Raw genomic sequence first — 72,089 nt, 5'->3', positions numbered from 1 at the left:
GCCGCACCATTGAATGGACTAGTATAGGAAAATGCACTACTGCGACTACCCACCCGATCGAAGGAGACATCGTTATTCGTTAATCTTTGTTAAGCGTAGATGGCGTAGTCCTCATCAAAGCGAAGTGCGTTTGACAGGTCAAGGAGGTTTCCGCTAACAACGAGAAATTAGAGGTATACGCAGCACATTTTTGTACGTTCATAATTACATTTTCGATTTGCTTAATTTGCTGAGCAAACTTCTTACTGTTGATGTCTGTGACTTCATGAAGTACTCGAATCGTTGAGGTTTTATTGTGCAATCTTTGAGGGCAAGATAATCATTGATGAGAAATGTTAACTTGGTCTCAATCAAAAGTGCACGTGCGACCGGACTATACTCACATAGCTTGGTCGCTGCGCACATATGCGCTAAAACACTTTAGGACGCGCAAAAATCGTGGTATATGTTCTCGTTTTTTTTTCGTAGCTCTTCTTCACTCGGCTCTCTGAAACGATAGCGTTGTGGCAAGGTGTTTTTGGTTGTTTGCAAGTTTGCAGCCGACTTTTTCCTTTACCTGAACATATGCAGAACTGTACAGAATATTTCACCACGCAGCATGCGTGCATTCATGTTCCCAGCTAACTCATGTTGCATGCACTGGCAGTTCTTGTCGGAGTTCACGCGTTCTGAGAAACGGATTATGGTGCACTATGCTCTGAGCAACTCCAGACTTCATTGCTTCATCACTTGTGAATCGATCACTGAAGATTTGGTGTGGTTCAGGATGCTCATAGTAACGCTGGTGGAAGTACATACTTACGCTCTACTGTGCACCGTCCATGTTTGTTGGTTGTCTGTTTCGGGCATTCCGATGCGAGGCACTGGAATTTCACTATTGCCATCACCTCCTTCGCGTTCATTCACGTTTCTGGTATTTCATCACAACGCGACTGAAACTACCAGCAGTCTAGTGGCTAAAGTACTCGGCTGCTGACCCGCAAGTCGCGGGATCGAATCCCGGCTCCGGCGGCTGCATTTCCGATGGAGGCGCGGATGTTGTAGGCCCGTGCGCTCAGATTTGGGTGCCCGTTTAAGAACCCCAGGTGGTCGAAATTTCCGAAGCCCTCCACTACGACGTCGGTCATAATCATATATGGTGGTTTTGAGACGTTAAACCCCAAATATCAGAAACTATCAGCCTTCCGTAAGGGTGCAATCACAAACGTTAGGCATCTCGCGCGCAGAGTAAGATACTGGGCGAGCGCGACCTTACCAGCACCTGAAGGCAAACGGAGGAAATGTATACTTTCTACCAGGCTAGAAACGAGTGCTAGTGTTTAAGGTGGAACTTCACCAGCCTACATATATCGTCGCTAAAGTTTTCGTTTCTTGGATTCAGGGTCACTGCACGAACATTGCTGAGCTCGTTGGTTTCTAGCAATGCGAAGTCACCCCCTTGAAACACGCTGCCTACACGTGTTGCTTGGTAGTTCCGGTCGTGGGTCAATCAGCGCCCTTTTATGAGACTCTATGGTCGTGCCGAAGCACTGTACGGTATAACGCTTGACGATTATTTCCCGAAAAGCGACGTGCTGCCAGTGCACAGTTCACAACTGGTGAAAATGAGAATGCCGCTTGTTACAGGCAGGCAGCTTCATCGAAGTAACGTGACAGTGGCTTGCGTGGAAGAGCACACTAAGCTTTCAGTATTTCTGGCCTTTTCCAGACTATTTATTAGACCACTTCAATGAGTTCTTTAAAAGGCATTGGCACACCTTGATGGTGCTGCCTTCACTTCTGCCACAGAACATTGCTTAATATGTCAATTTTCCCACTGCCTAGAAGTTTACTGATGCGTATACTCGAATATTATCTCAAATTCAGCATTGCAAGGGGAGTTAGCAGTATAGGCTGCAAAATGGAAACGAGATAAGCGAAAAACGCTGAGCATGTCTGTGATGCAAGTGGTTGCCAATTGCCCAGAGATATTCTTCGCCAACGTGCATCATCTTGTCAAGATTCCGGCAACTCTGCCGGTGAGCACAGCTAAAGCAGAATGCTTTTTTTTATCGCTGAGACGCGTAAAGTTGTACCTGAGAGCTCCAAAAACACATGAAAAATTGTTTGGATCGCTCTCTGAACATCCACCATGAAAGACAAGTCCGTCCGCAAGACAATCTCCCTGTTATTTAACGGGAACGTAGTCGGCTTCAGCTGAATATGTGTGTATAATCAACCATAGGTGCCAGCTCAATCAAAAATGAAAGTTAACTGAAGGGCACTATTCTTGGAATAAGATGTTCGGAACAATAGTAAAGACAGTTGGTTAAACCTAGTTAAACCCCATCAATTGATGGGGTTTAACATCTGATGGGCGACTTCAATGCTAAGGTAGGGAAGAAGCAGGCTGAAGACCAGGCAGTAGGAGATTATGGTATCAGTACTAGAAATGCCAGAAGGAAGTTGTTAGTGGAATTCACAGAACGTTATACTTTACGGATCATGAATACATCTTGCCGAAAACGAGGGAACTGTAAGTTGATATGAAAGAGCCCTAATGGCGAACGTAAGAACGAAATAGACTTTATACTGAGTTCACACCCAGGCATCGTGCAGGATGTGGAAGTGCTTGGCAATGTGCGATGCAGTGATACTAGAATGGTACGGTCTCGAATTCGGCTAGACTTGAAGAAGGAACGACAGAAAGTGATACGCAAAAAGCAAATAAATAAGCTAGCACTGAGAGGGAAAGTACATGAATTCCGTCTCGCTTCAGAACAGGTACTCGGCTCTTATCGAGGAAACCAGCCTTAGCGTTGACGCATTGAATGATAATCTGACGAGTGTTATTACAGAATGTGCAGTGAAAGTTGGAGGTACGGTACTTAGACAAGACACTGACAAGCTGTTCCAGTAGACAAAGAAACTCAATAGAAAACGTCAAAGCTTGAAAGTCTCAAATACAACAGACAAAATAGAATGGGCAGAACTTTCGAAGTTTATCAATAAGCGTAAGGTATCCGATGTAAGAAGGTATAACACGGAGAAAATTGAACACGCTCTGAAGAACGGATGAAGCATTAAAGCAGTGAAGAGAAAACTTGGGATAGGCAAAAACTAGATGTATGCATGAAGGGACAAGGAAGGTAATGTAACTACCAATATGGATAGGATAGTTAAAATGGCGGACGAGTTTTAGAGGTCTGTACAGTAGTTGGAACAACCATGACCTCAATATATGAACTAGCAGCAACCCAGATGGTATCCCAACAGTAACGATAGAAGTCAGAAAAGCCTTGGGGGGGAATGCAACGAGGCAAAGCTGCTGGTGAGGATCAGATAGCATCATATCTGCTAAAAGAAGGAGGGCAGATTGTGTTAGAAAAACTAGCCACCCTGTTTACAAAGCGTCTCCTTACGGGAAGAGTACCAGATTCTTGGAAGAACGCTATCATCTTCAGTCTGGCGAGATTTGTTTCAGTGGATACAAGTATATGACCAGCGCTTGAGCATTAATCCCGTCGCCGAGCCAACTTGAAACACTCGCGGCCGAGATTCCTGCCCGAAATCTTGCAGAATGCTAAGCCTTGAAAAACACCGCGACACGTTTTTCCGTATGCCGACATTATTCTCTCTAAAAGCGCCCAGCAATGCTATGGGGATAGTAGAAGTGCTTAGTTTCTAAATCATGTCAGCGCGATGCGACGAAAACAAAGATAAGTTGAGTAAGTGGCAGGGGGGGGGGGGGGTTGAAAAAAAAATTTATGGGGGAGGTGATACCCCCCCTCCCCGATCCCTCCCTTGGCTACGGCACTGATCTCGTTACAGCTTTTGCTGTAAAAGTGGACGAAAAGGCAACTTACACCAGCAGGGACAGAATCTACCACCTTCGAATAACGCGTTCGATGCTGTACAGAGTGAGCGGCAATATATGTGGAATCCCCGATGACATCTGTTTCCTTTTTAAACTCTCTCTGTACTAGGGCTGCCCTCTTTCGGGCCCTTACGTCTTGTATGCACACTCTCACTTCTATTTTCTAGCCCTTGCTGCACTGTACTTTATAATGGAGTCACCATTGCCTGTCACTCTCTGGCAACATTGTGCGTTCACCGCAGACGCATTAATGGAAACTTTCTTTTTAGCTTGTTTTTTTTGTGGTTTAGGCCTTAAATGCTGCCCCGCCACGGTGGTACAGTGGCTAAGGTACTCGGCTGCTGACCGAGTACCTTAGCCATTGACCGAGTACCGGTCGCGCGATCGAATACCAACTGCAGCGGCTGCATTTTCCATGGAGGTTAAAATGATGTTGGCCCATCTGCAGGGTAAATAATCCCAGGTGGTCGAAATTTCCGAGCCCTTCACTACGGTGTTTCTCATATTCATATGATGGTTTTTGGGACGTTAAACCACACATGTCAATCAACCAATCATCAGCCTTACTTGGTGAATGTGGATGTTTGTGTTTCAACGCTTTATGATGATAAAATTATTTCTATGAAGCGTTAGCAACTTGGGCACAGCTGTGTTGTGGCAGGATGAAGTCTTCAAGCCTGAAATAATTTTATGTCTCAGTCAAAACGTTCTATTTTCCGACCGACGAAGATAGAAAAAGCGTATGCATTAAAGCAATCATGCGAGAAAACGGGATTCCCACAAAGAACACGTAGGTTGGTTAAAATCACTTCAATAAAGGCTCAGAGTTGACTAATGGCACATAGGCGATGCTTACACGTTACATTAGTCGAAGGCCCCCTACTACAGGCAATACATCAGGCCCCGTCGTCTTCCACTCATGACAGATAAGCGCGCGGGCGCCTGAAGTGGGTAGCAAAACGTGAAAGCTTACTCACTGAAAATGTATCGCAAAGGTGTATTTTGTATAGCTTGATCCATATCAATGATGTGTACTGTTCGAAACAACATGTGACAGAAAGTCGCACCGCACTCGCCATGAATCGCCGAACAATGTACATTGCAGTATCCACGTTTTACGGCCGTTTTTTTTAAGCGACGACTGCGAGTGGGTTCGCATCCGTGCGAGCAAATGACTCATCGTCTGCCTCACTGCCACCTTTGAATATCACTTCATTCTAGCTAATTTATTTTTCGATGTGAGCACAGACAGTTGTTTTAAAGGTACTTAATATCAAAGTTTGATTCATGAACAGTTTACTCGTCAGTAAACCATAATAGTTCACTTGCATTACTCATTTGCATTAGCTAACATTGTATGAATGGGAGCGGGAGAACTTGTATCTCTAGAAAATATTTCTGCGTTATAATTTGCTTTTATTTGGGGGGTGTATTTTTTATTCACTCCCCTTTGTAAGGAAATCAGCCCTTAGGCTACCAACAAATGGAATGAAGTAAAATGAGTGCGTGGCGATACATTACCCTAATTTTCTCGAACACATGGCACACTTTCACCACACCTCCTTTGCGGTAGTACCGCAACTTTCCTAGCTGGGCAAGTTCACTCATGATAGCGTAAAACTGTTAACCTGTCTGTATTTGTCTTCACTTTAGATTTCTGTCTGGTTTCTTCAGTTAATATAACAAACCTTAAGAACGGCATAAAAAAAACTGGAGTGAGAATACTTTGAACATTTAAAATTCTGTTTTTTCTCGCGCTGTTTCTGAAAGGTACACTAAAGACAACCACAGATTTCGTATAGATTCCTGAACGAAACTTTGAGAATTCTAACGTCATGTTTCACTATCGTAAGTTTATAGTTAACAGAGAAAGTCAAGGTTGATATTTTAGTTTCAAATTTCTCGCTGAAATCTCCGCGCGTGACGTCGAAAATTTCAAAAGGTATGTTTCCTATTTGTGCCACACTGACTCGATAAAAATTTGAGAAACATCGCATGCTAGCTTCATGGCACCCACTGATGACGTTGTATTTCATTTTTACCGGTTAGAAGCTAAGTAAGATCCCGTAGATGCCTTCAAATTCTACAACGTCGCATTGTATGGTGTGGCAATCTCAACGCGGCAACACCACCCGCAATTTATTTTCGCGCATTTTTTCGGTAACAAAGCGTGGAATCGCGATAAGAGTGCTGTTTTGAGAGCTGTGTATTTTACTTTACTAATACACGAAAATTCACTTTGATCTTTAGTGTCTCACAGTGCAACCGTAGCAACCAGCAGAGTTTTCAACCCTGCGTGGAGTAAAACACTCACTTCACTTTCTGGGTTACCATCCCACGCTAAGAGAGCAAAAGTGCAAGTTAGCTGACATTTGGTTGAACCCCTTTCCCCCCCCTCGAGTAACTTCCTCACGGTCTAGGCTCTATCCGAGATGAAATTTCGTGACTGTGTCCTGGTACCTGGCGCGAGATTGGCTCCCCTGGTCTATATCCGCCTAGCCTTTGGAAATTTCGTTATTTCTAGATAAGGGGGCAAGTCAAGCTGTGAAATGCACCAATTTAGGGGCGACGCTTTTTAAAGTCGAGCAATGTCCCCTGTCCGTCGGCCTGACACGCTTGGCACATACCCGCTGCGAGATGGCGGTACTTGGAGGGTTCACTAGATGGACGCACAGACGGATGCACGGATTGACGCCCAGACTAGGAGACGGATGGACGGGTGAATGAACGCACAAACGGACGGACAGATGGACGGATGTACGCACGAACGGATGGATGGGCAGACGCACGCACAGACGGACGGACGCACGGAAGCCAGAACGAACGGTCGGAGAGGCTGAAGGCTGCTTCGACCCACTCATCAACATTCACTCCATGGATATGCTGTTATTTTTTCAAATTCAAACTAAATAAGTATATAGTGTGCACTTATGCGCATGTCACGATGTTCAATAAACTAAAAAAAAACAGGAATAAGAATCACATGGGACATTTTGTCTAGCCATACTTTCACGCCTAAACCTTCAGGTGTAAGATCAGGAACTTAAAATAGTATTTTTTTCGTATTTTCGAAACGTTCGCTCGATGAAGATTTCTGAAACTTCTTATGCTGGCTCTATGGCACCCACAGATGACAATGCAATTCATTTTTATCAGTTAGAAAAAGTGTAGGAGCTAGCAGCATCCTTCAAAATCTATGACGAGATTGTTTAGTAATATTGAAAAAAATATTTTACCCTATAGAGTCCCTTAGAGATTGAAACCGCACCAACCAGCCGAGTTTCAAGCCTACCGAGAGTAAAGCAGTGGCTTCAGTTACTGCTTTACCATCGCCCGCTAACAGTGAGTATGCAAGTGACCCAACATATTTCAACTCTAGAAAGCTTTATTTCAATCACACAAACTTTATATTGACACAAATCATTTGAATTAATCCATTAAAGAACAAAAAAACGTCGCTGTAGCTCACTACGTGTGAAGCTTTCGTTAGAGGTCATGATCGTACTGTGGATTGTGTCATGGATTCGAGCTCGCAGTGCCCTCCAAGTACGTCTTAAACAGATCTAGGTCTTGATGAGGCTCCCTTTGACAAAGGAAAGCTTAAAACCCTCTTGCCCACAGTTGGCGAAGTGACCGCGCAGCTGATAGCGTTGAAGCGCATGTCGCCCGCCACGACAATGGACGTGAGCGCAGCATTCATATATCGCCACTCAGAGATACTTGCCCTAGCTACTGTCAGTAAAACGTTTGGCTCTGGTGAGCCGCAGTACCACCGGTGGTTCAGAGGTCAGCCTCAGAGCGGGGCTGCATGACATACCGTCCTCATGCGGTCGTGGCTGTGCGGGGTTGTGCACATGCGCTGTCATCGTGCATGCCGAATTTTGCCTCGGCTTCCTGGAAGAATAAGAGGTGAGGTATTTCGTTTAGAACTGAGAGAGGAGTGCAACCAAAAGCGTCAGCTATATGTGTTAGTAAATGAAAAATATTTCTTAGTGAGCGAAAAGCGATTCGGCTGTCTCCAAATTCCTTTCTGTCTACGTCTTGGCGCCCTCATGATCGTGCTGTTAACTTGATATAGACCATAGGTGGCCCAGAGGTACGCGAGCGTACCCCGTTTCATGAAGTATATACACTTATTGATACCCTTTCCCCGCTCACATTGGCCCGTACCCACGTACCATGGCTTGTGTTATACGTATGTGACACAGGTTATGTACAGTCCACATCAGGGACTTCAAACACGAGGACATGCAGCCCACAGATCCTTCTGTGCCATAGCTCACATATTAAAGTCTTTGTACTTTACCCCTTTTTTATGACTGCGGCTATTTGAGAGATTTGTAAACGTTGCTCGCAATATTTTCTTGTCTATTGTGATTATAGCTTTGTTCGGGTAAGCTACACAGATTTTGCTGGACATAAGAACATTTTTTTTTCGTGACGTACCCCACGAAAAAATTAACCTTGTATTGAAACCTAACCGTGGAGCAGAAACCTGGTACTCCAGAATTGGCATCCAGATTAAGCCTATTGTGGAGATCGGCATGGGTATATATGTTTCTCGAATCGTGATAATCATTCTTCAGCAATTGCCCGTATATAATATATGCCATAAACCTTGTCATGTGGGGATTTTAGCTGACATTTGGTTGAACCTCTTTCCTCCCCCTCGAGCAACTTCCTCATGGTCTAGGCCCTATCCGGGACAAACATTTGTGACTGTGTCCTGGTCGCTGGTGCGAGATTGGCTCGTGTGGTCTATATCCGCCCAGCCTTTGGAAATGTGAACGCACCAGCGTCAATGATTTCGGGTCGCAGAAAATGTGTCGGTGGTGTTATCGGTCGGCCACGTAATCAGATGCATGTAAAGAATAAAAATGACTGTGCGTACAAAAGGTGAACCTATTAAATCTGAATAGAAGTCATGTATTGCACTTCGAGCCATGCAAGTGCTTCAAAAAGCCTAGGGAAAATACCCCATACAAACTTCATTTAAGGACGTCAACAGAGGGTACAGTGTTAACCATCTACTCCGTAAGCTGTTGTGCAGAACCCTCTTACATACAGTGTTTGAGTTCGCAGCGCATTAAAGTGCCTTCCGTAACATTGTTTACCATGACGATAGTTATAGCGTGAGAACAGAACGACCACGCAGAGACAAGAAAGAGATGTACACGAAGGACACAGACTTGTTTTTGCGTTGTCGTCTGTTCTCGCGCTATAACGATCGTCATATTATACCAACTAGCCCAAGCTGCCACACTTCCATTGTTTACTACCGAAGTTTTTTTTTTCGAATGTGCATCATGAGTGCGCTTCTTGTAAGGAGGAACATCTTCTTGTAAGGAGGAACATTGGGTTTGTATCCATGAATATACTTTGTGCAGTGTGAAAGGACGAAGGGCAAAGAAGACAGCGTAGCAAATAATTGAAGTGGGGAACAGTGTTAACTAGGTGGACCCACACGTTAGCTCTCCTTCAATTGAGCTGCTCAAAAAAAGAGATCGATCGTTTGAATATGCAAGTAAGGGTAGCTTGACACAGATAGTATTTTATTATGCCTTGTAATCGTAAAAAAATATTTTGGCTATACTTACCTCATCATATTTTATATTATCTTCATGTTCTTAGCTCCGCTTTAACATGTACCACTTACACGTAAAATTGTTCTTTTCTCATACATATGCACATGCGCTGCTGTTGGCCGGTTCGTTTATTCACGTCAACAACTCTGTAGAGTAAATTTTGTGGCAATGTGATGCTGGTGGCTACGGGCAGTCAAGAACAAATATTTCGTTGTGTAGCGAAGGCGAAATGCCAGAGGACCATATACTGCGTGATGTCACTGCATGTTAATGAACAACAGATGGTCGATATTTCCACCACCCTTAAGGCGTTCCCAATACTATTATAGCGGTTTCGGGACGCAAAATATTATATAATAATAAAAGAGATAATTCATTGGAAGTTCACATTGTGTCGACATCGTTCCACCATTTATCATTGCTTCTGCGCGCGTTGGTGTTTAATGCGGCACAGCAGCGGACACTTCTTGGCGCTAAAAATGACGTCTCGTCTCTAACGCGAATGCCTCACAGTACACTAGGCCACAAGCTTGTGGTGACGCCACAGTCGCATATACGTCGATAGTGAATTTTGACTTTCGATGAGGTATCAAAGGCTTAAGTTCCACCTAGAAATGGTTCCTAGTGGAAACAAAGGGACATTCTTGGCAGCATGGAAGTCTACGCAAACATTGGGTTGATCTTTATTGAAGTAGTAGCATCCAATAATCTGCTATATGAAGGTACCTGGTAAACAACCGATAGTTTATGCAATGAATGAGCTATCACACAATTGCAAAAAAAAAGTTTGCGTATGTTTGTGGACAGTATCGCAAAAACACGCATACTTGAAAAGGTGGCAGTGTTCTCTTTGCTATAATGACATAGCAACAAACGGCACAGTGATAGCGCCCACGTAATTCTCAATATCCGTGAAATCAAAGGCCCGAATGCCTCGGAATAATGTTAATGAGCACCAAGAGCGTTTTGTAAGTAAATCATTGCACGGTTAAGAATACTTGTACGAATCTACGGGTGCACCTCTCTTGAGGCTTTGTGTTTACTTATCTCTATGATCATACAAGTTTGAAACAGCCCAACTGTTTTCACGGCACTTTTTTTTAATGAGCACCACATGAAAAAAAACATTGCACTACAGATGATAGGCCAGAAGTGGCAATCATTCCCGATCACTATACGGTATCAAACAAAAAAAATCAAGAAGGTATATAGCAGCACGTGCTAGCGTAAGATTGGTGTTTTCGGCGCCGGTCAAAATGCGGATCACTGTGCAATAAAAGGAACGCCCCTGCTTGCATTTGCAAGAAGCAACACGCTACGAAGTTTGTTCCATGCAAGACTGTGGCCATTCATGAGATAATGAAGTTTTGTTGTGGCCTTTACATCGGTAAAACGGGTCGCTGCGTGAATGACCGGCTCCAAGAGCACAAGAACACTCGCAAAGACCAAAGTGGATGCAATCTACTGTGACAAGCGCAAATCACTCCGAGTATCAGAGTGCATGTTACGTAGTATTCTGATTTCCGCACCCGGAAGATATACGAAGCATTCGAAATTCATTCTGTTTAGCCACCACGTGTAAGCGCACCATCCATCGTACTATTCTACAAAACGATTTCCCCATTAAAGAACTTTGCATCTACTGGTTGATTGACTGACTGATATGTGAGGTTTAGCTTCCCAAAACCACTATACGATTATGAGAGACGCCGTAGTGGAGGGCTCCGGAAATTTCGACCACCTGGGGTTCTTTAACGTGCACCCAAATCTGAGTACACGGGCCTACAACATTTCCGCCTCCATTGGAAATGCAGCCGCCGCAGCCGGGATTCGATCCCACGACCTGTGGGTCAGCAGCCGAGTACCTTAACCACTATAGACCACCGCGGCGGACTATCTACTGGTTTAGACGCCAGCGAAGTGCCTCCACTTCTTTCAGCTGCTTTATTTTTGACCCTTTCCCAGGCGTATATATTTCTTCACACAAAATCAACGCTCGTGTTGTTAGCCAGTGCTCTGTCCTGTTGGCCTATATACTTCTTTCGTTTTCCCACACTTTTTTACGATAACTAGTTAACCTTCTTGTCCGCGATTACAACTGTACCTGCTGAATCAAGTGCATTCACAAAAGTGCATCATTTCCCGCTGCGGTGATCTATTGGTTATGTTGCTCGACCACTGGCCTCATTGTGGTGGAAGGAAGTCTCAGCCGCTGTGGCCACATTTCGATAAAAGCGAAACGCTAGCAGCCCGTGTACTTGAATTTTGCTGCAGGATAAAAACAACGAATGGTCGAAAATGCTGGAGCCCACCACGAGGGTATCTTCCATATACATATCGTGACTTCAGGGCGTAAAGCCTACCAAATACTTACACTACCACCACATGTTGCACCCTGAGCACATTATCGGTTCCCCAGAAGCACCAGACACTAATATAGCGGCAATATTACACTTGTCATTTCTCGTTCGAAATTCGTTCATTTTAAAACTTCGACTTACACTGCTCAAAATGTACCAGCTACTCCTTCTAAGCCAGACAATATTTCTTCTTCAGAGGGTCTTACTGCGAAATTAAAACACACCAGGTGTGTGTGGTATTATATAGGCAGCCTAAAAGGCTCAACAAAGCTCAAGATTTGCTATTGAACTTAAGAAAGGCATAAAAATATTTCTGCACAAAGAAAAACACGTATTTGTAGATGCACGCTTAAGTGCGTCTTGTCGGGTTTAACAAATTTCTGGACACAGTACATTCTCCTCTCTTTTTCACCCGCGATAATACACAGTGAAGTGGTATATCGAGCCGCTAGTTGTCTGAGGTGGTATTAGAGTAAATATAGGTAAATGTACCTCGTAGTGCATCAAAACAGCACTACTGGGATGGGCCATGTCCTCCATGTTGTTGGTACTCTCTGCCTTGGCGAACACACACGGCAGTGCGTCTCGTAGGTGGGTCGCAGTCTTCCAGGTCAAGACACCGAAGCTGCAGGCGGCGGAGTCCAATGCGCCGCACTCGCTGACCTTGCGAATTGTTCTTTCACCAGTATCCACTCCGCGCGTTCTTGGCTGCATCACACTGCGTCGACAAAGCATAACCCCAGTTAACGCGATGAACAATTTACGAAACAGTCTTTATTTCATACTGTTTCTTGCCGCGTCGGGGAAAACGCCAGTGGACTTACGCTTCCAATAAAAATTTTCCTGTTTCTTTCTAATAGAGAATAGGTTATATTTGAGAGTATTTGCGAGATCATAATATTAGGAAAATACACAATGAATTTTATTTTAGTGTTATTTGGCATGCATATTTCCTTTCATGGTAATGCGGGAAAACTATTGTAATCTATGGTGTAGAAGTGTAGCTACGTAAACGTAAGATACCTATAAACTACGACGATAAATCTTTCACGCACACTGCTTACAAAAATGATCATTTCTAGAGCAGGCGAAGCTCTTTTGAACCCAAGCACACACATACCTACACACAAAAGACACACGCACACTGTAATCGATGGATACATAGGTGTGTATGTGTGTGTGTGTGTGTGTGTGTGTGTGTGTGTGTGCGTGCGCGTGCGTGCGTGCGTGTGTGTGTGCGCGCACGTGCGTGCGTGCGTGAGCGGAAACGTGATAATAAATTTTTTGGGGATCCTACAGATTGTGGTGTGTCTATGGACCGAAGACGCAAACAAACAATGCAAACACTGCCTGCATGATATTATTCAATACAATCATCATTTAACTGCATACTTTAGGGCCTTTATTTTGAATTTTTTCACACATTTTCAAATATGGGCTTTTTTCACTAATGACTTTGGTTATTTAGGAAGAAAAACACTTTAAAAATTAAGAACTTTTGGGGAGAGTACTCTTTTCTTCCCTATTTAACTATGTTTTCCAGAGTAAATCTCCTCTTGTTGAGGCACAGTACAAATATTCCTCCGAACGGTTCAAAGCACTCCACCTCAACAGAGTAGCATAACGCTGCCCGAAGCAGAGTAGCATGACCCCACAAAAGAGAGTAAAAGTGCATATCACAAAGAAAATAGCACACGTTGAGCAGAAATTTGGCTTTTTAATTGTTTTGGACGGATCTCCGCACACACGGATTGTAAAGATAGCTAAATATGAACACTACGACAAAAAAAGAAAAAGAAAAGGGGAATGTGAAAAAAAGCACCGACTGTGACTTGAACCTTCAACCTCTAGACGCACTACAGATTGCTAGTCCACCACGTTAACCACTACACCAGCCTACAGACGGCTAGTGGATGTTCATTTCTTTACTTCATAACGAATATTGGTGACATGTCTTCTTTTTCTTGTTTAGACGTATAGATTTGAGTGTCTCCGCGCTTCTCACTGATACCAGCCGGACTGCAGTTAATATATTCACTGTGTCTCTTTGATGCTTCGTGAAATACAACGTCTGTCCGACACGTTTTTTACAGTAGAAACAGGAACATTAGAGCAACCAATTATATGAACGTCATTTGCATGGACTCGCTAAGTGGTTAGTAATATCTGCGTACGAAACATCGCGATTCTAAAGTGTTGACGATACAACTTAGTTTTTTTTCGCAACACCATTGGCGTATTTTTGGTCATTTTTGTTCGCCTCCTACGACAAAAGTCGCTGTAGCAGTACCGTACGTTAGGTTAACGGCACCATCACCCGTTGGTGAAGGTCGCAGTGAAAAACATGAATATTATTATAAGGAGTATGTTATAGCCATTAGAGTTGTATTTCAATCGTGACCGATTGAATCAGATAGTATTAGCTTATTTTACTACACAGATGCATAGCTGAAAACGTAAATATTAACAGTTCCAAGTGATTTGCAGTGCGCTAAAATTCACTGGCGTGCACTGGAAACTGTGTACTTTTGTTAATCGTCTCTAATGCCTCAACATATGAATTCAGTACGTTTTACTGCACATATGTGTGGTTATTAAGTAGTGCTTATCACTCGCGGTGTGCCGACGCATTTAAGAGTAATCAAGGGCAGGAGTATAATCGCATTTTACTCTATCATGCCTAAAGAGTATAGAGGCATTTCACTCTCTCAAATAGCGGAAGAGTAGAAAGCTGTTTCACTCTCTCGTATCATACCGAGTGAAAATGAATTTCACTCTATATGATATTTTGCAAGACTAGAATAACACTTTGAAGAGTAACTTGTCGTTTTTACTCCTGCGACACCCTCCGCAGTTTTTGGAATGAACCAGCAGTTTATAGCTTTATAGCTGCAACGGTGTTTTAAGTATAAGTTCTCGGATAAAGAAACACTGATTCGAAAGAAACGGTTTGACGAACGTACACATTGCTACGTTTCTCTACCGATTTCGGAGAACTGGTCTTTCTTTCGAAGATACTTGATGGCAAGGCTACTAAACCATAGGCTTCAGGCAGTCATCCCTCATTACTGTATAACAAATTTATGGAAATTGCTGAGACTTTCAAAATTAGCTTCACTTAGTGCGGTACACAGTTAGAGCTTCAGCTAAGATGAGTTTTTTTAGTTTAGTTTATTTACCACGTACAGTTGTACAGTAAGTGGCTGGGACAGAGGAAAAAGGCTATATAAAACAGCTTGACAAAGCCCCACATCCCCATGGCAACTGTGGCAACAAAAATGGCAAAATAAAATTGAACACAAAACAGTTTAAACCAGTATTGAATAGGCTTTGCATCAAAACAAAAAAATTAAACAAACTATACTAACCAAAAAACGCACATGCTATACATCGAAAAAAGAAGTAATCGAACAGAAAATAATACCACACACAAATTAATAAAACATATTTAAAATAAAAACATTGGAGAGCATATGAATATTTTCATAATTCCTAATTTATTTAGTATATTCGCCAAGCAATAACTCAATGTCTGAAAGCCATATTATAATTTGTGCGCGGTCTCGGCCCATGCCAATATTCAGAGTGTCGGTTTAGGCGCGTTGAAGGATTTAATTGCAAGTTAGCTAAACTACGTATATAGCCGCGACCTTTTATGGTATCAGATCTAAAAGAAACTGCTAAAGAATATTCGTAGAGCAGGTTTAATTTGATTATTTTGTATTTAGCAAATATTTCTGAAGTATGGGCATTAAAAGGGAGGTTAGCAACAGATCGCAGGGCCTTTTTTTTGTAAGATAGTAAGATTACTAATAGATTTCTTTGTTCCATTACACCAAATGAGGTTGCAGCAACTCAGATGTGATGTAGAGTGCAATAAATATCAGAAGTTTTTGAGGAACCGGCGATAAATCCTGACATTTTTTCAAGACACCCAAGACTTTGCAAAGCTTATTGTATAAACATTCCGTGTGATAATCCCATTTCATGTGTTCATGGAAAACAACGCCCAAAGACTTCGCGGTCAAAGAATTCGATTATGCTGCTATTTAACATGAGATTGTAGAATTCAGTGGTTTAATTGAGGGGAGATTTGGCACGGAAAAGATCAGTTTTTTAGACAATTTATAAGTAAAAAATTTTTAAGGGTCCAGCTGTGTATCTTTTGTAACGTTGAGTTAGCATTGTTTACGAAATGACTAACATTCGTACCTGAAAAAAATAATCTTTTATCGTCTGCGTAAATTACGTATTGGGCTGAAGAATCAACATGTACAATATGGTTTATAAATATAATGAACAAAAGGAGACCCAATATGCTGCCTTCGGAAACACCATCTTTAACAGTTTGCACGGATGAAATTTTTCTGTTTATAGATACACACCGGTGTCTGTCTGTTAGGTAGCCTTCGATCAGATTTAGGGCTACACCACGAATTCCATAACACTGCAGTTTTCCTAATAATGTCTTGTGGCTTATTTTGTCGAATGCTTTCTACATATCTAAAAATATGCCAAGTGTGAACTTTTCGGCCTCAATATTTTTGAGAATCAATTCCTTTTGAAACAATAGGGCTCTTTCGGTTGAGTAGCCTGATCTAAAACAAAATTGTTATTGAGTTATAATGGAATGTTTACCGAAAAATTCAACACTAGTATGAACACTTTTTTCAAGTCCTTTGGAAAAAAGCGGGAGTATTGAAATCAGCCTGTAATTTGTTAAAGTGTTTTTGTTTCCACCTTTGTGGATCACCGTCACCTTGGCATCCTTCATATTCTGTGGGAAAATGCCGCTTTTTAAGGAAACGTTGTAAATGTGTGTTAGACATGAACTAAGTAGGTCAATAACATGTTTTATCGCTTCCATTTTAAGCCATTTAAATACTCAGTCTTAGACATCTTAAAGGTTTTAAACACTCATATTACCTCGTCTTTATCTGTCGGACAAAAAAATATTGATTTCTTGAGTGGTGCTGGTAAGAACTCTAGAGCACTTGTTTGATGCGAGCTTTTAGTTACATATGTGAAGTATTCATTAAATTTATCCGCTAACTCTTTGCCTTTAATAAACTCATTGTCAATTACAAGTTCTAAACAATTTGTAGCTCTACCTCGAGAAATGATGGAGTTTAACTTATTCCAGATTTCTTTGCTGTCAGAGACGCCTTCAAACATATAATGATAATAATTTCGTTTTGCTTGCCGTTGTATTTTAGTAACTGAATTTCTGTGTTTTTTAAACGTCTCCAAATCATCTGAATTTCGGGTAACTAGAAATACGTTAAATAATTTATCTTTTTCCTTCATTTTTAGTATCTCAGAAGTCATCCAAGGTTTGCGAGCACGCTTTAGCTTTTTCAAAGTTCTAAGAGGAAAACATTTATTGTAAAGTAAAATGAACGTTTGCCTGAAATAGTCATAAGCTAAATCAGCCATGGACAGGGAAAACAAGTTGTCCCATTTTGTTCGCTCAATTTCAACCCGAAAGTTCGAAAGAGATTTTAAATTCACTGGTCGATATAATAAACCAGAAACGGACTGTGTGAACTGATAACAGAATTGGGGCGCAATGAAATATACAGAGAGGTGGTCACTAATCGCGGTAGATATTGTGCCTGAAAGTATGGATACTGAGGAAAAGTTTGTTATGAACAGGTCTAATAATGTTGCACTTGATTGAGTGATACGAGTAGGATTGACAATGACATTTGATAAAAAGTGAGAATCAAGAAGTGTGGAAAGATCCTTTTGTTTTTTTTTGTGCTTGCTAACATATAAATATTCAGGTCAACTCCCAATACAATGCTATAATTATGCTCATTTATGAAAGCAAGCATCTGATCCAAGAACTGCATAAAGTTGTTAATATTACCATCGGGAGGTCTGTACACTATCACAAATACACAGTTGTCCACTTTAACAGATACAATTTCACAATCCTCCAAGCATTAACACCATTCATTTAACCCTTCGTATCTCATTTCATGTTTAATGTACATACATACACCACCTCCTGCTCTTGTTTTTCTATTTAAGTACACTGAATTGTAACCTTCGATAGTGATAACATCCAAATCATCACGATACCACGTTTCTGTAAGCATTATTACGGAAAAATTAAGTTTAAACTGATCAAGAAGAGCAAAGAGGTCGTCGTCTTTACAATATGCGGACTGCATACTATTATGAAGTACAGCTAGGTGTGACCCGCCCAGATTTTCAAAAAGTGTGTTTACATGACAGGGAGTAGAAGACTTTATATTAGTGTTCCTTTGAGAGAATACATATAAATAGGCAATAAGGTTACTGAATACTATAACAAAGTAGCAGCTCTTGAATAGGATGCATAAGTAAAAGCAAATAAAATACGTAGTAATGATGGTTTATCATTATTTGCAGTACCACACTTTGGTTCCCCAGCTTTTGATAACCAAACATAGATAACAAACAAGTGATGCGTAGTACTAGAGCAATAGCATTATTTGAGTTTGCGACAATATTAGCGGTATAAAACAAATATTCAGTTGTGTAGTACCAATTAAAAATAGAGGCCGTGATTACACAAGATGCCGTGTAGCATGCAAAAACTGTATGAAAAGGCACTTGGATTACATTTTCCTGTTTAGCAAAGAAATAAAGGATCGAAAGAAATATAGCATACATAATCACAACTAAGAAGACCATTATAACGATTTGTTACACTACCCGCACCAAGTCCTCCTCGCAGGTTATGCACAGAACTGCTGTGCTCTCTAACTTCCGCATCAGAATCTTTCCCTGTGATACCCAGACAAATTTTCATTTCTTCCCTTTCCCCACTCCTCGCTTTAGCTAGCAGAATTTTGTTTTCACGACTGAGGTGCTCATTAAGTTTATTAAGCCACCTATGTCGAACCCTAAATCTCTTGCATTCAGTTTTCTTTTCTTTGCCGCCGAAAGCATTCTGTCTTTGGCGGCTCTCGAACGAAATCTCACGATCACATGTGGCTTACTCATCTTTAGATGGCACACAATGTGCAACGTCCATGTCTTTGTCAGTTATGTCGGCCTTTAGACATCCCGCAAGTTTCTCAAGTTCTCTCAGAAGATTCTTCTCCGGCACAACTGGAAGCCCCTGAGTTTCCACATTCATATTTCTTCAGTATTGTTTATTCTCAGTTATCTCACTCCTACCCTGCTTCATCTCTTTCTTTAGAAGTTCGTTCTCATCGCGGCACTGCTTGATTTCAGCCCTAGTCATAGCGAGCTCATTCCTGACAGCCTGAACATCAAGCTTGAATTTTTCAAAACTATCACTCAAGAATTGTACAGATTTTTGAAGACCAGCGATTCCCGGCTGAACTTCTTTGTTCGAGGTAGTGATGCAAGCAACGTCAGATTTAATGCCTGACGCGAATGAATCTAACTTAGTGACCAACTCAGTCAGTACTTTAACAACCTCTTTTATGCTTCCTGGTTGCTTTTCAGCCATGGCATTTGCAACGTCGTGTAAGCCACATGCATTCATTTCACTGGTCATCTCAAGCTTAGATACATAGGACAACATTACAACAGGAGACAGAAAACACAGTCACAAAATAAAACTTGGTGCAAGTGACGTTTCACACCTCTACATTAGCTTCGAGAAAAAAATGTAACGCTCAAAACACTCGTGACAGCAACAGCGATGGGATGGCATAGTACGCGAAAGCACGCAATAATAAGAAAAAAAAAATACACCAACCTGCAAGTTATAGAAGAGTAGCTTAGTATGCGTCCACCCACCGTTACCGTCGTTGCCACAGTGCCCCCAAGATGAAAAACACCGCCCCCAAGATGAGAGCGACAATCCAAGTTGCGGCAGTCCTAACCAGATGGCAGTTCCTGTGACGAAGCCTGGGCCCGGTGCAAAGCAGCAAAAATGGATAGCGATAAAATAGCTGGTATTTCAGCAACCTGGTGGACCACTTCACCGGGTTCCTTACGGTCAGATTTGGGCAGGCGCAGGCAGCTGCAAGTTATAGAAGAGTAGCTTAGTATGCGTCCACCCACCATCGCCGTCGCTGCCACAAGATGGAATAAATGATCGGCTAAAATTCCTGCGTTACCTCGTATAGCATTCACAGCACAAACGGAAGATACAAGCTCCGAACTTTGTTATTTTTGTTTCCTCGTCGGCTTGCGATACACGTTCAGTGTTTAGGTTTCTGCTTCGTAGTGGTTCGTTAAATATTTAGAGGTAAATATTATTCTATCCCGAGACAGAAAGAGTAAAATATATTTTCAATAGCAATTAAAGTAATTCACCCAGTTCCTTAACTCGTTGCTGCAGCGTTATATCATGGAGTATAGCAAGATGACATGTACCTGCTTATACGCAGCCATCCGCTGTAACTTGACACGACCGCTGCCTTGTGGTGGGTTCCCTCGACGGTCAGCGCTGCTTGCATGACGCTAGTCTCGAGGTGCTGGTCGCACTCGGCTCTCGGGAACAGTCTCGCCCAGGGTTCGTCCCAGTCGTGGCAACAAGGTGCACCGGCGCTGTTGCAGCATTTCGCCACATAGACCCGGCTGGTTGGGTGGTCGTCCTGAACGGCAGAGTCACCTGACATGCTACACGCTTCGTCTTTGGTGTACGCTGATTGTAAGTCCAACGACATCGGGAGGTGATTCTTGTAAGTCGGCGACTGTGTCAAGCAAGCGCACCCGCTGCCGCCGAAGAGGTAGCGAGTTGCGCTGTCGCTTGGTGGACTGAGGCCCATTTCTCGTAATAGACCAACGCCGTTTGCTTCCACGAAGACAGGAAACGCGTTGTTGTTGTTGTTGTTGTTGTTGTTGTTGTTGTTGTTGTTGTTGTTGTTCTCCTATCGATAGTGGCGCATACCCACTGTGGGGGATTGGCCAAGAATCGAGTGGCTTTAAAATTTACTGTTCAGATTTAGAATGATGGAGGTATAACAGAAAGATTACCGATAGCTTATAGGCAAGTGTGGTGCTTAATGTAATGCATAGAAATATTTACATAAACAAATTTATTCTTAGAATAGAGCATTAGTCTGATTTTATACGTATATAATTAGGTGAACATGTTAAGATAATGAAACTGGTTAATTAGTCAACCTATTAGTTTCATCAATATAGTCCCGGACGGCCGCGCATACTGTGCCATTACAGAAACCAGAAATGGAAGCTCCAAAAGACAAAATGACAGGCAGAGATAAGTCCATACCAATGCCACGCAAAGGTATTTCTAATAGGGTTTTTCGTAATGTGTTAAACCGCCTGCAGGTCAAAAAGAAATGGTCTATTGTTTCCAGTTCATCACAGAATGCACACAGTGGCGAAGGTGCCTGAGCAGACCGGTGTTTATAAAAATTTAGATTTGGTACCCGGCAACGCAGCCTTGTGATAGCTACTTCTTGTTTTCGAGTGCGGCAAAAGTCTCTTCGCCAGGGATATAAAAAATGGCGATATTCTGTAGAGTTTGTTAGTGCTGAACCTTTAAAGACTTGCATAAGCGTACGTCTGCGGAATCGAGCAGCAGTCACATAAGCGGATGATGGACAGAGCGGTAGAATTGGTTCGCTGATTGACGACTTAGCTAAGGAATCTGCTATTTCATTAAGAAACAAACCTTTATGTCCAGGCACCCAAACTAATCGCACTTTTCTTAAATGCGCAGGTACTAATGCACGGAACGCCTTTGTTACGTGATTATCAGCACCAACAGAAAGTGCCGCACAAAGAGATAGGGAATCTGTTATTATGACAGCTGATGTAATTGCTGTATCTAACTTGCGTAAGGCGAGCACTACTGCCAGAAACTCAGCCACAAAAACGGGTATGAAATCGGGTAGTCGAAGGGAATAAATCCAATTTAAAATAGGGCTGAAAATACCAACCCCTGACTTTTCGTCGTATTGCGATACGTCTGTAGCAATAATAACGTTCGTTGTAATACGGCGCAGGTGATCTTGGAGTAAACCATCCAAAATATTATGGGGAAGTAATTTGGCATTATTAGGAAAAATGTCGTCGAATTGAATTTCTACCGGGGCTGAATTATAACGACTCGGCATGATGTCGCATATACGTACGTTTAGAGGCTCCAGTAAATTTTGCACAAATATAATTTGTGGCGTGTGAAATCGCAGCCATCTGGCAGCAAAAAATGATTCCGGGGTGGAAATAAAGGCTGTTTCTGAATGTCGTAATGGTGATTCATAAATTCTTAAGAATGTCTGAACAGTCAGAAGGCGAATTCGACAAGAAAGCGGAGGGACCCTCGATTCGAGATATAACACATTGTTGGCGACTGTTTTGGGAAGGCCAAGGCAGAAGCGTAAAGCTTCTCTTTCCAGAAGAATTAGAGGCCGCAACTTGTAAGCTGGAACTCCAGAGAAAAGCACACAACCAAATTCCAAAATGGGACGAACATACATGCGATATATCATTAATAATGTGTCCCTTCTCATACCTATGCGGTAGTTACTTAGCCTACGTAATATGCCAATGGCCTGCACACCTTTTCCGGCGATATATTCGATATGAGATCGCCAGTTGAGCGATGTGTGATAAATTACTCCAAGGAATTTAACAGATTCCACCTGTGGTATATCCTCATGATGGTAAGACAGAGAGATGTTCACAGGGCATTGCAGCGGGAAAACAAGGAGGGCACATTTACTTGGATTAAGTAAAAAGCTGTTGCCATCGAGCCAGCTCTCCAATATATTAAGGTAAGTCTGCAGCCGTTCATATAAGGTCTGAATGTTATCTGCCATTGCAAAAAATGCGATATCGTCTGCATAAACATAAGTTGTTATATCCTGTTTACGTGGGATGGTGCTGATCAGTAAATTAAATAGCACCGGGGAAAGCACCGAGCCTTGCGGTACTCCCCTCGTTTGGGTATGAGTAGATGATGAAAACCCATCTTTAAAACAATAAAATTTCCTGTCTGCGAGAAAATTGTGAACCCATGCTACTATGTACGATGGAAAATCAAGGTATTTTAATCGATCTATCAAAATACAGTGCTCCACGGTATCATATGCTTTAGCTATGTCTAAGGTAACTAAAGCAGCATATTTTTTATGTAGCCGAGCTAATTGAAGCGTACTTTCTAAGTCAACGTGGGCATCCCAAATTGAACAACCAGCCCTGAACCCAATTTGACAGGGACTTAGAATAGACCTCATGGTAATAAATTCATTAATTCGTATATTGATGATTCTCTCAACCAATTTCACTAAGTTTGATGTCAGTGCGATCGGCCTTATGTTATCCAACGTGTATGCATCATTTTCATTTTTTAGCAACAATACAATTTTGGCAAGTTTCCATTCTGGAGGTATCCATGCATTCCCCAAAGAGTAATTCACTAGTTCTAGCAAAAGATTAGGCGATTCCTGGAGTAAACATTTCAACATAGAGTTCGTAATCCCATCTGGTCCGGGAGCCGTCCTCGGTAAGCATAATACTGTCTGATTCAATTCAGCTAAAGAAACTTCTGGAAATTCATGCAAGTTTACCAGAACGGACTGAATAGCCGAAAAATTCGCAGTGAAGCGGCGTTCTAAACCTTGCGCTATGTCTTCTAGAGAAGTGTTCATTTCTACCGGCGTCAAGACACATGACTGCAACGTTAAAGGTGCTGGTAGTACTTTTCTTGTCCGAAGATAAGCGAACAAAGCACGCTTATTCTTTGATTTAGAAAGATAATCAAAATGTCTACTCTCGTATTCTTCTTTCGCGCGGTTCACTGTACGCTTAAATACGCCAGCAAGGAATTGATAGTCTTTCCAGTTTGTTGGGCTCTGATTAAGAAGAAGTTTTTTCCAAGCGGCTTTTCGTCTTCTATAATCGCGCGTACACTCATCGTTCCACCAACGAGAGGAGGATCGTTTATTGGATGGAATAGAAAATTCAGAATTTTTTCTAGATCCCTCCAGCATTGAACCTATCGTAGATGCAATCTCCTTAGTACTGGCATTTCCAAGCTTGGAAATGGCAGAACGGAGGCAGGCTTGAAATTTGGTTTGGTTGATGTATGTGCGTTTTGGCTGATCTAAAGTTATTGTTGGACAAGTAATGTCAAAAACTACAGGAAGATGGTCACTGTTAGTTGCCGAATCCAGAACAGCCCATGACAAAATCTTGATTGCATTGGAGCAAAACGTTAAATCCAATACTGAGCTAGTTTGTCCTCGGACAAATGTTACATGACCTTTATTCAGACAGGAGAGGTTGTGATCAATAGTCCATTCCCACAGTCGCCTACCACAAGAATCTGTCCTTATACCCCAAGACAAATGGTGTGAATTAAAGTCTCCTGTGAGTACAATTTCCTTTCTACATGCTACCAAAACGCTGTCAAGATAACGCGTGCTTTGCACACCGGAGGGGAAGTAGCAATTTACGATTGAAAAAGGGTGGTATCCGGGGAGACACAAGTCTAATGCTAATAATTCGCAATCGAAGTCTAACATTCTGAAAGAAATTTTCGCTTTATGGCATAATTTACTTGATACAAGGATCATTAAACCACCACCACGTGATGGGTGATCTAATCGAAAAGAACGAAAACCTGCAAGATGGAAATTTTTATCTGGTGTAAGCCAAGTTTCTTGGAGAATTATAATATCAAGATTAAAATTATTGCAAAAGTAATGTAAGTCGGTTGAGGCTGAGAATATAGAACGGCAGTTCCACTGCAGTACCTTCAACTGACCTATGGTGTTGAGCGCACCGCAGAGGCGCATGTCGCGCCCTTGTTAGCATCTTCACGCGAAATAGCTGATTCATTCCGTTTAGATTTGGACTTGAGATCGGTGAAGATAGGGGATCTGGTACGTTTATTAGTTCGTATATCGAGTTCCATATCTGTATCAGTACTTGTACTCGGCCGAGGCGAATGTCGGTCCAAGTGCACCTGTGTTCCTGGCTGCTTAGCCTTGCCTGCAGATGCAGAAAGTTCGTCCATCACTACATTGCGTAGCTGTGTGGCGTCACTAGTAATGTGTAATACTGCAGGTTCTGTACCAGTCTGTACTGTTTGTCCAATCTGGCTTGAAAGAATTTGCACTAAACAGTCGGAAAGGTTAGATATTAGTTTATCCATTGCCTTACTCACTGCCTTTTCCACAGCAGTTTCAATAGCCTGCGATAGGGTTGAGTCCATACTGGAGGTGCAGCGCGCTGTTATACCAGAGTAACCAAAAGCCCTGTCTCTAACTATGTCAATGGCTTTCCTTCGTGAACAGCGGCGGTGGTCAATAACTTCCAGGATTTGAACCTCCCGGGAACGAGCGGAACAGTCAGAGTTGTCGGCGCAGTGACTGCCCCCACAGAGACAACACTTTTCCACTGTTGCAGTACAATTGCTTGAAGGATGACTCTCTCCACAGGTGCGACAACGAACGTTAGATTTACATCCTCCCGCACTGTGGCCGAATCTCCAGCAGTTCTTGCACTGAATCGGACGAGAAGCGAGGGGTTCTACTCGGAAGATCAGTGGCCATAATTTTATTTCTGATGGACATTTTGTGCCCACAAATGTCGCGATAACAGATTCGGTTGGTACCCTCTGGTTGTCGACTAGGCGATTACACCGGTAAATTGAAATTACGCCTGCTCCAGAGAGCCTGTCTAGGGTCTCAGCTGGACTCAGCTTGGAGTCGACTCCCCGTACAAGGCCTTTGGTACATGCAAGGTGAGGCGGAATAAAAGCAGCAAAGGAGGTGCATTTGAGAAGATCCTGCACGCAGGTCTGATCCGGCGACCTACACACGATACCTCCTCGCCCAAATGGGCGCACATCTGTGATGGTCTGGAAATGATTTGAAGTTGTCTTGAGTTCCTTTTGAACCACCTGAGGGTTTGAAAGTCTGATGAAGCCTCCATTTGTAGGTACCAGTGCTACGGGAATGCTGTCGATACCACTGCGGAAAAAGGAGTCTAGTGGTAATTCATTAGACGGCAAGGACGCTGACCAGGCGGATCGCGCCTGGCCAGGAGAAGTAGTCGACATGAGCACTAGAGATATGGTTAGACTCAGAAACAAACTAGAGTCGGACTCTAAGACAGAAATTTAAAACCACTCAATCCTCAGCCAAGAACACCCCAGTAGGTTGAGCGCGGCACCAGCTACTGCAGGAACGGTCGTGGTTCCAGATGCGGGCGTCGACACGGAGTCGGAGCGTTCGAAAGCTGCTTCTCGTCGCGCGTCGCTGGTTCTACGGGGTCCCTGCGTTGGCCCAGCGAACGACAGGAAAGCTCCTGTTACAAAGCCACAGCCGCACGAGCCGCTCGCACAAGCTCGTGAGGGCGGGGTTCTGTTTGTTTGTCTATTTGAGCCTTACAGAATAAGGCACATACCCACTCTTGGGGATTGCTTGGTTTGTTTGTGTGTTTAACCCAAGTGGGCTCGACCCACCACAGGTTATCGGCCATGAATCCAGTGGCTGTGTGAAAGAAGAAAAAGGGGGAAGGGGAAGGTTAAAAGAGTTTTTTTTAATAAACAAAAAGATTAGATTGTGCTGCATTTAACAGGCACTTTCGTTAAAGAAAAAATTGGAAATAAAATAATGAAAAAAGTGGCCTGCATTTTATAGCTTCAGTTTTCGTTGTCATTGTTTTCATATTTCAACGTGCTTGCGACCACGAAGCATAAAAGACAAAGCCACAATTATGCACGTGTTAGGTAAAAAAAGATAGAAAATATAAAGAGGAAAAACACGTTTTGCGAGTGGTAATGAAACTGTGGTCTTTTAATTTTACTTCTTTATTTCTCTTGAGTTCATCCAACAAGTTATTTCAAAACTATTTACTGCTAAACATTTTGCCATTATGAACAAATTCTTTTTATTAGCAAGGCACCGCTCGTGTCATGGCCAATCCGCCATGGTTGGTTGCTTCAAGTCGAAAACGTAAATCAATCAATCAATCAAATAAAACACTGATATGCTGTTGTTTTCACCATCGTTACGCCAAAACTTCTGCTTAAACGTCGCGAATAAAATAAATTTCTCAAAACTGTGTGTGGTCTCTATTATACCAAGAAGAACTCGCGTCCGGTGTGCTGATATACCAAAGGCAAAGATCAAAATATATTCTGTCGTAATGCTCGGCCAGTATTTCTGAACCATAATGCGCTAGGCCAGTTCAAGTATTTTACCACTTTCGTGGAACCTTTGCTAGACAGCAGCTAGTACAGCTCCTAACTTTTTGCGCTTACTAACCAGGGAAGCGTTTTTAAGTGTGGTCACCTATGTTTCCAAATATTGTGATGTTTGTGAATGTTCAGTGATTTTTTGTTGGTTAGCTAGTGTTATTTACGCTTTGCTTTTTGTGAGTATTTTTCTGTTTGTTATAGATTAATCATATTCTATATTCACTGTCACGAGCCACATCTTGTTCTTGTTCCCCTATTGTCCGTGGCACAGACCCACTTGGGAAGATTGGCCAAAGTTGAGTGATTTTATAAAATAATATGCAGCTTTAGAATAATGAAGATTATAAAATAGAAAGATTACCGATGACCTAGGAAAATGTGGTGGTTGATATAATGCATATATTTATTTAAATAAAGGAATTTATTCTTCAATTAGAGGAACACTTTGATTTTTATACGTATATACTGATCTTGTAGACACGTTAGGACATTTGTGTTCTTGTTGTAGTTTGTTTTTCTTTTAAGAATTTTCACATTCCGCTGCCACCAAAACTTTGTAATATCGTTAATTTTTGGATGAAGGAGCCAGTCAAGCTGTGAAATGCAGTAATTTAGAGGCGAAGCTCCTTAGGGTCGAGGAATGTCCCCTGTCCATCGGCGTGACACACTTGGTACATACCCGCTGCGGGATGGCGGTACTTGGAGTGTTCACTTGATGGACGCACAGACGGATGCACGGACGGATGAATAGACTAGCAGACGGACAGACGGATGAATGCACGCGCTGACGGAGAGATGGATTGACCCATGAACGGTCGGACAGACGGATGAACGCACAGAAGCAAGAACGAGCGGACAGATAGGCTGAAGGTCACTTCGCCCCACTCATCATCATTCACTCAGCCCATATGCAGTGTAATTTTTATTCAAAAAAAATGAGCGCGTATTTTTCAATACCGGAGTGAAAAGAAGGATAACAAAGTTAAAGTGACGCCAGTGGCGAGTGCGCATGACCAACATCACTTCTTTGACTCAGGCAGCTCTGCTGATACTTCGAAAAATCAATCGCACTCATAGCCAAGAAATCTTGTCTAAAATGCTCGCAGCATCGTCCCTAAAGTTACGGAAATACAGTATCTATTAATAGCACATAGTCCCTATGTTGTATTACTGACGGAAACGTGGTTGCGTGATGATATACGTAGTGATTGCCTTGTTCCTCCGGGGTATGAGCTTTTCAGATGGGACAGAGAGACGTGAGGTGATGGTGCTGCTACCATCGTTAAACGTTTCATACCAGCTGTCATGATTGAATGTCGTGTACTATGTGGCGTAAGCTTACTTTCCACGGTATATTGTGCAATATTGGCTCAGTATATAGACCACCCGCGTCTACGCCTCAGTTATTAGTTTCGCTAAGTGATTTTTCGAGTGACCATGTTAACGGAAAACTGAGGTTGATAATGGCCGGAGACTTCAACTTGCCACACATTAACTGGCAAAATATTATGCCCGGTGAGACTGAAACAATCAGTTCTGAACAACTTCTAGAAAAAACGTTCTGTCATGGCCTGGAACAAACTGTGCATGAGCCAACTAGAGCTACCGGTTCATCGATGTCATTATTAGACCTCGTTTTCTTGTCGCAGAATATAACAGACTACGTCCTAGACACTTTGAATGGCATATCCGATCGCAAACTGTTGTGCTTGGTCATAAAGACTATAGTGCTTGCCGTTTAAAAAGAGCGTTCTTTTAAGAAAAAGTAAAAGTCTTTAACAAGGCCGATGACGCTTCCATCTTAGATTTTTTTTTAGAACAGCAGCTTTAAGACTTCGAGTGAGCATCTGACTTTAATTCTGTAGAACAATTGTGGCAGAGATTTAAAAGCAATGTCTTGACTTGCGTTGATCGCTATGTTTCTACTCGAATTAAGAAAACGCGTAAACAAAATCCTTTGATAACATGCAGTAATATTCATATGAAACGGAAAAATAATAGACTCAGAAAAAGGAAATATATAGTGACGGAAGTGGCAGCTATTAAAGTCAAGTTGAAAGAAGCCGTGGGGTGGTCAAAAAAGAAGTTTTTTGCTGAAACGCTTGTTAAGTTCCTTAGAAGTTTGGCATGCAAATTCTGGCGTTACTTCATTGAAAAAAAAGGAAAGAATTGAGCAGATTGATCACAATTGGCGTATTCTGACAAACGTTGAAGACTTAGCTGATACATTTAATCGTTTTTTTTTCAGTCGCTTTTCACAAAAGACCGGGAAGAAAAGATTGAGGCATTCGTCAACATCGACGTAACAACAGCAATGGAGTCCTTTATTATCAATCGTGAAGGTGTTTTTCATTTAGTGCTTGATCTAGACGCGATTAAAGGAAGCGGTCTGGATAATCTTCCAACAGAGTTTCTCAGGAGATATGCCGAATGGGTGTCGTTTTATTTAGAAGTATTATTTGTAAAATCAGTTAAGACTTGATCACTCCCAGAAGACTGGCGCAACGCAGTTGTAATACCGATTTTCAAAAATGGTAACCATGCATTAGTAAACAATTACCGACCCGTTTCCTTGACGTCAGTTTGCTGTAAAGTTCTAGAACATGTAATCGCAAATACATTCTTAGTTTTCTTGAGTCTAACCAGTTAGTTTTTTTTCTGACCAAGATGGGTTTCGCCACGGTTTTTTAGAGGTCTCATAATTAGCAGAAACACTCCACAATTTCTACAAAAAACGATGATGCTCACACGCAGACTGATGTAATTTGTGTGGATTACAGGAAAGCCTTCGATAACGTTTCCCTCCATAAGTTACTTTTTTAGATTGAAATATTAGGTATAATCGAATGAGTTTAAAACGGATAGGAGCTTACTTATCAATGCGTCAACAGGCTGTAAGGATAGAAAACTATACTCCCAGACCACTACGTGTGTACTCAGGCGTACTCCAAGGGTCTGTTTTAGGACCAATTCTTTTTCTGACATTTGTTATTAATATATGTTCAATAGTAAAGGCGCCTATTAAAATGAAACTATTTGCAGATGACTGCTTGATTTATTCCCCTGTGACTAGTGAAAGTGAGCAAATAATCTGAACAGGCACTTGCAGGCATTAGATTAGTGGTGCAAAATGTGGGACATGGAAATAAACTACGGCAAGACCACATTCACGCATATTCACTCAGGTGGGCGGGAACTGTCTTTCATTTACCACATCAAAAATTAACATTTAAATGATGCCGCTTGTTTCAAATACTTAGGAGTTAGTATCATGTTCACATTACAGTGGCACTCTCATATAGATAACATCTGTTTTGAGGCAATTACAAAACTTTATTTACTCAAGAAACAGTTGGAACATGCCACACCGGACGTGAAATCAACTGCTTACAAAATACTCATAGGACCAGTCTTAGAGTACGCTAGTAGTGTCTGGTCACATCACCAGAATGTTTTTAACACTAAAATTAAGAGAATACAAAAATTAGCAGTCCGTATCGTATGTGGTGAATAACGACGCACACACTCCGTCACAGTTTCAGTCTTCAGAATACCGTAGAAGCAAACAACGTCTCATATATTTTTTAAGATTATAAAAAGGCAAAAAATCAACAAGAATTTATATCTTCAGCCACCTGGAAGGCGATGTGATCCTCTTAATAAAAGCAGAGCTATTCAACCCTATGTTGCTCGCACATATGCTTTCCGCTACTCCTTTTTTCCAGACTCAATAGAAATGTGGACTGGTTTACCTGATTCGGTTGTGAAGCGAACGATGTTAGTCAAATTTAAAGATGCGTTAGACAGTTTTCCTTGCAGTGATAATTGCTGAATTCTGGTGGCATTATTTGTTTCTCGATTTTTAATTGGCATAGTCACTGCGGTTTGTTTCTTCTTTTCCTGGTGATAATTATTCATCTGTCATTTCTCTGGGCTATTGAATGCTGCTTTATTGTGTGATTGCTATGTATAATGTGACACCGTCCCTGTAATGACCCCAAGTACAGTGTTGACAGTATCAAATAAGTAAAAAATGACTAAGTATATGGTGTGCCCTTTTGCACACGCCACGCGTTTGAAATACCTTAAAAAACAGGAATAAGAATTACATAGAACATTTTGTCTAGCCCAGTTTTCACGCCGAAATCTTCGAGTGTAAGGTCAGAAATTTAAAATGGTATTATTTTTTTTAGAAACTTTCGCTCGAGGAGTTTTTCTGAAACTTCGTATGTTGTCGCATTGGCATACACAGATGCAATGCAATTATTTTTATCCGTTGGAAAAAATGTAGGACCAAGCAGCGGCCTTCAAAATTTTTGACGTTATTGTTTACTAATACGCAAAAAATATTTTACCCTCAAGTATCTTTTGTAGAATGAAACCGCACCAACCGACCCAAAAATAAATAAAACAAAATAAAAAGCCTTTTAAGAGTAAAACAGTGGCTTCAGTTAGCGCTTGACCATCACACGCCAACAGCGAGTATGCAAGTGAGCCAACAAATTTACACTCTAAATAGCTTTACTTCATTCACACAAATTACACATTGACACAAATCATACAAATTATTACCTAAAACAACGAGAAAACGTCGCTGCAGCTCACTCCGTGTGAAGCTGCCGTTAGAGGGCATGATCGTCCCGTGAATTGTAACATGGATTCAAGCTCGCAACGCACTCCAAGTACGTCCTAAACCTATCTAGGCCTTGGTGAGGCGCCCTTTGACAAAGGGAGGCCCAAAAGCCTTTTGCCATCAGTTGGAGAATCGACCGCGCAGCCGATGGTGTTGAAGCACATGGCGCCCGCTACGACAATGGACGTGAGAGCAACATTCATATGTCGCCAACCAGAGATATGTGCTCTAGCTACAAAAAACGTTTGGTTCTGCTATGCCGCAGTACCACCGGCGGAACAGAGGTCAGCCTCAGAGCGGTGCTGCACGACGTGCCGTCCGCTTGCGGTCATGGTTGTGCGGTGTTCTGCACATGCCTCGCCATCGTGCATGCCTGATTTTGCCACGGCTTCCTGGAAGAATAAGAGGCGAGGTACTTCGTTTAGAACTGAGAGAGGAGTGCAACCACAAACGTCAGCTATATGTATTAGGAAATAACAAAGATTTTTTAGCGAGCGAAAAGCCACCTGGCTGTCTCAATCTTTCTTGCGTATACGTCTTGGCATCCTCGTGATCGTGTTGTTAACTTGACATAAACCAAAAGTGGCACAGGAGTACGCGAGCGTACCCAGTTTCATGAGGTGTATACACTTATTGATACCCTTTTCACCACTCACTGTGGCCCGTACCCAAGTACCATGGCTTGTGTTACCAAATGTGACACAGGTGATTCACAGTCCACACCAGAGGTTTCAAACACGTGGACAAGCAGCCCACTGATGTTTCGGTCCAAAGCCCGCACATGAAAGTCTTTGTCCTTTACCCTTTTGTAAGACTGCGGCTATTTGAGATATTAGTAAACAGTGCACATGTGCCGCCATCGTGCATGCCGGACTTCACCTTGGCTTCCAGAAAGAATAAGAGGTGAGATATTTCGTTTAGAACTGAAAGAGGAGTACAACCAAAACCACCAGCTATATGTGTTAGTAAATGACAAACATTTCTTGGCGAGCGCCATCTGGCTGTCTCAATCTTTCTTGCCGTTTCATGAAGTATATACACTTATTGATACCATTTCCACCATTCACTGCGGCCCGTACCCCCGTACCATGGCTTGTGTTATACGTGTCTGACACAGATGATTCACAGTCCACATCAGGGGTTTCAAACACGAGGACCATTGTGTAGATTCGCGTGTTGCTCCATTGATATGTAGAGGCACATTCAGTGATTGACAAAAGGAATAATTAAATCGTTGATTGATTGATTGATTTGTGGGGTTTAACGTCCCAAAACCACCATATGATTATGAGAGACGCCGTAGTGGAGGGCTCCGGAAATTTTGACCACCTGGGGTTCTTTAACGTGCACCCAAATCTGAGCACACGGGCCTCGACATTTCCGCCTCCATCGGAAATGCAGCCGCCGCAGCCGGGATTTGAACCCGCGACCTGCGGGTCAGCAGCCGAGTACCTTAGCCACTAGACCACCGCGGCGGGGCATATAATTAAATCGTGATTGTCACTTAACAAGTATGCTTGCAATAGTCCTTCAAAGGTACTTTGAAATGACCTATGTAGGCGCTGAGTCATTCATTTCTGAAAAAAATCCTTGAAACATGCACCGAGAACCGAAGCAGACTTGCAGTTCAGAAGGCGATGTGAACGCGGCCTTATTACGTTTCAAGGCTGAGCGTAATAGGGCCTCTCTCCTCTCAGTCAATTCTTTCCTGTGTTCATCTTTTCGCCTTGCGCTACATAAATTTCTTTCAAATTTCTTTCAAATTTCTTTTTCTCTATACTGTTCGAGTCTAAGCTCAAGCGTTCTCCAGCTTGTTTGTTTATTTCCATTTATTGCAAATTCTCGCTCTGAAGCGACCGGCTAAAACCATCAGGGATTTCTTTACGAAACAAGCTCTTTTTTTAAAAAGACCAGCTTAGAAACACGGATACACACATACAGAAAAAGCCACGAAATCTTACCTGACCATGTCCGTGCATTAGGCGAACCTAGAAATTTGGCACCACATAAATCACGCGGATCTACTTAGAAATATATCAGCGTGATTCATACAGGGCCGGACCCACAGGCCCGCCCAATAAAGATTCGTCTTGTACTACGACGCTGTAGCATCGTTGTACAAGCAATCAGCCCCACAACAGCCTCCAAAATGTCGAGCTCATAGGGCCGATGCCAATGAAAATGATCGGAAGATTACGCATGGCTAGCTTTTGCAGTGTACTTCATTTCATGTGAATGCAATATTAAAAGGCACGTTTATTTATCCTCTAGTTTAAATATTTGTGTACAAATTTCTCGCCTGTCTTGTTTTCATGAATTCCTGTTGACCTCTCTCTTCAACGACAACGCAGTTTTAAAAAGTACTAATCGAACCCCGCTTCAACTAAACTGACGGGGCGCGGAAAAAATTTCGTTGAAGCGAAAATTCTGTTGTAGTGAAATCGAAAAAATACAGCTGATCTGAGCTAGCAAAAACAAAGGAACGTTTGTTCTCAAAAGTGAGAAAATGTACGCGGCTTCCCATTTTTTCCCAGCAGCGTCACGACTTCATTCTCAACCATGCATAGCCAGGCCATGGTGAAAAGTACGCTGAAACAACGCCTAAAACCACCTTCGTCCACGAACCAAACAGTTGTAATAACACGTTAACACCAACAGCTGTCCGTCGTCAAAAGTATCCGACAACGCCGAGATGGAAGCAGGGTATCGTGGAGTGGCGACTTTTGCATTATTGTATGCCATTCTTATTATCCATCACTCGCGGCTAGCTGATCTTGTTGATAATGGAAACGAACAGCCGCTCTGATTAGTTACCACACTGGCCAAGCGCGAACATAATGATAAGCATGGGAATCGCAAAAGGTATGGTTCCGCAGTTGCACCAAGCCACGGATATGCCATGGAACAAAGGACTGAGCTTCAGCTTTGGATCATCTGTAGCTCAAAAGCAAGCCAGTGGCAAAAGCAGAGCAACGGCAGTCTCATTGCCATCGCTATCGAGCAATGGCGGTGCTCATGCCTACTGAACAGTGGCGGTTTCTAGTCGTGCATGCGCGTGTTTTAGATTTTGTTGACGCATTTTCAGGCTCTGAAAATGCATCGAAATGTTAAAGATTGAGTTTACTGCTTAGCAATAAGTATCTTGGACTAGAATTGCATCGTGAAGATTTGTTGGAGTGGGATGATCGAAGGAAAAGTGTTCGTTGTGGTGACAATATTTTTGCATTGATTCCTATGGACTGCCGATGGGGAATCGTGAATTTTTTGTTGTAGTGGAAATTTACTTGAAGCGGCGTTCATTGTAGCGGAGTTCGACTGTAGTAATTTTTTTGTGAGAAGAAATCGTTTAAGAGGGAACATCGCTTGAGAATTTGTTTCAACAACTGCGCTTATCCTCGACAAGACAGCCACTTACGAAGGCAACACAATATGCTACCGTCATGAAGCCAAGTCAGTTTAGGGAAAGTTGGCTCGGCAACAAATTCTGTTTATTTACTTTCCATCGCTTCGAACCTGTGAACGGTTGTTAGACTTCGGCGTCATTTTTTTTTCTTCATCGAATAGCCTCGTCTACATTTAAAAAGAGCCACAGGTAGTTAAGCGGTTCGTTTGAAATAGAGACTGCCATGAGTAGTCTTTTATTTTAACCGTACTATTTATGATATTTTACCACTCACACCGTTTATAAATAAAGGGCCTTTACGGTGGTTTATTTTTTTTCTTTGACACCACGTTTATACCTTCCAGCTAGCGATGGAGCCAAGGGAGGTGTAGGGATCGTTACTTGTACTAATTTATGCGGATTGTGGAAATGTTGACATAAATGTGAAACAACTATAGTCACTGAAAAGACAACTTGCACCTCGCAGAGAGCGAACCTGAAACCTTCTGTTTACGCACGCGATGCTCCTAACAATTGAGCGGCAGCGGTGGTCATTTCCTCGTCGACTGTGGAGAGTATGTCCATGAAACCAGAGATTGTCACTGAGTGCCACTCGTAGGTCTGACGGCGAGTTTAGAACACTTTCTTGCCAGCTGTATTCCCGTAGCATGCGAACCTATTACCGAGCAGACCGCTGGCCATTCCCAGACACATCTGCCGAAACGAGACCCTTGTTATGCATGCAGAGAAAATAGAGGGGCGTATATATATATTTTTTTTCACACCGCCTTCGTTCTGTGAACGTCTTCACTCGCATTGTAGCACGCCTGGCGCACATACGGTAACGAACACAAAACTACACGTTTTTCGTCCCTCTATAGAAAAGTGCCGAAATCCTATCGATCTCGTTATTTCGCTCAACGATGCTTCGGTTTCAATTTACGCTGTGGAATTCGACTGAACTTCATTATTTCACAATCAATTCAACCGGCAGGTTTTTTTTCTCTCAAAACTGCGATTGGTTTTTCGCATGAATCTCTTAGAGTCAGCCTTGAGCATAATCACCTAACATCGCTGAGTAAATGTTGATTAATTTACATACAGCAATTATAATCCCAAATAGGACACGTAATTGCTATGATGGTATGGTTATTGTATTTATTTATTCATACTAATTTTTATTGCTCACTACTCGTGCTTGCACAATTAATTCCTTTACGTCACTTATGTTTTTCTGGCTTATTTTTTTCGATAGTTTAAAGTTTTTGTTCTACATTTCATTGCTCATGGAATAACAGGAGGTCTCCTCATCCTTTCTTACTCTCGAATCTTCTGTTTTAAGTATTTGGCATTTGTTCTATACTTCTGTATCGCAATGCACCGATGAGCCATCTAAGCACCAAAACAATTCTTTTACTGTGTCAGTTGGACATATTCGCGTAAATGATGCACATATAACCACGTTAAAACTACGAAGTGATTCCTGGACTCTGTACACAGTATTTTTTTTATGAATTTCAGTGAAAATAAAGCGTTGAGCAAATCAGCTTCATGCCTTCGGTATTTTGAGCGAAAAAGCAGGTAGCCGTCCCAAAAGGCAGCTGTCAGAATTCGCACCGCCTACCACGTTGGTTTTGCTGGATATTTCGGTTTGTAGACGTGATGCGCTGCCTTCTTCGCCTGTGAATGTGAAATTGTAGGCCAAGAAACCAAATCTGCACTCCGCAGAATTATTGCGTTATACTATTTAAACTAGGGAATAGCGCTCACACCAAATTAAGTGGTGATCTCACAGGTGATTCTGTGAGAACACTACATAGCTATAAACATTGCTTCTAAATCCACTTTTATAGGCTTCTGTTTCCTTGTATAAAATATGCTGCATTCCTTTGTTATTGTGTTCCTTTGTAACGCGTTCCTTTGTTATCAAAAGTAACACATTTACCCTTGTTTTGAAATCCCGTATTAGTATAAATTTCCTTCGGTAATAGTTGTTCGCGGAGGGGAGAGCAGTAATCAGTTTGTACAAAAGCAGTTCCCTTAAGATAAGATTTGATGTTCACAAGTGTGGTTACAATTGATGAAAAGTAACCCTGACCTGACGAAATTAGGCATTGTGTAACCTTTGAAAGTCGATGCCCAGCGCGACAGACTAAGTGCTGTGCAAAATTTGTTTGTTTTTCTTTTTTTGGGGGGGGGGGTGGCAGGGGGTGGTTCTACCGAACTATTTTAGATACAGTATGGACTTGCACCGTTAGCTGCTGTGTCATTTAAGTTTGGCCTTGATTCCAGAGGCATCATATACGAAGATTGGCAATTACGCTCCTGGAGGAGTACTTTTCTTTTTCTTTTTTGAGACACAGCCATGCAGCAAACGTCTTCTTTTACTGAAGCATATCCACCTTACAAAACAATATAGTGGATAGAAGTTATATTTCAAAATTTACTTTATATTTTAAAAACACAGAATATGTTGAAGCTGCCTCTGCCTTTTGTTTGGTCGAAGCTCGCGTGCTACTTCTGAGGCACGTAAATTATTAAGCGATTAGACGAATAATCTACTATAGGGTAAACCCTCACCCTTTTTGAGGCCTAATGTGCCACCACCGACTTTATGAATACTACTCTCCATGCACTCTGTAGTTTTCCGGTACTCAAACTGAAGATTAATTGCCGCATGAGTCACAATTAGCTTAAGTCAACTGCTGTGAAACGGGCTACAGCATGAACGCAAAGAGCGGGGGAACAGTGACTGTGCTATCCACGCCTATTTTAATAATATCGCATAACAGAATGAACAAGTTTTGGTAAATGAGCGGTGCCACCGATCGAAACCTTTTTGTATAAATATCCGTGCATGTGACGAAGTAGTTGACAGAAAACAGTCGGTCACTGCTTAAAGAAACCTACTAGTTTTTTCCCGAAGGACAAAGCAAACGCAGACAATATGCAACTGCACGTATTTCTGAAACGAGTGGCCTCAAATATCGCAAAATAAAAATATTGGAAACAACCTCATTCAAACTGCGTACAACGGAGTTCATTAAACTATGGCGAATTTTGTTTTGTTGTTGTTATTGAGATGTACACACTAATTACAATTCATAATGTCACGACATGGAAAGAAAAAGCTCTTTACACTTAATTGCAAAACACAGTATGCTCAAAATAACACGATTATCTTCATACCTGGGGCTGTACAGCGCTGCTCAACACCACCATGCCATACCGGACTCCTCGAGTGATGCTGGCGTTGCGAAGTGCAGCATTGGCTTGATATCTTCTTCCTGCCCGCGTGGACGAGGAGGTCGGAAAAGACGTCGTCACTGGACAACTCAGTGCAGACGTAGAACAGTCGTCTTTAGCCTCGTCCTGGCTGGCATCGAATGGCACTGAGGAAACGTCCTTGCGAGATGGCAATTCTTCAGGGAAGGTGGGGGCACTACTGTTGAAGAGGCATTGGATATTGATGCTGGTTGGTGTACCAGTTCCCATGGCTGGTATAGACAGATGCACTTAGCTTACGTAGCAGGGAACAGCGTTGGAAGCCGGAGTCATATGAGCTGAGCGTGCGAACGGATGAAAATGACGATTCTTCTTGCAGTGCAACATGAAGATGTCGATGATGATGACCTATATGTATAGCTCACGCCATCTCTGGGGGGTTTGTAAGAAATGAATAATTAGGCAGAAGGGATCACATAATTCAAATTCGCTATCTAATGTATTTTAATATGGTTAGAAGCAATTAATTCACTAAATAGGATAAATAGGATGAAACCACATAGATTCGATTAAAGAAGTTTCTACAGCGGGACAGACATCCCGTTGACCACTGCCTAATGATTGGTTGGTTCGCTCCTACATATCTCGGTGCAACCCACTGTGGGGGATAGGCCACAGATCAAACGGTGCCTGGTTCAGAAAGCTAATGCACTTATTGGGGTGACAATAGGAAAGTATTGTTCATTCATTGCAGGTTTACTATATAAGCTGGAAGAGGCTGCCAAGAAGAAAATACAGGTGTCATTCCTTTCTTTAGCAACTCCAATTTTTATAGCGCCGGTGCTTTCGTGAGTCGTCGGCACTTAGTACAATTATTTTTCTTTTCAGCTATGTAGGAAGCTGTATTTTTGAGCCACACAGAGACGATAATTATAACCATTCTTATTTGCCGTCTCTAGTAGTATGGGGTTGGTGTCCGTCAGAAATAGACGCCATCTTTTTGTGAAAGATCACCAAGACATCAGAAAACTGTTCTGGGTCAGAAAAAAATGTACGCCCTTCCAAGTGACTTGTGGCAAAGGTCGCCAATCCATACACTTCACCGTGTATCTAAGATATACCCGATAACACCTCTTTCTCTCTCAAACTTTCTCTCTCCTTAGGTTACTTTCCTCAGAACCCTTATACTTTTATAGCTCATCCCTCTTCTCTTTCCTACACCTATATATATATATATATATATATATATATATATATATAATATATATATATATATATATATATATATATATATATATATATATATATATATATATATATATATATATATATATATATATATATATATATATATATATGATATACTGTTAAAAACTGTGTCATGCTCCACCAACGAACCTGTGTAAACACGAGCTTAGTACGCCCAACTCCATAACGGGGGGTCGCCTCTTCGAGTGTCACCTCGCCAGAAAACATTTATTTCAAGAATATGGGTTTCTTTTTATTTCTTTCTCTTTCTTTCATTAGAGTTTCTGCACTCCTTATCGCACAAATCTACATACGTCGGTTGGAAGCGAAGCAGAAGAGGAAGAAGGCGATGATGTAGCATCGCCACTTTCGGTGATTTGTTTGTTTGTTTACGCCTTACAGAATACAACCCATCCCCCCCAGTGGGTATGTGCCATATTCAGTAAAGTTTAAAGAAACAAAAAAACCATGGAAGGCCAGCTGTTCTAAACAATATTACCTCAGACTGTATGAATAGAACAGATGACTTGTATCTTTACTATAATTGTTATCTGCGTTCTCGTTTGCTTCTACTCGCGTCTTTTTTTACTCACCCTCCTTTGTAATGTCCTTCGCCGAAGGCATGGAATTTCATACAATAATGACTAGAGAGGAATATGGCGCTGCGATCGTGCACCTCCATGGGAATTATGGGAAGTACAGTCTTCGAATCTGATAGGATTAGTTAGCGAACTATATATAGACTTTTTTCTACAGTTTCAGTTTCCTTTCTCGAACAGTGCGGGTAGTGGGGTGCGGTGAGAAAAGCTGAAGCAGTGACTTTGTTAGAAGAGGCTGTCGACCACTATATTTTCTGATTTGTGATGAAGTTGGAGCTTTGCGAGTCGTATTTGACAGTTTAAAGAAGCGCTGCAAGATGATGCATCGAGTTCGTGTTTTCTCACAAGCGCATCTTGCTTGAACTCGTTTCAAATCGACTGCAAAATGATGACTAAGCTAAGTAAACACACCATCACGTTCCGGTGAATCGACTTCACAGCATAACCAGAGGTGCGTTTATGGTAGACCACTGGGACCACTGGGACAGATGCAACTAGCGTCGCAGAAGACAAAACGATAAGTGTTTCACACTTGATACTGTACCGTTGTTCCTATGAATAGATAATGAGCTTTCTAGAAAAAATCAAGCATGTTGCTTTTCAAGTGCTGTAAAAGATTCAGTAAATCTTGATGCCGAATTCAGAACAAAATGGCACAGCGATGCCTACCGGGGTGGTTGAATTTGCCCAGGTTTCACTTTTGCCGCAAGGTAGAGAAAACTTTTTTGCAATGAAATTTGCGCACAAATATTTGAAGGAAGTTTAAATTAGGTATAACTTCATATCCCTTTGTTTTACACCCAGAAAAGAAGCGTCACGAATCTCAAGAACATCATCTATATAAATCAGATTCGAAGCCTGTAATTCCAATAATTCCCTGGGTGGTACAAGCGCCGCTGAAGGAGCCCGCGTAGACATTAGCGCCAGATTCCGCTCCAGGTATTCTTGTACGAAACTCTACGGCCGAAGGTATCAATAATTGAACTAAAATGAAACGAGAATAAGTGTCAATTGCTGATAAAAAATCGGGGGACCTTTAGGCATCACCTTTTGGAATTAAAACACGATAGCGATATCTTGTCTCCTGTGCGTACTGAGTTCACAATGACCGGTGTCATTGAAGCTCTTGTAAGTGGCTGAATTCTATGTAATGATTCATCATCATCATCATCACCACCACCACCACCACCACCACCACCACCACCACCATCATCATCATCATCATCATCATCATCATCATCATCCTGACTACACCCAATGCAGGGCCAAGCCCTCTCCCGTGGTCCACCAATTCACCAGGTCTTCTTTTTGTTGCCACGTTATACCTGCGAACTTTTTAGTCTCATCAGCCTAGCTCTTTCTCTGTCGTCCTTTAATGCGTTTGCTTTCTCTGGGAATACAGCCAGTTACCCTTAATGACCAGCAGTTATCCTGCCTGCGAGCTACGTGCCCGGCCCATGTCCAGTTCTTTTTCTTGATTACAACAACGATATCCTTACCTCCGATACGTTCCCTTACCCACTCTACTCTCTTCTTGTCTCTTAGGTTACCCCTATCAATTTTCTTGTCATCGCTTGCTGCATCGTCTTCTATTTAAGCTGAACCCTCTTTGTAAGCTCCCAGATTTATGCTGTCTAGGTAAGTACTGGCAAAATGCAGCTGTTGTATTAAGCGAGATGCAGCTGTTGTATAATATTGTATTATTTTTTGTAGACTAATTTTTTTTCATTATTTTCCATCTGTCACGATTTTGCAGTCACGCACAAGACAACTTTTTGCTCGCAACTGCCTACGCTGACACCAGAATTTCGGCGAAACAAGCTCTTTACCGCTATCGCGCAAATAGGTTTTTATGTGCGACACATGGCTAAGCTCCCCAATAAGAGGTGTGCGGTCATAACAGGAACTTATCTTGCTGGGCAAGTTAGGTAACGGTAATCTAAAGCTCTTGAGCTGTCTGGGCGTGTCTTCGTTTTTGGTTGCTGACGTCTTTATTTATTTAAGGAATGCAGATTTAATAACAGCATAAAAAACAGGAATTATAATTACACGGAACATTTTGTCTGGCCCTATTTCCACGCCTAAATCTCTGAGTGTAAGGTCAGAAAATTAAAATGTACTCTTTTTTGCGTATTTTCGAAATGTTCACTCAATGAAAACTTCTGAAACTTCTTGTGCTGGCACTGTGGTACCCACAGATGACAATGCAATTCATTTTTATCAGTTAAGAAAAATGTAGGACCCAGCAGCAACCTTCAAATTCTATGACTGATTCTTTACTAATACGCAAGAAAATATTTTACACTATAGTGTCTCTTAGAAGATGAAACCGCGCCAACCAGCTGAGTTTCAAGCCGTCTAAGAGTAAAGCAGTGGCTCCAGTTAGTGCATTACCATCACATGATAACAATGAATATGCAAGTGAGCCAACGAATTTCGACTCTAAAGAGCTTTATTTCAATCACACAAATTTTATATCGACAGAGATCATTTGAATTAATACATAAAATCACGAAAAAACATCACAGCAGCTCACTCCGTGCGAAGCTGCCGTTAAAGAGCATAATCGTCCCGTAGATTGTAACATAAATTCGAGCTCGCAGCGCACTCCAAGTACCTGCTAAACCAATCTAGGCCTTGGTGAGGTGCCCTTTGACAAATGAAGACCCAAAACCTACTTGCCCCCAGTTGGCAACATGAACCAGAAGCCCATGGTGTTGGAGCAGATGGCGCCCGCCACGACAATGGACGAGAGAGCAGCATACACATATCGCCATTCAGAGGTACGTCCCCTAGCTACAGTCAGTAAAACATTTGGCTCTGGTGAGCCGCAGTATCTCCGGCGGTGCAGAGGTCGGCCTCAGAGCAGTGCTGCACGACATGAACATGCGCCGCAATCGTGCTTGCCGGATTTCGCCTCGGCTTCCTGGAAAAATAAGAGGTGAGGTACTTCGTTTAGAGCTGATAGAGGAGTGCCACCAAAAGCTTCATTTGTAGGTGTTAGTAAATAACAAATATTTGTTAGCCAGCGAAAAGCCTTCCGGCTGTCTCAATCTTTCTAGCCGTCTACGTCTTGGCGTCCTCGTGATCGTGTTGTTAACTTGATATAGACCAAATTGGCACCGAAGTACGCGAGCGTACAACGTTTGATGAAGGCTATACACACTCATTGATACCCTTTCCACCACTCACTCTGGCCTGTACCCAAGTACCATGGCTTGTGTTATACGTATGTGACACAGGTGATTCACATTCCACGTCAGGAATTCCAAACACGAAGACATGCAGCCCATCGATCTTTCGGTCCAATAGCCTGCACATGATGTCTTTGTCTTTTACCCTTTTTTACGACTGTGGCTATTTGAGATGTTTGTAAACAGTGCTCGCAATATTTTCTTGCCTATCGTGAATAATGTTTTGTTCTGGTAAGCTACACAGATTTCACCGGCATTAAGCATATTTTTTTTTCGTGATGCACTTCACGAAAACTTTACCTTGTGTTGAAACCTAACCGCGGAATAGAAACCTGGTATACCCGAATTGACATCCATATTAAGCCTATTGAGAAGATCGGCATGGATATGTATATATTTTCCAATCGAGGTAAAAATTATTCTTCAGGCCGTATATGACATATGCCTAAAACCTTGTCGTGTGGCGATGATAGCTGACATTCTGTTGAACCCCTTTCCTCCCCCTCGTGAAACTTGCTCACGGTAATACCCCTATGCGGGACAAAATTTCGTGAATGTGTTCTGCAGTCGCTTGTGTGAGACCGGTTCCCTGGTCTATATCCGCCGAGCCTTCGGAAATGTGAACGCAACAGCGTACATCATTTCAGGTCGCAGTAAATGGCCCAGTGGTGTTATCGGTGGGCCAAGTAACCAGATGCATGTAAAGAATTAAAATGACTGTGCGTGCAAAAGTTGAACCCATTCAATCTGAATGGCAGTCACATATTGCACTTGGAGCCATGAAAGTGCTTCTAATTGCTTCGTAAAAATACCCCATGAGAGCGTCATGTAAGCACAACGTCAACAGAGGTTACAGTGTTAACTATCTACTTCGTTAGCTACCATGCAGAACCCTTCTACATACAGTGTTTGAGTTCGCAGCAGATTAGCGTGCCTTTTGTAACAATGTTTACCACTGCATAATTTTTCCGAATGTGCTATCATGAGTGCACTCGGGTGAACAAGTTATGGTGCTTGGGCACTTGGTATATACCACGCATGTCGCACCTATGGTAGCTGGTTGCTATAAACAGTGGATTGATGCAATATAACCGGTCAGTTTATATCAGTGTTCTCTCATGTCTTCTTTCGTGTGGTGTCAAAAGAAGTATTGAAGATATGAAGCCGTATGTAGTTAACATAAAGTATGGTGAAAGCATCTTCACAGGGGAACCTTTGGGTGGGTACCCACGAATATACTCTGCGCAGTTTGAAAGAACGAAGCCCAAAGACGACAGCACGTCAAATATTTGAAGCGGCGAACAGTGTTAACTAGCCAGACGCACACATTAGCTCTCCTTCAATTAGGCTGCTCAAAAAAAAAAAAGAGATCGATCGTTTTAATATGCAAGTAAGGGTAGCTGGACACAGATGGTAATTTGTCATGCCTTGAAATCATAAAACATTATATTTTGCTATATTTGCCTCGAGGTATTTGTCATTATCTTCGCGTTCTTACCTCAGCGTTCACGTGTACCACTTACACTTAAAATTGTTCTTGTCTGATATATATTCCCATGCGTGCGCTGCTGTTGTCCGGTTCGTTTATTCACGTAAACAGCTCTGTAGAATAAATTTTGTTGCAACGTGGTGCTGGTGGCTACGGGCAATCAAGAACAAATATGCGGTTGTGTAGCAAAGGCGAAATCCGAGAGGCCCGTGTACTGCGTGATGTCGCTGCATGTTATTGAACAACGGATGGTGGAACTTTGCGCCAGCCTTATAATATAAGGCATTCCTTATGATAATATAGGAACTTATGGACACATACTATATACTAATAAAAGAAATACCTTATGGGAACTTCGCAATGTGTCGGCGTCGTTCCACCATGTCTCATTGCTTTTTGGCGTGTTGGTTGTTAATGCGGCACAGCAGCGCAGACTCCCTGGCGATGGAAATGACGTCTCGTCTCTAACCCGAATGCCGACAGTACACCAGGCCACGAGTTTGTGGTGAAGCCATATTCGCCTTGACGTTGACAGTGAGTTTTGAGTTTTGATGAGGCATTTAAGGTTTAAGTTTCATTTTAAATTGGTTCATAGTAAAAACAAAAGGAGACTCTTGGCAGCACGGAAGTCTACGCAAGCGCCAGGTTGATCTTTAGTGAATTAGTAGCATCTAAATATCTCCTATATGAATGTACATGGTAAACAACAGATCGTTTATGCAATGAATGAGCTATCACGCAATTGCAAAAGAAGTTTGCGTAAATTTGCGGACAGTATCGCAGAAACCCGCATACTTGCAAAGGTGGCAGTGCTCTCTACGCTAAAATCACTAAGCAACAAACGGCATAGTGATAGCGCCAACGTAAGTCTTGAAATCCGTGAGATGAAAGGCCTGAACGCCTCGGAATATAGTCAATGAGCAGCAACAGCGTTTTATAAATAAAGTCATTGCACGGTTTAAATTACTTGTACAAGCCTACGTGCACTTCTCTTCAGGCTTTGTGTTCAGTTATCTGCATGATCATAGAACTTTAAACTGGTCCTAGTGTTTTTACAGCACTTTTTTAAGTGGGCATGGCAAAAACAAAAACATCATACTCGAAATGTGAGACCAAGAGTGGTAATCGTTCCCGATGTTCACGGTGTCTCACACAAACTCCAGAAGGTATACAGCAGCACGTGCTAGCGTAAGGTTGGTGATCTCAGTTCTAGTCAAACTGCGGATCCCTGTGCAAGAAAAGGAACGCTCCTGCTTGCATTTGCAAGAAGCAACAAGCTACGAAGTTTGTTCCGTGCAAAACTGTAGTCATTGAGGAGATACTGACGTCTTGCCGTGGCCTCTATGTTGGTCAAATGGGTCGCTGCGTGAATGACCAGCTGAATGTCAACTAATCACAGGCGCTCGTTGGAATATTTGGTTTCCATGGCCACTCACCTGATAGGCGATGGGCACCAGCTTTTTACTGGCTGAAGGAAGGATGGCTTGAGCTGCTGAAATGGCAGAAACGGCTTGCCCAGCTCTAACGTCATGTTCAAGTTCTGGAAATCCTTGATATCCGAAATGTATGGGGAGTAGTGGTGCGGGTAGAACCTGCAGAAAGAGCATGGTGGCCAGCAGTGTCACTAACCCTTTTGTGACTGAAAAAGTAAAATAGAAATAGAGAAAAAAGAAAAACTGCGAGAAAGACCAAAACTTCTACACTTTGTACAAACATTGTACACTTTTTTTCTTTTTTCTAAATAAAATAGCACAACTAATTAAAGAAATTAGCGTATATTTAATGTTTTTAATGACATACGAAGATTCAGCATGCACGGTATCATAGGTGGCAATACATTGAAAGGAGAGACAAAGGAGGGGAAGACAAAATAAGCTCCATTGAAAAAAAACATGGTAAAGTGGGGCCATCTCGCAGCGATAAACACAACTACAGTGGACACATACTTTGTGCACGCTGACTGGTGCGCCGCCTCGCGGCCGTCAGAGCAGACAGTCGTTGATAGTCCGAGTGAAAGAAAACACTCTCCCAACGCCTGCTAGCATGAAGTTTATCGCACTTGCCGCACAGTCGATCTCTGACGACTGATTGCACAAGGGACCAATTTTCACCGATGATGAGTACAGTCTTCATCGGTCATACTGTTATAAAATCTCGTGACCACTATACATAGTCCTCAACTGTCATGAAAGGATTGAGTACTGGTCAGTTGTCGATGATTCCATTTAACACCTCAGCTATACGAGTGACAGCGAGACCCACTTTGTCCATGTTCTAATAGTTAACCTAGACGTTTTCGCAATGGCCCAAACATCACGTAACCATCTCAAGCGCAGTTGGCCAACTTTCCTCTTTAGTACCACCATGGCTAGCATTGTGAATTTTGCTGCACATAATCAGCAGCTTGCACAGCACAACCCATATCACGAAGCCCTCATTTCAAAACTTTGTTTTAAAAGAAAAGAAAAAATTACTCTCCGTTGGTTTGTTTGATGTTGGTTCGTTTGGGTGCCTGCAAGATTTTGAAGACTGCGAGTCTGCACCAAAGCATGACGAGATAGAGCACATGTCACTGTAGTTTCTGCAAGACTAACTGAATACAGCCAACTTAGCTTAACAGAAATGCACAGGCTCGAGCAAACGAAAGGGAGCAATCTCCAATTTTAGTAGGCTCGCGATAATTCAAATTCTGAAAATTCATACTTGTGTTCAAGTCAAACAAAATTCCGTTTTATTTGGGTGTCCCTCATTCTTGCAATGTATTTAAAAGCCTCTTAATTCAAGCACCAAACTCTGTTAATTCATACTTTGTTTTGGTTCCACATCAGAAAATATTTGCTGCTTTCCCACTACTATTTAAAAATTTGGGTGCCTATATATTTCTAACAGTCCAAAATGACAATAGGCGCCTTAGGCCTTTGAGGAAAAAGGTTTTCTAGTAAACAAATCTTTGAAACGAAGCACAGGCATGGTAAACCATGATGCTTTTCAACGGGTATAGAGAGCTTTGTGCTGAAGGCGCATATAGCAAAGAAGCAGTTGGCAACCGACTACTTCTTTGAAAGGTCTGATCAAGGTAAATGGCCAATAAACTTGTAGACCTTACACCTCTTTTTTCTGTTCATTGCATGCGGTTAGGTTTTTAAAAAGCTTAAAAGTTTTTATATGTGATAAAATCATTGCCTAATCGGAATATGTGGTGTCACCTCACCCACAGTCATATACCTGAAAACTTCTGATGATTCAAACTTTCTGGTAATTCAAACAAAATTCAGAGGTCCAATTGAGTTCGAATTAACGAGAGTTGACTGTAATGGTATCAGAAAGAAGCCTTTGCCTTGCACTGGATATAAACTGTGATGATGACAGTAATTTTTAAAAAAATCTAAGTAGGATTTCAGTTCACATGCCAAGCAGTTTCTCATAACCTTCCTTGCAAAAAACTTCTTACCATTTCCATGACTGCACGCCATTGTAGTAGTAGTGGAGGTTCCATTGAATGGCCCAGACGTAGCCGTGCGCTTGTTCTTGCATAAATTGCCTGAAAGAATACAAAACAACCCCTCGTGACGCCGACATGCACAGAGGGGCTGCCACCAGAACCTTGATGTAAGGACAGAGAGCTCACTTGTTTACATCTGAGTTTTCTAATTTGTTGACGTAGTAGTCCCGCTTGTGCTGACGAAACTCCATCTCAAGAAGACCCTCCTGGTCTTCGTTGCTATCGAAGTCAGGAATGTCCAGGTGACTAAACTTTTCCAACAGGCCTGACAGAAAACGTTGAGCACTTTGAGACACTGACATTCAGCACGCAGGAGAGGGCACTGCGTAATCACACAATGCTTATTCAGGAACAATAGTCCTTTAGGCACTCGTGATATAAGGGAAATCTTAATATCTTTTGAAAACCGAATCTGAAGAACTAACCAGTGATGTAAAATTATATTATCATATCACGCTTCACTTGTGTGCAGAAAAAAAAAGGTTTGTCTGCATGTTTTCCAACCGGGTCCCACGTGTTTCTCGTAAATTAGTTTACTCTTCTCAGTTGCAAAACACTTTGGTGGGGTCTCTAGACCCACTCTGATTTAGAAGGCTTTTCTCAATCAATCTCGTTTGGACCGGACGACCCTTCAAAGCTTCGCATCACTATCAAAGCGCCAGAGGCAGCACTGGAAAAAAACTGCAGATTCTGTACTAATTTGGGCATTAAATAAGTTCCTTCCGCAGTGAAATGCTTTTACATATAAGGTCCTTCTTGGAGGCATCATTTGATGCATTACATGTCTGACAAACTAATAATCAATTGAAATTGGAAATTAATGACCTAATTATTCATGCGACCTTGCCAAACATAGACTAGTTGCTCCCGACGTCAAGCCTTCCGCCCTCAAAGAGAGAGGAAAGGTGAAGCAGGGAAAAACTGCTGTTACTGTACCAAGTTATCTCTAATAGAAACTTTTTTATCAGTTCTTAGCAAAAAAAAACAAACAGCAATTGAATATACACATCCCTATAGGCGAATGTGATATCACTTGCCTCTTTGGACAGCAGTGACAGAGCTCAACTTCAGTTGTAAGTTTTACAGGCTGAATAAAAAAACTTGCCAAGACTTTTTTGCACTTCTCATGAAGAATAACTTTAATGCTACGTGCTTACCAGACAAGCTACAAACCACGTATTACAAGGGCTAGGCTGTTGGAAAAAAAGCAACAGGGGATATTTAAAATGCAAAGCACCACCTGTCGCCATTGCAGTGCTGTCACATTCATGTGAAAGTGGCAACAAAACAGAGCTATAGTTTAATTGTTTAAATGTAGCTCTGTGCAGTCACACATATAACAGTCACACACGTCAGTGCACAGCCCCTTCTTTTAAAAATGACGTCAGGAACTTGCCTCCAAGGGATGGCATCACATAAATGTAGGCCTGGTAGAGAACCGACAACGCATTGTGCGCAAAGTAGAGATTGGGCAAGTGCGAAAGAAAGTCGTTGGCCACTAGGAAACACATCAGCACCCAGTCGTCTATGATGATGTCCATCTTGAACTCGAACGGGATCGTCTTCTGCGGAGTACAAGAAGAGAATGACGGGGACACCATCCAGACGCATCTAATTTACAGCCTGCCCTTCAGAGGTGGACAGGTGGCTCACCTTTAACTCTTGGAATTCGAGCTCCAAGAACTCTCGTAGCAACGACAGATGGAGAAGGTGAAACGTGATCTCTTCAGGAATACTGAGCCTGCAAAAGCAACACAACAATGAGCAAATAAAAATAAGCAACACAAGCTTATTGATGTCGCGTACAGCACGGCACTCAACCAATGACACAGTCACTTTTTAATAATAGAAAACAAACTAAAAGTGCAAATATAATCCTTAAGAGGGCACAATCATGCCCAGAAAAACAAGCTACAGTGGAAACAATAAGATTAAACTAGTGTTAGTGAGTGTCAAGTAATGGAAGGACGCCAACAGCTTCTTTTGTAACGAAATTCAGGGGAACTCCTTGGTTTTAATAATAATGCAAAACTGCTAGAGAAATGTAATAAAAAACGTCAGTGTGTGACTATATAGCAACTGGAAATATTGTCAAAACATTGCCATGCTTGCCCTCCTGTTTCAATATTACAATTTTTTAAAGTAAGAGTAAGCCTCCAGAAAAGCTATAAAATTCTGTGTAAGATGTGTTTATACAGCACTGCAATGTCTGTGACAGCGCTAATCAGATGCGAGTTCCACAAGATGTATGGCTTTCTGCATTGGTAATGCATGACGACTTGAATCAATTGACTGGGGAAACGTAGACCGAGGAAAAAAATACTACGGTTACTTAACGTAGAATTTAAGAGACCAAATGTTTTTCAATCTTCTTTGTAAATATAGTGCACTATATATTTTCACAGCCGAAAGTACTAATTTATTCACAATGTTTGGCATGACACATGAATTCACAAACAGCCACACAAAATAAGTTTAGTAGATGGACAATACATTCAGTTCTGAATGCACATGCATTATGCCAAACACAAAATATTACAAATGAATGCGAACCTCTTCTGATTCTGCCTTTTGCCATACACTATCTCCTCCCGAAGCAGTGCGAAGTGTGGTTCGGGGGAACACTTGCCGAGCATAATCTGCAAAGAAACGCACCAACTTGAGAGCTTCAGACCGACAAAATCCATAGCAAAACTAAATGAGCACTTTCTCCCTGTGAATAAGAAGAGACCTCGTTAAGGCGACAATGTGAAACTGTTCCAGAAGTGAACAGGTGACACATGCATACCACCTTGAACTGTAATAGTTATTTGAACTGTGATCGCAACAATATATTACCAAAAAGGACAAACAAAATTATGTGAACAAATGTTTCCAATGCCCCTGTCCTACAGCACATGTAAATATCATTACAAGTACACCTAGTTTAATAACCTATTTACGATGCACAGCGCAAGATGGAGAAAATGGCATCAGCTCAGCAAGAACTAGAAACGACATCGCGTACCTTTTCTTTTATGCAGCCATATCGAGGTGGCTGCTATGCATCAATATCATTCACAGTAAGCGATATTTACTTTTAACGTCACAGAAATCTTGAGTTCCTGGTATACATGGGCATAAGGGGGTACGCACCCTTTGAAAACGAAAAAAATCGCAAAGAAGTCAATTTTTGGAAAACCACATATTCTGTTAGTATGTCTTGTATTATCTGTTCTATAAATATCAATGTTTAATTTATCGCGAAAGTACATCAAATAAATTATGTAACATGCCGAGGCAGCCGGCGAGTGGCCAGCGAGCGCTGAAAATACCCTAACTTCACGTGTTTGCAATTTCTCAACCACGAAGCTTAGCGCTAGCATCATGGTCTTCTTTGCTCGTGAATTCTCGCTCTTTTTTTTTTCGCCACCCGCGGCAGCAGCAGCGGCGTGGCCGCGCGGGAATCGCTCAGGATTGTGGGGCTGTCGAACTTTTGAAGTCTCCCGCGGATCGGATGCGAAGCCGCGATTGGAGGAAGCGCGCGCGTCTCGAGGGAGTGGGCAATCACGCAGCTCCTATTGGCTGCTACGCACGATGAGACATCTGTTCCATCCGCTCACCGTCTGCTCCAGTGCCGGCCTTGAATGCGCCGGTCATGTTCTCTTGGCATACGTTGTTTTCCCGTTTGCCATCATTCCGCTGGGTTCTCACGCGTGCTCTTCAATCTTTCACCGTCTTTACGACACGATCTTTTGCTGTTTTCACGTAATGCTGATTGTTATTCTGTCACTATCGATGGGCAGGGCAAAGTTTCGGACTCGACACACGTTCTGTTAAAGAAAGCGTCCCATGAAGCTCGTACGCATGGCGAGGCTCGTTCAGGTGACAACATGTGGCCGACAGTCGCATCAATGCTGAGCAGCTTCTTCTTTGTCTCTTCAAGACGACGACTGCATTGATGCTTATTGCAACATTGAGAATTGGCGCATTGCTCCGTCATCTCAAGTGAGGCTGGTGTTCGTGTTTCCTCCTCAAGTGTGCCTGCTGCGTTGCACTCCCTAACTGCAGTGATTATGGCCCTGAACATTGCGACCGCATCATCGATTGCGCATTTGCCAACACGTTTTTGGACGTGCGAGGAGTTAGCCGCAGAGGATAGCAAAGGTGTTGCTGTTCAACCAAAGGTCGGCGCTATGCCGGAAAACAACGGGCAGCGGAGAAAGACCCTTTTCGTGTGAAGAAGGCTCAAAAACAGCTGCAACACAGGCAGGAAAAGCAGAAAAAAAGTTCTAAAGAACATTTCTAGCTGTTTGCAGGGTCATTTTAGACCAAAATATGTGTTAAAATGTTTCAAGGTCCGTTTTCTCAGAATGACTTTTTGAACCAGTGAGGGTGTTTAGTCTGGTGAAATATCTGCAACCGCTCATCTGAATTTCGTCAGATTTGTTTTTATATGTGCCCTAATTATTAGCCCACACACTGACAGAGCCACTTTTAAAATTTATTGCGTCTGTGTGATAAATAAAATTCAATTATTAAATGTTCAATGGCAAACACCAAATTCAGTGCTCTGCTAAAATTTTCTACAAAGGAAATTAAAAAAAAAAGGCTCTGTTCTAGTGTAAAACACCCACCCAGGCTTCATCACAGTTAATTTTACGATGGTAGCACATTTATTAAATTCACCCGAGCCTAACTAAGAAACCTATGTGAACTATCCTGATAAAGGGCTGTAACTTTGGCACCAGTGGACCTTAATGAACACAATCTTATGGTTATTCAAATGGCTTTATTATTAGCCTACCCTGAAAATTCCATCAGAATATCTCGACAAACAAAAAAGTTGCCCTTCCATGGTAGCCTCTCCCATTAAAAATGGAATTAATAATTGGTGTAGATATTTATCAGCACACTGTGTGTTTTGCGTCCCATTATTACCTTGTGACAAAACTGCTGAGTTTTCCGCCACACCTTACAGACAAATATAGCACACGAAATCCCGACTCGCTGCCATAAGACTACCCACAAAAACAGCATGGAAGAATAAAAATGAAGAACAGACGACCATTTGCAAAACATGGCTGACAGGTGGCATTGTGGTCACGTTGGAATCAGGTGCTCCATGCAATAATGCTTCCTTACTTTTGCAAAGTCAAACATTTGTCGAACGTTTCAGATACCCGATTTTTACGTACAGACACACATTTTGTTCTCGATCTTAGGCTGGACACACGGAAATCCTTGCAAATTTTGTCAGGGACTCTGGCATTTCTTTAGCTATTAAAACAAACCTTCAGGTGTCTCATTTCAGCAGTAATGAATGCAAAGTGAACAGATATGTAGGCTATAAAAGTAGTGACAATGAAATAGCAATGGCACAAACACATGATCAAAGTTCACAAAGTCTACAGTGTGTGGCAATAATAGTACAAGCAATGTACGCTTGTCCAAAAAAATTCTCAACAAGTCGGCATCAAGCCCGTATAAACAATGCCTTGTGTTTGGATCGTAACCAGGCCGGGATCGTTCTGTCCGGATAAAATTCATCTTATTGTGTTCCTCTTCATCTGGTGTCTATTTAGAAGAGCACGGAAAAAGAATCGCACCATGAACAAAAGAGCTCAACAATAAAATTATACAGATGCATGCTTGTAGCAGAGAGTAGCATTCATCAGCACAATAAAAATTAAGGTTTGTAGGGCTGAAACATCAGAAAACAATCACCAGTGCAGTGCACATAATTAATATTGCATGATCCACCAAAGTTATGGCTGTCCTCAAATATTGTAAATCCTGTGCGACTAATTCACCTATACTAAAAACTCTAAAAGAAACCTGCGTGAAAGTGATTCTTATACACATTGTCAAAAAAAGGCATAGAGTATCTGACGCACCTTAGGTCTACCGGTAATACCATATTTTCTTGCGTATCACTCGCACCAAGAAAAACTGAAAAATGTGCCTAAAAAGTGGGGGGGGGGGTGCAGATTATATGGTTTCTTTTTCTTTTTTGAAGAGTTAAAGCTAGAAAAACTGAAAATTGTGCTTAAAAAGTGGAGGGTGCAGATTACATGGTTTCTTTTTTTCTTTTTTTGAAGAGTTAAAGCTAGGAATGCACGTTAAGAAGGAAAATGCTAAACGACTCCTTGATAAACAACAAGTGATGCACATGCCAACTCTGACCACTAGAGTAGCCAGTCAGAAAAAGTAAAATTAAATTAAAGTTGCAACAACAAACCTGGTGGCCCGAGAGGTAAACATTGACACCAGGCCACAGCGGGTCGCTAGAGACATTCGCGGCCACAAACTGCTGTAGCTGATCCTGCAACCGTGCCATGAATTCGGTGCCTGCACCCGAATGCATGCTGTCATTCCTCACATATAAGGCGTGAATTCTCCACCATAAAAGCTAGCTAGTATGTTGTAGTACTCTAAAATAAAGCCTTCAAAAGTGTATCACTTATGTGCAAATATAACACACATGCTTATAAGCAAAGTTGGCCGCAAAACTTGCGCGGCGAAAGTTCCACGGTGAAACAAATTGCAGTTCTTTTATTAAGCGCATTCTTCTTCTAATTACCTGATCTACCGAGCAGGCTGCAAAACCAAAGTACAGTACAGATTGAGACTTTGATGCTGCTTTCGGCATTTTAGAATTCGTCCTTTTGTGAATACTAGGACTCGTAAAACACATTTCTCTAAAACTCAACCCTATAATGATTGCATACAACTTTTAAAAACTGGTAATATTACTGTTTCTATGCCGTTTCTGCAAATGAAAGTGAGAGAGAGGGAGGATAGGGCTCTAGAATGGTAGATTTGCAGCCGGGTACTGCACCTGAGAAATGCTTAGCAGTGACATGGTTGAGCCGCAATGCAATCATTGAGTGCACAACTTAAACTCCTACCCCGAAAAAGATATTGGAGAGGGAAGGGAGGGCAAGGGAACCCATAATAAAAAGTCACAGCTTTGTTGCAAAGGCAAAGGCAATGAACGCGACAGCAACAAATCGAAAGGTCACGCGAAGAATGGCAAGCAGATCGAAACGCGCCCCGCCCTTCTGACGCACAAATGACACACTAAACGTACTCACAGGTACAGATGAACGCGAGTAAATGTCTTACTTGTGAGTTCGCTGCGTCTGAAAAGCGCGCCCCTTTCGCTAACGCAGACTGTGCAGCGAGTGCAGTGACCTTTGTGCGCCCAGTGACAACAGAATCATTTCAGTGAATGCCCAAGGCAAACGATTCTCCAAACTGCGAGATAAGCGCGTGGACGCGTGATCGTCCACCCCCAACCCCCTCTTTGTGGGGCAAAATATGTGTAGGAGATGAGAGCGCGCTCCACCGCGTCGTGACTATCCGGCACTGCGCGCTCATTGCGCCATCTCACTGGTAATATGAAAGCACGATAGTTAACCCTGAGATGAGCTCCGCCACCTGTAATCGATATATATAAATAGCTTGCTGTTTAAACGTTGAAGGAGGTGCTCCTTCGTGGCTCAGTTGCTAACGCCTCGCACACACAAACAAGAGGTCCCACAGTCGATTCCGTGCGCCAGAGTCTTTTTCTGAATTATTTTTCTTTCTTGCGTTTTCATATACATAGATATGTATACATATACTGTGAATGAGGTCGACGGCAAAATCTACTTGAGCATGTCTATATAATTGCTGTCGCAATAAAAGAAAAAGACAAGTATTAGGTAAAATCTCACCAGCTGAGATGCAGTTGGAGTCGAACCACTCCTCAGTGGGCAGGACCACTCCCTTTTCGCGTGCCTCCTTCTCTTGGGCCTGGGCTTCCTTTGCAGACCTAACCACAAGAAAAAAGATGTGGCACAGTATTTACACAAGGGCCAGATACAGATGTTCCACCCGGTGAACTTCCCAATTATTCCATTTTCGGCAAACACAATCTCCCACTGTGAATACGTGGGACACGAGAACGATACATTTAAAAACGAAAAGCTTACTTTAAGTATACTACATGTCTTTCGATGCAGGGACACATCATGAACAACATTAACGTATTTTAAAGCAGCATAGAAGAAAAACTTGGAACAGCATGAATGGTGACACTGTTATTTAGAAAGCAGCAAGATTTTCTGCACCTTTGACGTTGCTAACTTTACCTGTCAAAGAAACTTGTTCGAATAAATTTGCTAAAGACAAGTACCACATGTCGTATACAATGCTAAAGTGGTTAAGCTTCTAATCTAATAGGGAACGCTAGTACTACCAGAAACGCGAATAACACATCAAATGACTGTTGCGCTACTTCTATACTGTGGTGGTGGTACCTGTGTCAGCAGCTTCCAACAATTTCATTAACAGAATTTACACAAGAGATGCCTTGATAAAGAAACCATACAGCATAGAAACAGAAAACAAATACTTAAGTCACAGTGTTATGGGGATAACCAAAAGATCAACAGGGTGTTTATGATTGTACTGTATTTAAAAGTGACTTGCCATTTTATTGAGAATGAAAGGGTGGAAGAAATGATCACTGGTTTCTCAGGAATATGACACAATTTTTAGTGTGTAGCACGAGTGGGATAACGGCGTCATGTTTAGTGATGCTTGATGAAAGATCTGGTAAAAAAAAAACAAGACCATTAAAACAGATTTAAAATGCGTATGACAGTCTCTTTCTGAGGTGAATAGTGAATAATTGCTGTTAAATAGCCGCATTTACCACAGCAACACAAGCACACTATTGATAGGAAGGATACTCTACGGTCCATACCAGAGTTTTATTCCTAGGTGTAGTTATACATTGTAAATTCTCTAATATTTATTCAATTTATCCCCCCACAGACCCAATGGTTTGCACTTCTACATCACAGGAGAGTCTATTAGCTAGAACACTTCTAAGTTGTCAGATTGGGAAGACGGTGAAATGATTACGTCTGTACATTATGGACTATGCTAAGCATGGTCATGTATAGGCACAGTTTTCCCGCATCTAGAGATGTTCAAAGACCCTTAAACACAACTACTCTTGTGACTCGAATAAGGGCACAACTTGCAGCACACAAATTTCTGCATGAGCGATACACCAGCTAAATATCGCTTACACACAGAACCAAGCCGTGACTATGTGAAGGCACTTACTTGAATATTCGGCCTCTTTGCTGAGTTATCTTAGGCCTTGGGGCTACGCCATCAACAGCCATGAAGAACGTCTTCATGAGCTTGATCATGCGAAACACGAACTGAAAACCACATTTAGGCTATTGTCAGACAAACAAAGCACATATATCCAGGCTGACTGCACAAATAACAGGCCAACAAACTGCGTGAAATCTATATAATGTGACATCATACTCACATTTATGTAGTTGAAGATATCCCAGAAAATTCTTTCTTCTGTATTACGAAAGTGTGGGTCATCATCATTGGGATGAGAGCAGACGTGGATGATACCGTTCATGTCCAGGTAGAAGAGTTCGAACGCTGGAATCTGAAAGTGTGAATTGGAATGAAATTAAACTGCTGGCCATTCTCATAAACATATTGCATTATATTATAGTGGAGTACAAAGCAAAGAGTGACTATAAGACTGGAATGAAAGTTTAACGGCGGACATATTCTGCCAGCAATGCGTCTTCATTACTTAATAATAATTGTTGGGGTTTAAACTCCCAAAACCATCATATAATAACGAGAGACGCTGTAGTGCAGGGCTCCAGAAATTTCAACCACCTGGGGTTCGTGCAACTAAAGCTATGCACACAGACCCCAAGCATTTTCGCCTCCGTAGAAAATGCGGCCACCACGGCCGGGATTCGATCCCGCAATCTGGGGGTAAGCAGCCGAGTGGTTTAGCCAATAGACCACCGGGGCAGATGTGTCTACAATATTTGACTATGCACATGTGACTAGTGCCTATATAGATGTGAAGGAGAGAAAGGAAGAGAAAAGATTTCAGGCAGTATGACACACAGTTCCCAGACACACTGGTGAGAAGTGTCAGTGACCATAATGTGAGACTTCATGATGAAAAAGAGAGCTAGGATGACTGCTATGCAAGAAATAAATCACAACACAAGATTTCATTCACCACTACCTTTTTTTTATTTAATGAACTATAAACATGGCTGCCAAAGGTAAAACAAATATGGTGAAATGATATTTTGCAGGGACAGTAACAAGAAAAATGATTTTTTGCATATTAGTAAAGTATACTTTTACAATCCTCAAAACACCCTTTTTATCACAACAAAACGCTTCTTAAGCGAGAAAATTTGCGAAAAGAAAATGTGGGTGTAAACGACGCTACCTTACAGGAACACTTACAATCAAATTTACTCGTGCCAAAATTTTTGCATGGGCAAGTAGCTATAGACCCTTTAGCAGCGATTCATGACCTAAAACTCAACTGAGAGATGAATAACCATCACTTTTATTGATTTTTATCACTGGTATCTACCACTTTTTAAAACGGCCAGCGATCCCGCCATTTATAATGCTGGAAGCACCAGCAGTGGCGCTACCTCGGGGTCACCTCGGAATCACGCCACAGCTGACCAGATCTGCTCAGAAAAGAGTGACGTCAGGCTCAGCTGCTGCGCAAGCATTTCGTCTGCTATAGGCGGACACATTCAGTCATGGCTTGTCTCCTGCATTGCTGTCATCGCCGCACAAAGTGTCGACTCGTGTTCAATACGAGAGTCTTGAGCCTGGAATCCCCGTGATTCGAGATGTCGCGAGTTATTTTTGCTTCGATCGACCTTCTGCAGAACAGCGACTCCAAAATGGATGCTGTTCCAAGCAGCACTGTAGAGGCATTCAAGGATGCACGCTTCAGCTATGTTCGTTCGTGTGCCTCAGTTAGCTATATTTGTGTGTTTTGGCGTGCAAAGCATTCAGTTATACGCAGAGGGGTCAATGCAACATAGCTATCGCGAATGAGCATCAGCGGAATAATAGAATATGTTTCCTGCTTGCCAGCTTCTTTTTTGCACCTCCAGATGCCCCCCCCCCCCCCCCTATCCAGCCTCTCGTGGTTACCACGGTATTACCACATTTACGTAGATGCAAAGTCTACAGATGAACTAAAATTCGACGATATACCTGCGTGTTACTTGTTAGCGATGATATCTGACTATACGCTCTTCCACTTTTGATAGCTCGTGGTCAACGCTGATGTGTAACATACCTGAAATGAAAAGACACCCTCATTGCACTTTTTCCGTGGGTCGAACTAGACTGCAACTCACAACGATTCCCTGACACGCTGATCGACAAGCACCCATTTAATCATGCTCTTTTATTTCGCCGTTCATGAAAAGGGGTTTCTATCTTGATAATTTTACGAAATCACTCAAAAAGGTGCGACGAAGTTCAGATGCGAAGAGCGAGTAAGTTTCTGCACTTCGGCGCCATGATAAGAACACTTAAACAAAAGTGAACTAAAACTTAACGATACCTGCGTGTTACTTGTTAGCGATGATATCTGACTAAAGGCTCTTCCACTTTTGATAGCTTGTGGTCATGCTGATGACCAACACATACGTGATATGAAAAAACACCCTCATATCTCTTTTTCCGTGCGTCGAACTAGACGACTGCAACTCACAACGATTCTCCGGCATGCTGATCGACAAGCACACGTTTAATCAAGCTCTTATCTTTCGCTGTTCTTCTAAAAGTGGTTTCTATCTTTATAATTTTACGAAATCATTGAAAATGATGCGACGAAGATCAGACGTGATGAGCGAGTATGTTTCCGCACTTCGAAGCCTTGATGAGAACACTCGGATCATACACGTCATTTCTACTACGGCATCGTCACTCAGGATGGCATTTGTGGAATGTATCACACCAAACACGTAGCACTAGTGTCGATGTCGCAGGGCAGTCTATTTTCCGTTTTTTTTCTTTTAGCTTTTCTATGCTGTTCGACATGAAATTAAAATAACTTCCACACAACAGATGCCATTCGAATTCGGACAAGAAGATCTATGCATACCATGCGATCGAATGATGGGCACATCTCGATCTTGAAATTTGATGTCAGTGCTCCTTTAAGATATATCCCTGCACCAAATACCATGACATCATAGATTTTGAAGGCGTCTACAGGTCTGGCACACTACTACTTCAATACGTGGTGCACTTTCAGTGTGACATTTTACCCTTCAGCACTGCAAGTTTCGGTTTCTTTGACTGTAACAAGTCTCCAGCTCATCCAACTGATGACTTCTTGGCGGAGGATCTCCTAGGCATTTGTACTGCATTTTTGTTTCAGCTTGCATTTTCAGTGACACGAGTGCATTTTTTATCACACATTTCCCCCTTTAACAAAATCATTCTCCAGGCACAACTTTATTATACTGGCACAGACTGCCATAAACTAATTAAAGGAAAGAATTTAAAAGTATTTCCAAGAGGTTATGACAACATTCCAGTGCACATTCTGAATGAGGGTATGCTTGTACTTTGTACTAAAAACAAATATCAAAGGTTTAAAAGAAATGAACAAAGTCGTAACAGCAGGGTTACGGTAAGAACTAGGATTTTTTTGTAATTGTTTCAGTGATTTTGCCAACTGCTGTCATGATGTCACATAGCCAATAAAAATGCTAACTAATCTGAAAATACACGAAAATATCGAGGAACTTCAAGCAGCCGGCAAATTTTCTTCCAGTGATTCCTGCCGGCACATGTACTTTCACAAGAAATTCTAGGAGCCCAATACAGAGCGGAATTGGGTGGCTTGTGAACATCGCTTCCGCGAGGGACATCGAGATTACGCAAGGCTGAGACCACCAGCCACCAGAACCTGCAAAAAACTCTCTACGAAGCAGACTGTAATGTACTACAGCGTATACCACGTAATCTACCAAAAAAAGACTAATCAGAATGAAAAAATTGCGTCGCGTAACTAATCCCTCATATCTACTGCTTAGCTAATCTGTAAACAAAAGTCAAAACACGCCAACGTAAATGTGCTCAACAGACGCGCCTAATTAACAAAGCGCCCTGATGTAGATGCTGCTCTTCAACGCCCAGTGCCATTCCATCTCATCAACGGCGCTCCTATTAAGTGTTTAGGATGTAGAGCATGGACCGAGACGGGAGCACTCCATTCAATACATAACTTCAGCGCAGTCAGCACCCTTTCGATCTTGAACCGACGTCAAGCCAGTGGCATGTTGCGAGCTTCGCGCCACGCCGTAAAGCGTCGCCACCATCAAAACGACGACAGCGCACCCTTTCCGTAGGTAAACGCTTTATGTAGAACAAAGAGCTTGAAACATGAAAATAAACAACTTTCTTGGTAGTTTTTATACAAACATAATACAAGCTCGTTAAAATGTTTAAATAATTGTTGGCGAGAAAGGAGTTGCTAGGGCGAGAGCAGACGACAGTAGCAGACGACTCGTTTGCGAGAGCATCAGACGGTGCAGTCGCAGCAAGCTGCATCAGTTCACGATGGCATTGAATTATCACGCATGTTGCTGCGCAAAATGATGCAGCAGCTTCGCAAACAATGGTGTGAACCACTTTTTCAGGCTTCCTACAGACAACAGCTACGTTCATCCACGTCATTTCGTATGAATGCCGCTGACTAGTTGGGGGCGAGCAACAACGCGCGCCATTCAACAACGAAGCCGTAACTTGAATCGGTGAAAAATTTGTTTTATCGCTATCAGCGACATCAATATGTATGTTTTCTTCGATCTTTGTGCGCACAGTTCATGACAAATAAAGTTACAACAAGCCTTTGATTGCCCACGAAAAGGATCTACTGCGCAATACTTAGGTCGGTCATTATATTTGCTACCGCCCTCTTTACAATGAGCCTTGAGATAAAATAGGTGAACTTAACGCCAGGCGTGAGAAGCGTAGGTAATTGATTGATATGTGGTGTTTAACGTCCAAAAACCATCATATGATTATGAGAGACGCCATAGTGGAGGGCTCCGGAAATTTTGACCACCTGGGGTTCTTTAACGTGCACCCAAATCTGAGCACACGGGCCTACAACATTTTCACCTCCATCAGAAATGCAGCCGCCGCAACCGGGATTCAATCCCGCGGCCTGCAGGTCAGAAAGCGAGTACCTTAGCCACTAGACCACCGCGGCGGGGCGAGAGAAGCGTAGGTAATCTGGGCGTAGTTAAATTATTAGCTTCAGCGTATCTCTAGGTATGTATATAACGAGGTCGCGATTCTCTCAAAAGCTCCTTATTCAACGCTACAGCAAGTTCGCGGCAGTCTGAGGATTTATGCGACGCGAAATAAGTATGTACGCACTAGGAATTTTCGATTTTAGAAACGGTGAGGTTGTGGTATCGCGAAGTAACAGAAACAGACTGATCACGATCCTCGGGCGGGGCGGGGGGGGGGGGGGGGGAAGGCGGAGTCTATTTGCACATGCGCTCTGAATGGTTGTATCGTCCGTGACCTCCCGGTGCTTGCATCTAGCTCTCACTGATCGGCCCGTCATCCTCGAACTCCTCTGACCGTCTTCCAGTCTTTTTCTTTCATATCATTTTAATCCCTCCTTATACCTTCCTTTGTGAGCTGAGTTACGGTAATCACTTTGCATTTTTCTTATTTATAGATCACTACCTCCACCTCCACCCCCCCCCCCCCCCCTGTCCCGGCCACAATGTTTACCCGAAATCAAATCTTTCGTGTACGTCTCCCTGGCGAAACAACTGAAAATCTTTCATGTTTTTTCACCTCTTGATGTGTCCTACACAATGTCTCTCTCTGACAAACACCAGAAGCGTAACCAGAAATCTTTTTCGGGGTGGGGGAGAGGGGTTCAAGCATACTTTATTTATGTTCGTGCATCTAGTTGTAAGGGTGCATGTATACGTACACAAGCAAAACTAAACATTTTCATGGGGATTTGCACACACATACACACATTTCATTTTCAGGGGGAAACACACACACACACATTTTATACACATATATACATATATATGAGAGGTTCAACTTGAGTACCATCCCCTAGATTTCAGATTTGAAGCGTGGCTTCATTATGAGAACCAGCCGGACCCGAAGAAAAATCAAAAAGCAAATTTCATGTCACGTATATATGCTCGGAACACTTCACAAGAGACTGATTCACCAACAATGCTTGCAAAAGGCTAGCCCGTGGAGTAGTCCCCTCTGTGAAAGTGCAAGAGCCTAGGCTGAGGCCCTTGGATCACCCAGGTGTATAGAAGTTGGCATTGATCAAGCATTAGTGTTGCTCTTTACTAAAATCCACATAAATGTCTCCAATTCGTTTGAGTTTGTAGTTGCACCTAACCTATTACGTTTTATACTACAGTTTTTTTTTCGAGGGATGAACGAGCATGGTTAGCCACACAAAAAGGAATATTGATTCTGTTAATGAGACATTTCTTGGAAAGTACGTATGATTAAGAGGAAAATCTGCAATGTAAAGGTGAAATATTTGCTTCAGCCCTGTTCTTAAGGCTGAAATTGGTCTGTGTGATGTGCATATGCACTCTGCTGTACAAATTTTTTTGTTACAGATATGCTCCCAAAATACCCTCCGTTTGAACACAGTAAGCACGTACAATGTATGCAATGTAAATGTACTTGCTCATAGTATTCTAAGCCAATTTCTGAAATACTGATAGTATTTTGTCCCTGCAGACAACTGCCGAGTATCAACCGTTGCAGAAGCAGAAGACAGCAGTACAGGAGGTAAAAAGCTGCATTTTTAATGTGCATGGGAAGAAGCTGCGTCTTCTTGCCATGCTCAAAAGAACTGCTAATTTCACACAAGGGTTATTTCCACATGTGCAAGGTAAGTGGTATAAGCATTATTCAATGTGAGAACAATCTCTATATAGGTGATCATTTTCACATGAAAAAGAATGTCAGCCATGCGAAGAATTAACAAGTGTGCTTACAAAGCATGAAGAAATGAAATGCACATAAAACCTTAGCTGACAAAACAGAAAACAGAAGAAATTAATGTCAATGTTGCTAATACCACGAACAAGCTTCCCTTGTATACTGCCGCACAGGAAGCATAGGGACAAGATAAGTACATGTGCGCAGCCCGTAACTGGAGCAAGGCTTGTGCAATTCAAGGTAGCCATGTTAATGCTTTATCAAACGAGCTTTACTGGAAAACGTTGCATAATACTCAGAAGTCGGCAAACTCACTAATGAGCCGACTCATTCAGACTTTGATCAAGCCACAAGTCTGAGTGAGTCCCGTCGAGCAATATTTTGGTGAGTCTAAGTCCGGTTAAAGAAAATTTTCATGAGCGTGAGTCCAAGTGGGTCTAGCTCGGGTAATTTTTGGTGAGTACGAGTCTGAGTGAGTCCTTAGTCCAAAATGTCCTTCATGAGTGAGCGTAAGTGAGCTCCACCGTTTTTTCCGACCAATGAATCATACTACTGTACCGCTACATAAGAGACAGATTCTTTACAAGTGCAACTGCACATGTTTTTTCACCATATTCTCATTAAAGCAAGCCCCTTGTCAATCATCTGTGCATTTGAGAGTGTAGTTTGTTTTTTCTCATAGTGATGCCACAGTTTCACCTCGACTGGAAATAGAATATCTACTGTAAAACACAGTTTTGCCAGGTGGGTTGCCAGCAGTCCTCCAGCTGTGCTGAAAACTACTTGTGCTCATCTGGAAGGATTTCATTTGCTGTAATAAATGGCTACGGGCTCCTCCTTTATGCATGACATTTCAGTTGCACTGGTTTACTTCATATCAATGTTTTGCTGGTGACTTCATTACCATGCTAAAGTGCAAAACAGTATGATGATGTACTAGTGAACACAAGCAGAGAGAAAGAGAGAGCGAGAAGATTACGGGAAGGCAGACGGGTCAGTCTGAGCTAGTGTGCGCTAGCCTACTACTCTGCACAAGGGAAAGAGTAAAATGGGGGAACAGAAAAGAAAAGAGTTACGCATATATGCAATGGCTGTGTACCAGAGTTGTTTCACTAGAGAAGCAACTATTCAGAGCACCATCATATAAAGCTGGTTTGGAAACTTGATTTCAGATGCACACATTGTTGTGATGTATACCTCTCGCCTTTGTATGTCTCATTCAATATTTCTTTTTTGTAATTTCCTGCCGATGACAATCCCCCAAAGGCCACACCGTCCTGCCAAACATCCGCAGCAGCTTAGTCATCACCCAAACAACCACGGCCACACAATTTGGCACACCACCCTCATCAAAGACCGACAGTGTTCCAGATGAGTGTACGTCTGTTCACTGAATTACATGTTGTTTCACAAAACTATTGCACAATTAACAGCTGTGATTCCCCGATGCAGTTAGGCAGGCATAACATGTAAGGTATAATGATATGAAGAAACATGTTATACGCCTATTGCTAGAATCGTTTGGCATTTGAATGTAACATTCTCATGAGGCAATATGTCAGCCGCACGATAGATTTCGTATCACCTATAGTTCCATGATAAATATAGGCAATGTAGTAAATTCAAACAGTCCCGCAGAGTGTGGTGCAACAGCTGGAGCAAAGTGTAACTGATCCACCTCCTGAAGAGCTTCAGTGACGGTTCCTTGATTTCAAAAGGTGCAAAGCAACACATGTAAGAGACGTAAGGGTAGCGAAGCATAATTGTTTTCATAAATGCCTAAAAGATACTTCTGTACAAAAAATAGAAGTGGAAAATAACCACGGGGTGTTGCTGGAGCCAATGATTCAACAAGCAGCCTTGGAAAAAAATCTACAATTGTGGAAACATTGGCTACAGCGACACCCCGTGTTCATTATTTTTTATTTCCTTCTGGTTTCCACCTTCCTTTGAAGTTCTGCTTGTGTTGCATATGAAGAGGTCTTATTAAAAAGCATACCAAATTCGATTGTTGACCTACAGGTAATAAGTTCTGTGATTTATTTTATTTTCATACTGCAAGATGCATTATATCGCAGTAATAACATGATTAAAATTGTTTTCTAGGTCCTGCTGGTTCCAGTGGCCTCTCTGGTCTTTCACGAACTCCACTGACTGCAGCGCTTTCAACAGGTTTTCAAAGCACACCACAACCAGCCCATAAAAAAAATGCTTCTGTGTACACCCCTAGAACCGAAAAACGTATGAACGACCTTGTGAATCGAAAAAACAAGTACCGCAAGGCATTGGCAAAAATTAGACAGAAACACCAAGTTAAATATATAACACGACTTGAGGCACTGAAAAGGATTGAGCTACATTTACCAAGAGACCTTTTTGAATTGGTGAAAGCTCAAATTCAGCTCTGTTCTTTTCCAAATCTAAAAAGCATTGGTCAAAGGAAATAAAACAATTTGGACTAAACCTATTCTTCCATTCACCAGAAGCCTATCATTTTTTTGAGGGAGGTGCTTCACTTGCCGCACGTGAGAACATTAGGACGCTGGCTGGCAGACATCCCCATGACACCAGTCATCATACCTGGTGCCATGGACATAATTCAATACATAACTAGGTATTGGCCAATTCAAGACAAATTATGCTGTCCAAATAGCTTTAAAACAAAATTAATTGTACGACCAGTAAAAGAATATTGTAATTCGCCTTTCAGATTACGAACATAGCAGGACTTCTCGTGTGGCAAACACAGCCCTTGTTGTGGCTGTGTCTGGCATATCAAGAAGTTGGATGCGGTCAGTCGCTTTTGTGATCTCTCACAATGCAACTCCAGCCCTTGTGATGCGACGGCTTTTGCTAGACTTAATTCAACAGCTTGAAACGAAAGGTCTCTTGGTAAAAGCAGTAATAAAATATGTTATCAGGGCTCAAACAATGTGAGTTTGTCAAAAATGCTCGTTCATTCTTTCAATGAGCCGTTTTTTGAGGTTAACAACAGAAGAGTATATTTCATGTTTCACACTCCACACCTGATCAAATGCACACGGAACGATTTGAGGAGACTAAAACTTACAATTGGCTCACAGGTTGTGGTCTGGGGACACATTAAAACCCTGTACAAAAAATGCATAGCACAGATCCGGCATTCAACAAACCTGAAGAGCATTTGAAGAATATATTGGCAAAAAAACTCAAGGATCAACACATCTACAAGCAAGATGCCCTTCACTGACATGAGAGTGAAGTTTACAACTCAGGTTTTAATTGAATCTGTTTCTCTTGCATTACTCACTCTCATGGCCATTGGAGAGCTTCCCACAAATGAAAAAGCTACAGCAGAATTCATAGAGAGAATAAACAAGCTTTTTGACAGCCTCAACAGTTCAGCAGTGAAAAAACAGGACGACAAATTGAGGTATGCCATGTCACATGGCTCTGAACAACACACTTTCCTTCAGTAAATAACTTGGATTGCTGGCTGGCACTTTGGTGGTCCTCAAGACAAGCAGCCACACACCCTCAAAGGATTGCAAATCACAATCAAAGCCCTTCTTTTGCTTTGGCAAGATCTACAAACAGAATTCGGCTTATCAAACCTCCTAACACGTCGTTTACAACAAGACCCACTGGAGAAATTCTTTGCCAACATTCGCCAAAAGCATAGTAGGAATGAGGCACCCAATGTGTACCAATTCACAGCAGCCCTAAAACAAATTTGGATTGGAAAGCTTTTCCGGCTATCTGCAAAGGGAAACTGTGAAGTGACAAATGCATTCCTCACCAGCATCGAGGATGCTTCTGGATTTGTGTCACTAAGCAGCACACCTTCTGTTAGCCAGAGCACACTGCATGACTTTGATTGTGATGATCCGCAGACAACTTTACAAGAACACAGTAATATGATATGTGAATATGTCATATATCATGTCACTGGAACTCTTGTAAAGGACTTACTTCCATGGCCTGAGGGCCACTTACTGCACATGCAACAGCACGTTATTGGACAAAGATGGTGGAATTGTCTGTGGAAAAATCAGTTTTGCGCACTGCTCAGGCAAGGTAGTCTTCCAGAGCACCTGTTCACTGCTATATCACCTGCCACTGAAGAGTGCATAAATTACATAAAGCAATTAGACAGTCACTTCACACGCGAAATTCCCTACACTGTACATTTCACAAACGTATGCAAGCAGCTAATCCAGGGCGTGCCAAAGAGGCCCAATCTTTTTCGTTCTCCTGTCTGCAACACCAAATTCCTACACATGTTTTTTAGCAAGAGGCTCTATTGGTACATCACATTGGTTAATAAAAACACAGAAACCAAGTCCAAGAAAAGCACTGTTGCAAGAAAAACCCGCAAACTTACAAATTAAATAACTGACATTAGATTCAAAATCACAAATATTTCAATACGTGACTCTGTACTGAGGGGCTTCAGATATTTTGACCATCTGGTGTTCTTTCATGCGCACTGACATCATCTGTACATGCACTGCCAGCATTTATTTAACCTCCATCGAAATGCAACTATTGCAGCTGGAAAACACGCGTCTTTCGGGTCAGCAGCTCACCACTGTAACCACTGTGCCACTGGGGTGTCTTATTTTTCTTTTTTGTTTCTAATTACCAGTTCTTTATACGTGTACGTATATATCGAAATGCCCGTGAAACTGCCTCTTCAGTGGTTGCCTACATCTGTGCCAGACAAAAGTGAAAGGGGTGCATGCACTCTTGGTCTACGCTTTAGATGACATGACTACTCGTGATGAAGACTACATTGTTTTCACTTTTTTATTTATGCACCCTACTTACATGTTTTTTGTAACTCACACACTCTAACTCTAAACTCTGCAGGGTATATTATCTGTCTAAATACTTGCAAAGATTATTGCATACATTGCGTTACGTTGGGCTGGTGCAAAGTGTGCCAACATGTGCTCTGCTCCCCATTTACACTTCTGAAAAGCGTTTTGAATTTGCTTACCCCTGTGTGTCATTTTCTGTTGCTTATTGTCTGTACAATGTATATTCAAACGTAAAGTATATGTAAAAAAGTATACGATAATGACACAGCCACTTTTTGTTTTTGCAATGTGACCATGATTCGCACTTTAATGCTCTTATGTTATACATGCACTATCAATCGACGCAGGTCTTGTCTCGTTGTGTGAAAACTTTTTGGAACACTTTCACTAATCCAGGTGTGCCTGCATAATGCAAATATAACTATATCGTACAATGTATGTGTAGTCGACGCATTCAATCTGTTAGAATATCTTTGTTGATATACCCTTGTCAGAACGTACGTGTATATTATGACCCTTTGCGCATGCAGACGGGTGCCACATGGCCCATTCTCCGGCGCGGAATTTGGTTTCTCGATCGCAGATGCCTAAGTAGCTCAAACTGCAAAAGAGGTCCAACAGCAGTCATGAAATTCGATACCGAGAGAGCCTCCCCTCCGATTACAGCCAGTGCAGTGTTCGTATGACACCCGTGCATATTGTATGACGTGCTACTCAAATGAACATGGTGCAGGCATACACAAGTGATTTGAGCTACAGTGCGCAAACACTGTCTGTGCGATTTGCTGAGTGTGAAAACTGTGCGCGCATTAACGGAACCTGACGGAACCTCGGAAATGCTGCCGCAATAAAGGTGATAGTGTATCTGCATTGTGCACTGTTCTCGTTCTGTGATCGCGCAACTATGACAATCTACAAACGTCATACTACATGGAGTGAGCGCATTTCAAGAAAAGGAAGGTAATGAAAACGATTACAAACCATTTTAAACACTCTACAAGCACGGCCAACCCACCATAAACCACCAGTGAGCTGCCGATGGCAAGCAAACATGTTGGATTATTTGTGGATCGGTACGATGCGACTGGCGAACAGATGGTAGTCGCTGGAGCCAACGAAATTTTTTGCACTATGATTTCTTCACTCACAGAACTTATTCAAATCATTAAAATAAAACACGCAGTTGTGAACAAAAAGTATTACTTTTACAAATTTCTTGTAATATTTGTTACTGTTGCAAATTGTATACATTTTTTTTCTAAGTGCGTTTCCCTATAGAACCCAGATGGCGCTACAATCGCTTCCAAATTGCTGTTCCCATTGGCTTCATCACGAAGGAGTGTTTCCTCCACACTTTTCACGCCGCGCGTCGGCTGGGCATGCCCTCTCCTACCTTTCCTTCCTCCGTGTGTTTGGCGTTGCCATAGAGTTTCTCAAAATTAACTAGAGGGCACTCTGGCGCTGCGATCGTTCAGCGACCATGGGAATGATGGGTAGCACACACATTTGCCTAGTCTTCGTACTTGCGGGCGGCGAATCGTACTTGCGGCTTCGTTTATTGCTGTGTTTCGGTTTTGTTTTGAAAGAAAGATTGAACCCTTTTGAACTTCGTGACACAATTTGGAAAGGTAATTCGAAAAAAAATAAGGCGGTGAAGCGCAATCGCTGAACATTTGCGGAAGTTTGTTTCGTGAGAAAACAGCTTCAAGCCACACGAACACACACGGAGCCAAATGCAGGTCAGAAGTACGAAGTTTAGACAAATGTGTGTACTACCCATCATTCCCATGCTCACTGAAGCGCCGTGCGTTGCAGCCCCCTTAGACACTAGCGCCAGAGTTCCCTTTAGTGTATATTGGGAAACTCCATGAGCTTTGCTTAAGTTGTTGCCAGACTTGGAAGGTCAGTGTTGCTAGACTGCCGCCCATATAGGCAAAGAAATTGGCCCCTGTAGTTGTGGCTTTATCGTGAGGGTTTGCTGTCGTCCGCGGTGCATTTTTCGAGTGCATGAGCGACGCTAGTCCTTTTAATTTACGGAATGAACCGCGCCTTTCAGACGTTGGGGCGCATTCTCTTGCTGTGTGCGCTGCTGTGCAATTAAGAGATCGTGTCTCAGAGTTAGGGAGTCAACGACGCGTCGTCCGCCGTGCATTTTGCGAGTGCGATGAACTTGTCCGCGAGTGTGTGTGCGACGTAATCAACGCAATGAACCACGCGTTACAGAAGTCGGGTCGCGTTCTCTTGCTGTGTGCGCAGCTGTGCGATTAAGAGATCGCAACACAGCATTAGGAACGACGGGAAAAACTGAATAGAGTCGCAGCAGGTGGTGCGCTGCCCCCCCATTCCCCCCTTTTTTTTACATCTGATCGTGCCGCGTTAAACCGCGTGGCACGACGGGGACGCTGCGCTTCCCTTAGCTGTGTCAGCACAAGACATATCGTTCGGACTCGTGTAATGTGACAAATAAACGTCCCAAGGCTGGCTAATCGCGGTACGTCTGATATGCTATAGCTATATACGCCTGGAAGGCTGCTTTATCGACGCAGTTTGAGCGAATTAAGCGCGACTCGCGCGTACCTGTAAATAGGACACCACCGTACAGCCGCCGTCGCTTGCAGGGCCTAACCCAAAACAAATACAAACGACCAAAATTCCAAATGATGAATGCTTAAGCGGGGTGACTATATATATATATATATATATATATATATATATATATATATATATATATATATATATATATATATATATATATATATATATATATATATATATAAATCAGGCTCATGTTGGGCTCAGAGTTAAGTGCACTTTAAAGAACCCCAGGTGGTCGAAATTTCCGGAGCCTTCCACTACGGGGTCTTTCATAATCATATAATGGTTTAGGAGGTTCAATCCCAGATATCACTGAATCAACGCACGACCTTTCAGTAAGCATGTGCGTACAACACACCACGCAACAGAACCGTGAAAAATAAAACAGGCTTGTGTAGGCACCGATGAGTCGTTTGCACATGGCTTGACAATTCCTGCAGTTACCCGAAAGAATGGGTGATTTACTTCACAAGGAGGAAAGTGTCCCTCCTTGCGCTGCCATGTGTAACCTTTTGCATACATTTCGTCTTTTGGAGGAGCAAAGAGCCCTTTTCGTGGTAACTGCGAAGTTACTCGGGAAAACTTTTATGTGTGCGTGTATATCTCTGCGAGCCCATCTTTGAGAGAGAACTAATCAGTGCAA

General features: G+C 42.3%; 1 long non-coding RNA gene and 1 pseudogene across 1 annotated transcript; both read right to left on the bottom strand.

Moving 5' to 3' along the window:
- Positions 1-7,223: 7,223 nt before the first annotated feature.
- LOC142777157 (uncharacterized) lies at positions 7,224-19,729 on the bottom strand. Its single transcript, XR_012887951.1, has 3 exons — positions 19,525-19,729; positions 12,294-12,519; positions 7,224-7,750 (listed from the first exon to the last, which is right to left on the bottom strand). It is a non-coding gene; the product is annotated as an uncharacterized LOC142777157 (long non-coding RNA).
- A 12,113-nt stretch (positions 19,730-31,842) lies between these two features.
- Positions 31,843-69,158, bottom strand: LOC142775242 (5'-3' exoribonuclease 1-like; annotated as a pseudogene).
- Between the last annotated feature and the right edge of the window lie 2,931 nt (positions 69,159-72,089).

This window comes from Rhipicephalus microplus, chromosome X (assembly GCF_043290135.1).
Source record: "Rhipicephalus microplus isolate Deutch F79 chromosome X, USDA_Rmic, whole genome shotgun sequence".
Classification (NCBI taxonomy): Eukaryota; Metazoa; Arthropoda; class Arachnida; order Ixodida; family Ixodidae; genus Rhipicephalus; species Rhipicephalus microplus.
This window is presented reverse-complemented; position numbering and strand designations above follow the sequence as displayed.